At 45.8% G+C, this 71,274-nt stretch overlaps 3 protein-coding genes and 1 pseudogene across 8 annotated transcripts; 1 reads left to right on the top strand and 3 right to left on the bottom strand.

Moving 5' to 3' along the window:
- Window positions 1–6,605: 6,605 nt before the first annotated feature.
- On the bottom strand, window positions 6,606–38,642 carry RAB7B (RAB7B, member RAS oncogene family). 5 transcript variants are annotated; one of them, XM_063115122.1, is made up of 6 exons: window positions 38,480–38,642; window positions 30,195–30,264; window positions 29,537–29,663; window positions 28,654–28,869; window positions 21,534–21,659; window positions 6,606–6,709 (listed from the first exon to the last, which is right to left on the bottom strand). In XM_063115122.1, the coding sequence occupies exons 2-6, from the start codon at window positions 30,245–30,247 to the stop codon at window positions 6,611–6,613; spliced, it is 621 nt and encodes a 206-aa protein (XP_062971192.1). In that variant the 5' UTR covers window positions 30,248–30,264; window positions 38,480–38,642; the 3' UTR covers window positions 6,606–6,610. The 5 variants fall into 5 exon arrangements, with proteins under 5 accessions (XP_062971192.1, XP_062971190.1, XP_062971191.1 ...); XM_063115120.1 differs by lacking the exon at window positions 6,606–6,709 and adding an exon at window positions 17,687–18,608; XM_063115121.1 differs by lacking the exons at window positions 6,606–6,709; window positions 38,480–38,642 and adding exons at window positions 17,687–18,608; window positions 36,599–36,676.
- Window positions 13,334–13,451, bottom strand: LOC134391456 (5S ribosomal RNA; annotated as a pseudogene).
- Window positions 38,643–48,178: 9,536 nt separating the features above from the next.
- CTSE (cathepsin E) lies at window positions 48,179–63,598 on the bottom strand. Of its 2 annotated transcripts, XM_063114052.1 has the most exons (9): window positions 63,531–63,598; window positions 62,710–62,866; window positions 61,959–62,076; window positions 60,846–60,964; window positions 54,706–54,905; window positions 52,663–52,785; window positions 51,495–51,636; window positions 51,309–51,407; window positions 48,183–48,347 (listed from the first exon to the last, which is right to left on the bottom strand). In XM_063114052.1, the coding sequence occupies exons 1-9, from the start codon at window positions 63,596–63,598 to the stop codon at window positions 48,183–48,185; spliced, it is 1,191 nt and encodes a 396-aa protein (XP_062970122.1). The 2 variants fall into 2 exon arrangements, with proteins under 2 accessions (XP_062970123.1, XP_062970122.1); XM_063114053.1 differs by lacking the exon at window positions 51,495–51,636 and having other exon boundaries at window positions 48,179–48,347.
- On the top strand, window positions 49,584–50,761 carry LOC134390567 (non-histone chromosomal protein HMG-17). Its single transcript, XM_063114054.1, has one exon. It carries the CDS (start codon window positions 49,684–49,686, stop codon window positions 49,954–49,956), a length of 273 nt encoding a protein of 90 aa, XP_062970124.1. The 5' UTR covers window positions 49,584–49,683; the 3' UTR covers window positions 49,957–50,761.
- Window positions 63,599–71,274: the final 7,676 nt, after the last annotated feature.

The raw sequence follows: 71,274 nt of genomic DNA, 5'->3' as shown, positions 1-71,274 counted from the left end.
GGGACACCTTATCACCTTCCAAGAACTTGGAGAGGCTTATTTATTAGACTCTTGACCCAACAATTGGAGATTAAACAACAGCTGAAAGGACTGAGGTGAGGTGAGAGGAAGGGACGCGTGAGACACGGACACGGGTCCAGGAGGAACACTGTAGAAGCTTCTAGCAGGGTGTTTTTTTGAGGGCAGTTCATTCATTTGTTCCTCAGATATGCTTCGGTGTCTACCATGTGCCTGGCACTTGCTCAGGGCAGGGAAGAGAGCCATGAACAAGAGACACATGATCTCTCTCCCTCATGAGCTGAAGGTCAGGAGAGTCTGTCTGCCTGGAAAGCCTTCTCCCTGTCCCTGTCCCGGGGCAGACACCTGGGTGGCATGCACAGGTGCTGTTCTTGTCCCAACATCTGGGCACAGCTTGGATCCCCAAGCGGAATTGGGAGGGGAGGGCAGGATATGCCAGGGATCCCGGGTGGGAGTGGGAGGTGTGCTTGGCCGGCCGGAATGCTCTTCTGTGGAGCTACTCTCCTCCCTGTGGAGGTATGGATTCTGGAGGAGGGCCTCCTCCCCTGCCAACTGCCTCCATGGCATATGCGGGGACACCTCTAGAAAGGTGAATGACTGCCGGCTTTCAAGCATGCTGCCACATTTCTACAGAAGTCTCCCTCCATATGACCGAAAGGCCTGTCATATAGCCAAGCCAAGCAGCTCAGGCTGCCACCGGAGCTCTGCTGGTTCTGTTGGGGAAACTTCCTGCTCAGGACTGGTGCTGCAGCCTGATTTCCAGGCCTGCAAGGTACCCTCCCTGATCCCCCACCAAGCACATCTGGCCTCTCAGATACCCCTGCTCAGCCCTGGGGTCCTCAGTTCAGTTTAGCTCCTCTGGGGGAGCCTGCTTGGATCTGGGGACTGTTTCTGCTTCACCATCCATCTCTCGATACATCCACCATCCCACTAGTTATTTTTTGAGGGTTTCTCTAGCCCAGCACTGCCAAGGGAGTCAGAGGAACACAGGAGAAGCCTCTTTTCGCTGCCTCGTAGGGTGGCCTGGACTTGTACACATGAAGCAATGAGTGAATGATTCAAGCTGCAAACTATAAGGAAATGGGAGTGGAAATCTGGACACCCCAGGTCTCTGTCCAGCTCCTGTTCCTGAGTCACTAGTAGCTTCTGGAAAGTTTCAGAACCTCCCTAGGTTCTTCCTCTGTAAAATGGGAGGATGATCTCTGTGGGGCCTCGAACCACAGCGAGGAGTAAAGGGACATACGGGAACTACGGATTGTGTATATCGGACCCTTACATGCTGGAGGCAGTGCTAAATATTTTATAGAGTTTACTCATTTAGGCTTCTTAGCAGCACTACGAAGTAGCACTGTTATGATTTCTATTTTATAGAGGAGGAAATTGAGGTGAAGAGAAATTAGTAGCTTGCCCAGTAAGTGGCTGTGTGCAGCCCCGCCTGTGTGACCGCGCTGCTCACTGGCGGCAACCAGGACGGAGGAAGGGCAGGCGGGGAGCTGCGGCCTGCGGCTCTCAGGCCCTAGGGTGCCTCCTCCTGTTCCCAGCCCCAGAGATGCCTCCCCGTCCCTCAGACCTGGAAGCAGGACCCCCATGTCCTCTTCTGCCCAGTGCCTGTTATAGGGTGGCAGTTGGGTGACCGCCGGAGCAACACGCCCTGCCCAAAGAGCTCCCCTGTTGCTTCTCTCGTTCTGAGCCAGGGTCCGTAACACCCCCTCTATGAAACGGCTCTCATGCACCCCAACCCCGCACCACTCCTACACTATTTTCAGAGCCTTGTCCCACTCTTCCCATTTGCCAGATGAGGGATCGAGGCTTGGGTTGGTTCAGAGACTCACACAGGGACTCGTGGTTGGAGGGCTGTGAGCCCAGTGCTCTCTTCACTAAGCTGAGGTGTCTACATGGAAGGCCATGAGACATTCTCAGTCCTTCCCCTGGGGCTCCTCGTGACCCAACACTACTTGAGTCAGAATTCTGAGGACTCAAGGATGGGGCACAGCCCACACTTGCTGCATTCATTCGGTCATTCATCTGTTCAGGCGTATTTATCTGCCATGTTTAGGGGCTGTGCCAAATGTTGTGGGCACAAGAATGAACAGCCTCGGGAGTTCAGCAGCCAGGATGTTGGAGGAGCAAGAGAAGCAGACAGTGAGCAGGCAGTTAAATGCCAGATGTGAGTACTGAGGAGGGACACCTAAGTATGGGAGGCAAGGATGGCTTCCTGGAGGAGGTGATGAAGTGAGGTCAAGGCTGAGACCAGAGGGATGAATAAAAGTGGCTTCTGAAAATTAGGCTGGGGAGTGAGAGGGAGGGATATTCCAGGCAGGGGAGGCAGCATTTGTGAGGCTCTGATGGGAAAGGGTTTCAGTGTACTTGCTGCTGTGACCTCAGCCCCAGCTCGGGCTACCTCATCCTTGATCCTTCCATCTCCCAATTAGTTGTGACCACTGTCTGCCCCCGGCTGCCCCGATCCCCTCTTCCTCTCCAAACTCAGGTGTAGGCAACTTTACATCTGCTCTGCCCTCTGCCTTGGCACAGAGATGCCTAGTCTGAATGTGGATCATTTTTCTCCAGGGGTAACTGGAGAAGTGGCAGCAGGTGAGGCAGCAGGTACATCCTGGCACTGGCTTTGTCTTGGAGACCCATGGAAAGCCTTTGTCCCAGTGGCCTGTAATGGGTTTCTGGAGAGAGCTTCAATATTTGCTGCAAACAAAGGCACAAAGGATGTGGAGGGCTATTGTGGGCTCTCCAAAGAGGAGCTAATCCTCTGGCCAGAAGGGGTTCAAGTGGGTGGGCCGCTGAGGGTGTTGTCATTTATGAGCAATTGTTGAAGATAATAGCTCAGAGGGAGACAGTCTCCTCACAGGTGCAGGGAGGTGGTGAGAGGCACTTCCATGGGGGGTGAAAGGGACAGCACCTGTCCTGAAAGCTCGGAAACATGGGTGATACTCCCTGCACCCCCACACCCCCAAGCTCCATGCCTGGAACCGAACTGCAACTCTCTCCAAGCAGCCTGGACTGCTTTGTGAGCTGTCCTTCGCCCTTTTCCGGGTCACTTGTGTCTGGGGATGGGGGCCCACCAGGGTTCTCAAGCATCTTTTTCTTTTTCTTTTTTTAAAAAAAAGATGACTGGTAAGGGGATCTTAACCCTTGACTTGGTGTTGTCAGCACCACGCTCTCCCAAGTGAGCCACGGGCTGGCCCTCAAGCATCCTTTTCCCTTTCCCTCCCTCCCGCTCTCTCTCTTGGTCTCTCTTCAGTCCATGGCACACAGACAAGTCATTTTTTGGCTCCAGGGGGCCAAGGAAAGGGAAACCGGCAGTATTTGCATATCATTATCATAAAGAGATTATATTTGCATGAGTTTATTTTCAGTTCCCCCCTCCTCCACACCTGCCCCATCATCTGTAAATATGGTACAAAAAAGTCCTATCTAGTCCTCAGGACAAGGGAAGTCTGGGGAGGGGTGGGTTTGGAGAAGGGGTTTCCCTTGGTCCCTGGCGGGGTTGCCGTGTGGTCAGAGCAGGGTGAAGCAGAGCCAGTGGAAGAAATCTGCAACCCAAGAGTGGGAGAGGTTGGAAAACTCAACTCTTCAAGCTTTGCATTAGTGCAGGGGGCTCTGCTGGGATTCCCTCACCTCCAGATACCTCCAGGGGTGTAAAATGATGGGGCTGAAAAATAAAAAGGAGGAAACAGCTGATTTGCACACAATTTGCATAATTCTATGTGATATACATGAGTGAGATTATTCAGTTTTCCAGAAAATCTCAAATTCAATCTTCTTGCTTCCTAAAAGTTCCTCTTTCTCGGTTCTTTCTTTCCTCTGCTTCTTATCAGCTTCCTAAGAGGCAGATCTGCCTCCTCTCCAGGAGGGGGAAGAGGACTGGGTAGGAGCTTGGCGGAGGGGATGGGGAGGAGTAGACGGCAGTGTAGACTTCTGAGTTGCAGGAGAAGAGGGGCTGTAGAGGCATCTGAAGTCTCCGCCGGGTCCCAGCCATGCCATCTCCCCTTGCACCATTCCGACTCCAGGACACCCAAGGATCTTGAGGTGTGTGGGATCCTCTTGCTAAGCCCTCTCTTTGCCAGAGCTCTGTGGGATCTTATTTCTGCTCACGAATTCGTGAGAGTGGAGCAGAGATGAGGTTGAGTTTGAACCTGGGAACTTGACTCCCAGGTTATATTTTGGCAGAGACTGACCTGCATCTAGAAATCTCGAGCCTCGCTCCTGGGGATAAGGGGCGGGTCTTAGGAAGCATCCTCCAAACTGCTCAACAGATACTCTGCCTCAAACAGTAGCCAAAGGGTCCCCTCTCCCCCCAGAGTTATGGGCCACCTTTCTCCCTGGGGTGGGAAGAGAAAGAGGAAGAAACCTGATCCCTTTCACAGCGAGGCCTGGAAACCTATTTAGTTATTTCCATTTACAGCCAATGATTATTGTATATAAGATAAAGGAGGTTTGATTCAGCTGAAGCTGAGCTGAAGGGAAACACCTGCAAAAGTCATTTGCTGGCTGAATAACTTTCTCTGCTTCCCGCCTGTCCCCACCTCGCTGCCCCCATCTCTTTTACTCTTCTCTCTTGTCTTCTAAACAAGTTTTTAGAAAACATTGTTATAATTATTATTAGCAAACTCTAATGTTATTTAAACAATTTCTAATAATAATATCTTTCTAAAACATACATCAGACCACATCACTACTGGAAGCCGTCGATGGCACCCCACTTCTCCTTTCTACAGTCTATCAGGCCCTGCATGGTGTGGATCCAGCCTTCTGTTCTTACCTCGGCTGTCACCACAGTCCCCCTTTCCCAGTGACTCTTCAGGCCCACTGGCCAGCTCCCCCTTGGAGAATATTCCCAGCCCATTCACACCTCAGATTCTTTGCTTTGTTGGTTCTTCCTCCAAGGTCTTCTGAAGGCTAGCTCCTTGTCACTGCTCAGGGCTCGGCTCTGATGTCTTTTCCTTGGACAGGTCCTCCTTCACCTCCCAACCTAGATAGGACCTCCCAGCTTATTTATGTGGTAACGTGTTTGTTCTGTCTTCCATATGGACAGAGACCTCACCTGCTTTATCCATCTGTGTCTCCAGCACCTGGTAAAGCACCTAGAACATAGTAGATGCTCAAGAAATATTTTTTAAATGACTAAGTGTGGATGAGTATGGGGATGGTGACAGATTGTAGATTTTGGAGTCAGAGAGGTACAAGTTCTAATTGTGGTTCTGTCACTCACTGTGAAAGGCCATGGGCAGCTTACTCAGCTCTTTGAGCCTCTGTTCTTCCTTTGGAAACAGGGATAATAATAGCTTCTACACTGAAGATTAAATTCAGCATTGTGTTTAAGTGTCTGGTGGTATCTGGCACTAGTAGGAGCTCATTAAATAGTGATTATTAATATTAATAATTATACCTTTGTTTCATACTTACTCTGTACCAGGATCTGTTTCTGTCCTCAAAGATTCAGTCTATTGAATGACACAGAGACCTGCATGACCAACTATGAAAAAGGGGTGAACATACCAAATAGAGGCATGAACCAAGCACCACAGGAACAAAGAGGCAACAACAATGAATGCCACAGTCCCTTCACTGGAATAGTGTTTTATAGTTTTTATAGTATGCACACTTCCATAGTTCATTTGATTGCCTCCTAAGCCTTTAAAGTAGACAGGGCAGGCCTCATATCTCTATTTTGCAATAGGAGAACAGAGGTTCTAAGAGATGTTGGCCGAGCCCGTGGTGCACGAGTGCGGCGCTGGGAGCGCGGCGACTCTCCTGCCGCGGGTTCGGATCCTATATAGGAATGGCCGGTACACTCACTGGCTGAGTGCCGGTCACGAAAAAGACGAAAAAAAAAAAAAAAAAAAAGAGATGACACCATTGGCCCAAAGGCACACTCTATTCCCTGCTCTGCTTTATTTTCTTCCATAGTAGTTAACTCTGCAGACATCTTCTGTGATTGCTACAATGTAAGCTCTGTGACAGTCTGTTTTGTTCACTGCTCCATCCCCAGTTTCTAGAACAGTGCCTGGAACAGAGTAAGCACTCAGTGAATGTATGTGGAATGAATGAATGAAGGATTCAAGAAAGAGTTAGTGAATGGCAGAGCTAGGCTTCAAACCTCTTAAGCAGGAGACAGAATAGCTAAGCTAAGGCACCCAGCTTCTGGAGCCTGACTGCCTGCGTTTGGACCTCAGCTTTGCTGCATACTAACTGTCCAGGGCAAGTTAATTGACTTGTCTGTGCCCTAGTTTCCCCGTCCGCCTAATGGGAATGATAATACAACACCTAGTTCGTAGGACTGTTGTGAGGACTAAGTAAGTTAACATTTGTAGGGCTCAGAACAGTGCCTCGTTTGTAATAAACCTCAATACATATTTGGTAACTTAAAACAATACAAACAAACAACCTAGGTATCTTGACTCCAAATCCAGTACTCTTTCTTTACTCCATGTTATGAAGAACTTTATCATTTTCAAATCACTGACATATTCATGATTTTATTTTATCTTTCCATCATCCTTGTGAAGTAAGCAAGAAATAATTACTCCATTTTACAGAGGAGAAAACTAGGACTAGAAATGATGAGTCTGGCTCAAGTTCAAACAGAAGCTTTCTTAAGGTGATCTGACTTCAAATAAACTCCTCTGTTCATGATTCCAAAGGTGATTCCAAAGGTAATTCCCTCGCCCAGACCTACCTTGAAATATAAAAAGAAAAAGAGAGAAAAAATCAGAAACCGGCAGAGATTCTCAGAAGGTCTAAAAATATCAGTCTTTTCTATTTTCAGGGTTTGGAAATCCATTTAATTTCTTCTAATCATGGGCTGTCATTCTATGTATGACAAATGTTGCTGAGAGACTTGAAAGTCAAGGCAAACTCCTACAGATTCAAGAGTGGCAGATCCAAGGCTGTAAATGTCTGGGGAGTTCCCTAACGACTGATGGTATCTTCTCCCAAGGGCAGCGTCCTTCATGAGCAGCTGTCATGGGCTCAGAACCGTTCCAGATGCTGTGGGGGCAGGGAAGACACAGGGAGTTCCTCCTGCAGGGATCTTTGGCCCACTTTGGAGGGTGGAGACACAATCTTGCTGAGGCTAAGCTTGTCAACTACCTGCTTGCAGAGACTCTAAGTAGGGGTAAGAATTGTATTTTAAGCTTTGTTTTAAGTGACCACAATGCTGACGAGATGATTTGAGTCCCAGGGGTCATTCAGAGGAGGAGATGAATTCAGAGGAGGTAGGAAAAGAATTTATGAATTTTTTCATTTGTTCATTCATTCATTCTGCTCTTATTTATTGCACCCTTGGCTACAATGGGGATCCCAGAGTCCTATGCCTGAATTCACAAACAGATTTAAAACAAACGCCCCTGTAACAGTTCTTGACTGAATAATAACCACTGTTTATTGAGCATCTACTATGTGCTAGGCACATTGCCTCTCTGAGAGGTTAAGTGACATGCCAACCTCACTCAGCTATGAAAGAGATAGACAGTATTCAAACTCAGGACTGCCTGACTCTGAAGCCTAGGTTTAAAATTTTAAATTGGAATATTTGAGTCATAAAAAAGAATACATATAAACATATGTCTAAGATATAAAGCATAATAATAAAATGATTGCCCGTGACCTCACAATCCAACTGGAGAGACAGACCATTTCCAACATTGTCCAGTTGCCTGTGTGCCTCTCCCCTATTGCAACCCTATGCTTCCCTGCCCCCACCCACCCCGCCTTGACCTCCCCTCCAAGGTAACCACTGTCTAAATCTTGGGCTCATCATTTCCTTTTTTAAATGTTTTTGGTTGTTTTAACACATGTGTTTCTCGTAAACATGGGTAAAGATAAACCATTTAGTTTTGTTTGGTTTCAAACTTGATATAAATATTACACAGTATGTCTTCTTCCATGGCTTGCTATCTTCCACGTGCTTCTGAGATTCACCCAGTTGATGTATGTGGCTTTAGTTTATTTATTTCTGCTGCTGCAAAATTCCATTGTTTGAATATACCACATTTTATTTATCCAATTCCTGTAGAAGGACGTCTAGGTCATTTCCAGTTTTTTTCTTTTCTTGCTATTACAAGCAATGCTACAAAGAAAATTCCTGGTCATGTCCTTTGATGCACCCGACAGGGCTGTGTGTGGGGGTGGAGCTGCAGGGCCCGAGGACCTGTTTGTTGTATCTTGCACTCAACACAGCCAACATTGTTGTGCCAGTCCACCTTGCAGCCTATACGGTGGAGGGGGGTCTTTTGAGGGGCCAGTGTTGGACTTAGGAAATGGGGCTCCAGCTGTCAACTAACCTTGGGAAACATCTACCCCGAGGATAGTCATTTACATGGTAATTTACAGAGTAGTGCACACACTTCACAGTTTATCTCTAGAGCTGAGCTTCAAGGCTGGGACCCCTTGCTGCTATTGACTGACATCCTGGAGGAAAACTGGCTGCGTCTCCAACAATGGAAAACTAAGAAAAATCAAGGCAATCTCTCCCCACCTGGGAGATTTGACACCTTTGCCAGAGCACGTGGGCTTGGGAGATTTTTTAGGCCTGTGTCCCTCTCCTGCTGCAGAATCCAAATTTGTCAGCCTTGGATCCAAGGCCTTGTGATGTAGCTAATGGGAGGCAGCTAGGTCTTGGTTGGAATCCCGCCCCTCGCCCTGAGTTCTTCCTTCCTCTCTCCCTCCCTTCCTGCCACCAGTTTGTATTTTCCTTCTTTAAAATGTTTGACTGGGTCATACACTCAAAGAGCTGGAAATTCAAAGTGTAAAATTGTATGAGGAAGAGACTTGCTCCCCCTACTGACTCCCATTTGCTTGGTCCCTCCTAGGAATGGCAGCCACTTTTATTAACTTCATGTGTATCCTTCCAGAGTTTTCTTTATGTACAAGCAAAAATGAATATAAAGTCTTATTTCAGCCTCTTATCCTAGAAAAGATAGTATATTATACACATGATTCTGCTGTTGCCTTTCACATAATGATGTGTCTTGGATATCGATTCTGTGCCATCGCATGGAACATTTCATCATTCTTTTAAATTTTTATTTGTTGCTTATTTATTTATTTTTGGCAGCTGACTGGCATGCGGATCCAAACCCTTGACCTTGGTGTTGTAACACCATGCTCTAACAGAGCCAACCACATTCTTTTTAAAAATAGCTGTGTGGTGTTCTATTGTAGTCCAGTAATATATATTTATCCCCTACAGTGTGCCAATCTCTATGCTGAGTGCTGGGGTTAAAATGAGTCAAAACAGGGCCTGCCTTCAAGGAGACTACAGTCTAAGAGCGGGTGAACAGTCGTGATGAAGTATTGAGGCGCTATTCATTCAAAAATACTTACTGAGTGCCAGCTGCTTGTCAGGCATTGCAGGGCACAGGGGAGATGAGAAGTTGGTAAGTCAAACCCAGGACACTGCCCAGTGGCACTTCCACCTAGTGGGGCTGACATTCTGGCCCTGTGAGGGGGAATGGGGGCTGCGGGGACACGCGGCGGGCCCCTAACCTGGTCTGGGGGTCAGTGAGGGCTAACGGGAGGAAGTGATATTTAGCTGATAACTAGTAGCTAAGGAGGAGTTGGCCAAGTAAAGGGCCAGAGAGGGGCAGGTGTCCGGCAGAGGTGACCACTCCGTCAGGGCAGGCAGCCCAGGGACAGCCCAGGGGGCTGGGAGGATCCCGGGGGGGGGGGGGGGCGGCGGCTGGGAGGAGCCGGGGGGGGGGGTGTGGCTTGGAGGAGCCCGGGGGGTGGGGGGGTGGGTGGGAAGAGCTCTTCCGTTTCCAGCGCTGAGGGAGCTGAGACCTGTCGCACAGGCACAGGCGGTGGCCCACATTGGGGTCTCGTGGACCGCAGGAAGGGGGTTGTTCTCAGGGACCCCACGGGTGCTGCTGTGTGGAGTGGTCGGGAAAGAGGCAGAGGGTGGGCCGGGCCGGGCAGGGCCGGGCAGAGCGTGGTCTAGGCAGATGGACTGAGCGTCCGGAGCGCGGGAGCAGAGGGGAAGGCGGAAGGGAGTGGATCCCAGATAAGGTGTGAGAGGCAGGGAGAGGCCTCCGCAGCCCTCTCGTCTCAGCACTGAGGCTCCCCTCCTCCTGCGCTGCTCTGGGGCTCGTGGATGCAAGGCAGGCCCTTGGCAGGTTACTGTCCCCCGCACCTCCGTCGTACCAGCTCGTTGTCACTACCCTTCCCTGCGGCAACACGGGAAGTCCACCTTCTGCCTTCTCAGCCCACACGCACACACACACCACACATACATATGCACACGCCACATACACACACAGCGCACACACACCACACATATGTACACACACGCCACATGCACACACACCACACACACACACACCACATACATACACACATGCCACACCCACACCCATCCACCCACACACACCACATATACACACACGCCACATACATACACACATGCCACACACACACACACAACACACATACTTACACACACGCCACATACATATGCACATGCCGCACATACATATACACACCGCACACCCCACATACATACACAAATGCCACATATACATACATACGTGCCACATACATACACATGCCACACATACATACACATACCACACATGCACACACGACACCACACATCCACACACATGCACACATCACACATACACACACCATGCCATAGATGCACACACCACACTTATGTACACACACCACACATTCACACACACAGCAGACATGCACACACACCACACACCATACCACACATGCACACACCACACCACACACACACCACACACACACAACACATACCATGCCACACATGCACACACCACACCACACACACACACACCACACCATATGCACACACCACACCACACACGCACACACACACCACACCACATGCACACACACCACACCACACACGCACACACACACCACACCACATGCACACACACCACACCACACACGCGCACACACACCACACCACACACGCGCACACACACGCACACACATACCACACCACATGCACACACACACACCATGCCACACATGCACCACACACCATGCCATACACAAACACACCATACCACACATGCACACACACGCACACAGACACCATACACACATACACATACACCACACACCACACACCATGCTACACATGCACACACCACACATCCATGCACACAACACCACACACCCGTACCCCCCACACCTATCACACACACAACACACGCACACCACACATGCACACACACACCCCACATTCACACCAACACCCACACCACACCTCCACATATTACACTGAACATACCACACTGCACGCATGTGCACACACACACACAATCCTGGTACAGGCCGTTGCCCTCCACATGAGCTAAACTTCCCACCTGGCCTGGCCCCTTGTCCCTAGCACACGTCCTAGAGGAGTCTCCACTGTCACAGCTGTGCCTGTCACTCATGTCTCAGTTTCCAATGTTGCTGCCGGCATGGTGTTCAGTGGTCCCCACTGGACTATGTACTCCTGGGAACAAGGCCCACCACATGCCTGACTGTCGGGAACAGGTAGAGGAGCTGTCTGTGGCTGGTGGACAGGGCAGACCCCCACACGGGCAGTGAGGGTCCGAGACCTCTGCTGACTGGGAGCTAACAGCAGAAACAGTCCATGTCCCAAAATCCCTTGGGCAGTTGGCACCCAGCCGACCCAGCCCAGGTTTATTTGGTGATAAGATTTGGTTTTGTTTTTTTCCTAAGCTTCAAGGGCATTTGCCACCCAGAACCCTGGCCTGGATTCTCTCTGTTATTCAGCAGTGGCCTGGAGCTGCCCCTCAGACAGGGCTGTGGCAGGGACAGGAGCAGCCTGAGCCAGAGCAGTCTTGTTAATCTGGGTCCTCCTCTCTGAAGGGATGTGACAAAGGGGCCCCTGAGAAGTGTTGCCACAACCCCCATCCAGGCTCCAGTGGGTGCCACTCGGCCCAGCCTGAAGTCACAGCCCCCAGATGATGCCTCCCTCTGCCAGTCCTTGTGCCTACAGGCGTGGGTACTGAGAGCCAGTCTCAGACTCTGTAGCAGGGTGGGGGTTCACAGGGAGGGCCTCTTTGTAGTCCTGACTGTCAGCTCAGGTCTCTCTGCCCTGGGGATTGGTAGGTGTGTCCCTCAGTTGTGATAGGGTGGATGCTGCGAGTCCTCGCCCCACCAAGTCCTCCACTGCCCTCTCTGGAACATGCTGTCCTGCCTCCTGACTCTGAAAAAGGTGTACAATGTGCAGCTTGGGCCTAGGATTGAATCTTAGCGTGGCTCCGGCTCTGCAAGTGCAGAATCTTTGCCCTCAAGCTGTGGTGTGCTACGGCCCAGGTAGGTCTGGCCGGGGCTCTGTCTTTCTGGAGGGCACTGAGAACTCATTGTTTGGGACTGACTGTGTGGATGGGTGACCTGCCCACAGGAAGGCCCACCCTTGATTTAAGGCTCTGTTGCTGTGTTGAAATGCTTACTTATTTTTGAACAGGGGTCCTGGAGTTTTCATTTTGCGCTGGGCCCTGCCAATTACGTAGCCAGTCCTAGTTTACATTTCGTTGTCTGTCCTTTAGTATCTTTTGCATTTTGAACTGTGTAGATGTGGTTTTTTTTTTTAATTTAAAAAACTAAATAGCACAAAGGATAAAAAACAAAGCCCACATTTATTATTTGTTGTGCACATTTAGAAATGGTCCAATGTCCATTGCAGGGCAAAGTGGCTTCACACACAGCCACACACGACACGTCCACTCCGTGGTCTGACTGACTCCCACAGGAGAGCCTGTGTGACCTGCAAAAGGCCATCCCTGTGAGGGCATGTCATTTGTTGCTGGGAGCTCTGAAGGTCACAGATAGAGGTGTGGCCCGGGCCCACCTTGCTCCTGTGCTGGCTCCAAGCTGCCACCCAGGATGAACCAGCTCATACTCCAGAGTGAGGCAGAGGGAGAAGGGGCTCCCCAAGCCCCCTTGCTGTTCCCCCCAACTCCCCTACCTCTAGCATATCTTGAATCAGATGACAGCTGGCAGTCATAGGCTAACATCCCCAGCTCTGCCTGGAACTCAGGAAAGGATTCATCTCTGTAGACAGGAGACCTCTGTGTGGCCATGGACTTGGCCATAGGAGACCCTGAGATCTTGTCCACTGTGCTGAGCTCTCCTGCCGCCTTATTCTGGTATTTGTCACTAGTGTTGATTTCTTGCCTTCATCATGTATGGTGCATCTTCTGCTTGTTTCTTTTTTCTTTTTTGGTGGCTGGCCAATATGGGGATCCAAACCCTTGACCTTGCGGTTACAAGGCTATGCTCTAACCAACTGAGCTAACCGGCCAGCCTTTCCCTACAGCACCTGGTATTCCCAGGTGGTCTCCCATCCAAGTACTAATCAGGCCCGACCCTGCTTAGCTTCAGAGATCGACGAGATCGGGCATGCTCAAGGTGGTACAACTGTAAACCCATTTCTTACTAGGCTTGAGAAATTGGGATTCTCCTGCCGCACATGTCTGGAAGGGCTGAACATACCCAGAGCCTGTGACCAAGCTTTGGGCATCCACAGGACAAAAACGCCAGCTCTTCAGATGTCCGTAAGCCTCCACTTTCTGCTCAGGCTGGAAGAGAAGGAGCACTGCTGCCCTCTGGTGGCCAGTCAGCAGAGCATCAGGGAGCCATCCAGGGGACCGATTCTTTTTGCTTTGGGACAGCAGTTTTAATTCCTTGAGTAAATGAATGTCCTTTCACTGTTCCTGGAATGCAGCAAGCTCGTCCTTGCCTCAGAGCCTTGTTCCTTGCTGCTCCTTCTCCCTGGAATGTTCCTCCGGCTCTCAAGTGGCAGCTGCCTTCTCATTCTCTAGCCCTCAGGACAAATGTCACCTCCTCAGGGAAGCTCTGTTGGACCACTTTGTTTAAGATAGCACCTCATCCCAGCCCCTATCTCTCTATCCCATTACCCTGTCTCACTTTGTTCATAGCACTTACCAGCTATTTGAAGATATTCATATGAATTCTGAGTCTACTGCCTCTCTCCCTCACCAGATGTAGACTCCAGGTCAGCAGGGTCCTTATCTGTTTCGTTTGCCACTGGACCACAGTGATAAACATAATAGATACCCCAAAATACTTGTTGAAGGAGTAAACAAATGCGCACAGGCAGCAGCAACTGAGATTTAAGTGTAGCTTCTGGTCCTGAACACCACACTCTGATAAGGGCAGGACACACATCACCATTTGAGAAATGAACAAACTGAGGCTCAGAGATTTCTGTGAGTTGCCTGAGCACCCAGGGAGGAGGAATGGGCCGAGTCCCCGGGGCTTCTCCTGTGCTCCCTCAGTCCCCTCTTCTGGATGGAGCAGGGTGGGGAGGGGGTCTCAGGCCTGAAGGGCTTCAGTCAGGAGTTGAGGCAGGCCACTCCTTGGCCCGGTTACAAGGAAGGCCGAGGTGCACCATCGTCCAAAGCTGTGCCTGTGGCTTTGGGGGTGTGAGATGGGAGGGGTGAGGAAGGTCAGTTCCCAGGAAAATATAACAAGACTCTAGAGACAGGGGCCTGTCGTCTGCAGAGATGTGTGCTCCGGAACAGGAGTGTGTTGGGTAGAACAGGTGGCAGGAAAGCTGGAGCCATTAAGGGAATGGTGACTTTCCCTAGGGCCAGGATTTGGCTGTGACTTCCAGGCTTCCTCCAGGCCCCTGAGGGCCTCTCCCCAGAAGGGCTGCCCTCTGATTCTGGGGCCGGTGACGGGGTCAAGGGCTCTGGCTGTAGAGCCTAGGCACCTGGGCTGAGCGTGGGCAGGCAGTGTGGCTGGTGTGGGATCGTCATCTACCCTCAGGCTGGGATGACCAGGCTGGGGCAGGCCCTGTCTCTGGTGTCCAGAATGCGCGTCTGGAAATCAGCAGCATCTGCTCTGTGACTGATCTGGCGAGAGCTTGACGGAGTCTGTGAGGTGATTCTCTAAGATGCTTCGATACTGGGGAAGGAAAAAAGAAGTCAGCGCTCATGTCGCTGAGGAGCAAAGAGCTCCGCCTGCCCTCTGCTTCGGAATGGCCCATGGAAACTGGGCTTTGTGTTTCCTCCCCATTGCACTGCTGGGAAACTGAGGCCCTGAGTGGGAAGCCACTGGTCATCCTCCCCCTCCTCCTTTTCCACCTTCCCCTTCAGCCTCTTCTTGGGAGCCCAGAATAGTTTGGTGGCTGGATTAGGGGCCCAGTTCTCCTGATCTCTGATCAGGTTCCATAACTTTCCATTCTCCAGAGTAGACAACTGAGGTGAGGTTTGGGCTCAGGCAGAGACAGTCACATTCTGCTGGAGACCTCTCCTCACACACATCCCAATACCCCCAACCTCTCTGCACCTTGTCCACCTCCAACCTCCGCCCACAGGGCTCCTGGAAAGGCCCAGTCAGTTCTCCGTCCCTCCCATGTCCAGGGAGCCAAAATAGACTCGATGTTACTTCTCTGCCCGCCTTCCACACTCTCCTGTCTCTGCAAGCCTCTCCCCACCCAGCCGGCTCCATTTTTCACCAAGGACCTGCCTCCCTTGGTTCAGAGGTCAGGGTGGGGTGGGGGAGGGGTCCCTCCTCAAGGAGACGGGTTCTACAGGCTGGAGGATTTCTTCTTGATGGGGTCCCATCTCTCCACTCTGCGTGGCCTTCACGAGTCACAGAGCTCAGCAGCATTCACACTGCCCCCCACAGCTAGTGCAGTGTGTACAAGAACGAGCAAGCAAGCACTCCCTCTGTGTGTAAGTGGCTCGTGCCACATCGGCAGGGACCTGAGCAGGAGCGGAGCCTCCTGTGTGTCATGCAAAATGAACTGGTGGTCTGTCTCAACTTCCAGGGACAGGGGTCGTGCATTCTCTCTGATTTTGTCTCCTCCACAGCTCCCAGGCACAGGCTGGGCATCCAGCTGGTGAACATCACCCAAACCTTTAACGCCCATGACCCCAGACCTCAGGAGGTGGTGTCAGGCCCTGCCTGCTGCACCCTGATGATGGTGGCCCTCCAAGACACATGAGAAGGTCCCCTGATACCCCATCACTCACTTCTGCTGCCAGAGCAAGCAGTGATTTACCTTGAGGGCACAGAGCTCGTGGTGCTGGCCCGGGATCCAGCCCTTTTCACAGAGTTTGTTTTTTGGAAAGCCCCCACTTCTCACCCCTCCCTGGTAGGGTCTCGGGGCCAGCAGAGCACCAGCTGCCCTTAGTCAGCCTAGATGATGGTCCTTGACAATCTCTCAGCAAATTAAAATTTTATTTGATATATATATATGTGTATATACAAACATATATACAAATATACACATATATTAAATAAAATTCTAATATATATTAACATGTAACACTATATATTAACATATATATATTAATAGTAAGGATTAGTGCCAGGTTGGAGGACAGTCTGTGCTCTCTAAATGAAGGTCTTTACCCCTGGAAGCTCCAGGGATGTCCCCATGCGTCACCTCGATCTCCGCTCTTCACTAGGTAGGATCCTAGGCCAATGCTCGTAGACTTGTCCCCAGGGCACACCAGGGCTTCCCAGCTCTCACTTTGAGAGAACAGGGAGGCCTCACCAGAGGTGCCTGAGGGCAGATGTGGCCCGAGTGGCGTCTCATCCCCAGCACTGCCCAGGCCGGCGCATGGCACGGGCTCTGGCCTGAGAACCAGCCAGTTCTCCAGTTGGCTTTTTCTGCTGGGTAGGACCCCCTCAATCCACTGGGCTAATTTTAGTTACAGTCTGACATCTGTGAACCTTTCAGTGACGGACAAAGAAGAGTAGAGCATCACTATTTAAGTTCCCTTTTATACTGACTGATCCATCTCTCCTAGCGAGACAGGCTTTTGAAAGGATTCTCTTGTTATTTGGTACTTTCTGAGTCTGCTCTCTTATCATGAAAGCCAAGGAGACCTTGGCTGAGATTGAGAACTTTCCTAATTGGGTCTTTTGGACTCAGGGGGCAGGGTCTGTAGATTTATCACCCTGAATGTGGCCCAATCTCATATCACTCAAGGTCCAGCTGGGACCCCAGAGCCCTGAGCTTCACAGAAATAGAATCCTGTTCCTCCTGTGCCCTTGTCCACAGAAGCCAGCCCTTGGGGAGGTGTGCAGCACAGCTGCAGGGCTTTCTGAACTCCTCTGCACTTTAGGGACAAACCAAATGCTGTCTCGGGTAGGTGTGAGACACCTCCTCACACACTGCCCTGGCAAACCCTGAGGTTTTCGCACCAGTGTTCTCCTAATAACATCCACGCCCCACTCCACCCTGCCCCAGGTCCAAGTCAACTATGAGCTCTTCCCATTCATGACATCATTGTCCCTAGATAATGGCATTACCTTGCCCCTCAGATTTCTTGAAAAACCTCCAAGAAACCTGCAGGCCAATATTAGGCTTCCTGTGGAATTCCTTTCTCCAGGCCCTGGTCCTCTTGGTGTTGTGTACGTCTAACTGCAAAGTCATAGTGCTATTCTGATGCACACATTATTTCAGTGGGGGTGCGACTGTGGGAGTACTCCCCACCGTACCCCAGCCTGGTCACCTCAGTGGCCCTGCCTTTGGGTCCTGCATCCTGAGGACTTCATAAAGGTGCTGCAATTCCACTTCAGCCCACTTCCCTGCTGGATGTGGCAATTTTGTTTTTCTCCAACTAATGCAAAAGGACTGGGCCTGCATGCCACATCCCATGCCACTGGAGCTGGGCTTGAATAGCAGGACGGTAATGCTAACTTTCTAAGAGCAAAATTCCATCATTCCAAATCCCCCAAAGCAGGTGAGTGGCTCTTCTTTAATTATGAGGGTATTCTTAATCATATTTTAAAATAAGTAAATACCCTAATCCTTGAATGTGGCCAAATTGGTACACTAAAATAACCTACCTTCGTTTCTTTTAGAATGTTAGTTGAGCACCTCCTAGGTGACTCAAATATTGCTAGTTCTAGCCCAGAGCTCACTGCAGAACCCACGTTTCTACCGGGTGTCTCGAGGAACCTCGAATGCAATGTGCCCAAATGGATTTCTCCACCCCTTTTTCACATAAGCCCCTGCTTTCTCCTCTGTTCCCTACCTTGGCTCATGGCATCACTAATACATTGTCTCTCCATTTGTCAAGCTAGAAACCTGGACATAAACCTAAACTGCTCCTGTTTCCTTCTCTCCTACATTTGGCCACCATCAACCCCAGCGGTTCTACTTCCGAGTCTCTTTAATCCATCCATCCCCTCCTTGCCAGCTCCGTCCTCTCATGCCTAGACTATTGCTGTAACCTCATAATCACTCACCGAGCCCATCCTCTCTGCAGCATGAAGCCCCCCTGCTGAAAGTAGCTCCCTTTTAAAAACAGCTACCTTTTATTTGATGCCTTCTCTGTGCTATGATATTTTATTTAACCCTCACGACAATTATTATTTGTATGATAAAAGTAGAGAAGTGGTGGCTTAGGGAGGCTGCATGACTTGCTCAAAGACACACAGTGAGTAAGGGGTTGAGTCCAGATTTACAGCTGGATCTGTCCGACTTCAGAGCCCCAGCAATCACCGCCCCAGTGTCGGGCTCCCTCATTATTGCAGCAGCTCCTTCCACATCTTCCTCTCAAAACACCTGGGCTGGTGTGCAAGAGCACGCAACCTCCCTGAGAAGGAGGAGAAAGGTCCGTGTACGAAATGTCTTTGAAAACTCTTCTTTGACTGCAGAAAATATATTTGCAAGCTCCTCTTTCACCTTAAAAATCCACACAAATTTTACATTCTATGCCCTAGTAAATATGTTTGTTTTAATGTGAAAACGGTTCTCCTCCAAATTTTCTGAGTAATATAGACATTGCAGCAAGATGCATCCTGTTGGGCTTCAAGGTCCAGGGAAAGCCCCTGAGTGCCCTGGGTGTCCAGCAGCACGTTCTGGAAGCCACGGCTCCACATGTGACATCTGAACCCCTGGTTGGGGCTCACGAGGACTTTGTGACCTTGTTGGCTTCATTGCCCACCATGACCCCACACCCTCACATCCCTCCGTGCCTTGTGTATTTCCTTCTCTTGCAAACACAACCCACAGTTGGTTTCTCACAGGAGCCCCGCGGGTTCACAACTGGGCCTCTGGCCTTTCCTTCTCTTTGCCTTTCTTCCCCTCCTCACACCCCAATGGCCTACCATGGCCATCTGATAACTGCAAACTGCCTTTCAAAATCCTGTTCTCACACCACTTCTGCAGGGAGGCATCCTGGCCCACCCTCGCCTCTGAGTCCCCCCGTACCTTACTCACATCCCCCTGCAGCTCTTACTTTGCCCCATGACAGTCCATTGCAGATGTCTTAATGACCTTACGTGCCCTGAGGTCTGAATCTCCAGCTCTAGCCTGACAAGTCAAGAAATGTTTATAGACCTGAATTATTTTCATTTTACAGATGAGGAAACTGAGGCTCACATAAGTCATATGTCTTGCCCAGGAGTCCACCTGAAAGAACCAGGACAGGATTCATATCCAGTTTGGTCTGATTGCAGATACCACACCTGCGACTTCCAGATCTCTGATTAGTAAATCTCCTCCATCAATGTGAGGCACTGACATGGGATTGCCCACTTTTGGGATTGACATTCTTTCAATCCACAAAGGATGTTTTAAAAAAAACCAAGCAGACAAGCTACCATCTACTAATAGCACCACATCATAAAAGTGATACAGTAGGGAGGATATAATTTGACCCCAACATAGTAGGCAGGACATTTCAAGAATAAATGACACTCCTTCCCCAGGAAGAACAGAAGCTAACCATTCACAGACACTGGCTGTGGGCTTGTCGTGGATTGAATTAGGTCCCCCACAAAACTCATTGAAGCTTGAATTGTGTCCCCCAACTTTTATGTATTAGAAACTTGGTCCCCACTGTGACTGTTAAGAGGGTGGGAAATCCTATTATGGTGATTGGAAAGTGGAGCCTTGAAGAGGTGATTGGATTGTAGGACCGTGCAGTAGTGAATGGGTTAAAAATGGTGGTCAGAGGCGTGGTTCTGAGGGCTTCAAAAAGAGAGTGAATGAGGAGCTATGTCTCTCTCTTGCTCTCTCTCTGCTCTCTCTGCTTCCACCGTCTTCCATCAGATGGACTTCAGACTTCCTAGCCTCAGAAACTGTAAGCAATACATTCTGTTCTTCTTTATAAGATACTCAGTTCCAGGTATTTTGTTATAAGCAACAGAAGCAGACTCATACAGGGCCGATGGGAGCTGCCTTGTGACTGAACATCTGGCAATCATTGCACTGCAGTGGAGGATCATTTATCATATACTGCCATACAAGCTCAAACGGTGTACCTCAGCGTTCCTGGGGAATGACACAAGCAGGCACGTCTGTGCTTTAGGAGCCAACTTTACTATGTAGTAAAGCCACACTTCTTGACCGACCGTGCACTAAGAGGTGGACCCCACTGCTTCTCTGCAGAGACAGCGAGGGCGGGAGGCTGGAGGGAAGTACAGGCTCGGCTCTGGGGGCAAATGCTGAGATTGAGGCCCTGAGGCGTGAGGGGCCAGCTCAAGCCTTTCCTGCGCAGCCGCTAGAGGTCGCTGGTGCCTCTCTGCAGCGAGACATCCTCTCTCCTGGGAGCCCTTCTCTCCAGGGCAGCTGGCAGTGCAGGGCCAGACAGGCCGGTCACCCACCATGATGGCAGACACTTCCAGATAAGGGGAGTCTCCAGTCTCCCATCCTTATCTGCTCATTTTCTCAACTTAACATCATTGACGTGATGATCTTCTCCCTCTTCTAAGAAGCGCACCTTAACTAAATGTGCGAGGATGACAAAACAAGCTGAGCCCCTCCCCGTGCCCATCTCTCACGGACCCTCTCCTGAGCTTCCAAATTCCACATCAGATGGCATTAAACCCTGTGACCGCTTCCAGGCAGCCTTCCATGGTCTTCCCCACTTCCCCCTTCCCTGCCCTCTCCCACCGTGTGGGTCGTCTGTGTGTCCCCTCTCTGGGCCCCATCACCAAGGCCTGCCCCACCGCAAAATAGCCGTATTACAATCCCTCACGTGCCTACCTGCTTCTGTCATGAGACCAAGGGTCCCCGAGCCGTGCACAGTGCCTGGCACATAGGACACACTCAGCATGTGCCTGTTGAACCGTCATACCCCGGGGTCTACGCCTATTCCTTGTTTTGATGGGAGGATGTCATGTTTGGTATTCTACTTTGACAAATGCTTGGCATCATGGGGCTTCTCTCCCGCCAATGAGGACTAGACCAGACCATCATTTCCCAAGCCTTACCAAACTAGAATCTCCAGGGTGAGGTACAGGACTTGAGTTTTTAGCTACTCTGCCAAGAATTTTGATCAGCAGACTGAGGGACCACTGACTCCCTACTGTAAGGCAGCTTTATACCTCTCACACCCTGTGGTTCCAGAATAGGAGTACTGTTGAGCCAATTCAGCACCTAATTCACTAGGATGATGAGCAATCCTGTCCCACCCACCTCTCTACCCGCACCCAATATGTTCTCCTCTGGAAGCTCCTGAGGTCCCCCGTCCCATGGGGCAGTCTTGGCAGGTGCTACTACCACAGCAACTCACCCTCGACAGAGCCCGACTGGCCAGCATCTCGAAGGCTTGCACCACATTGATGTCATTCTTGGCACTGACTTCAAAGTAGGGAATATCCTTCTCTTTACACCAGCCTTGAGCTACCTCCTGGGGTACCTGGATGAGAAGAAGAAATGATCACTGTTCTGGTATTACCATCACCACCACTGTCACATTACCACCATACCACCATCATCACCATCATCAGATCCCACCATCATCAGATCCCACCATCATCACATCCCACCATCATCACATCCCACCACCATCACATCCCGCCATCATCACCATCATCACCACCATCACATCCCACCATCATCACATCCCACCATCATCACCATCATCACCACCATCACATCCCACCATCATCACATCCCACCATCATCACATCCCACCATCATCACATCCCACCACCATCACATCCCACCATCATCACCATCATCACCACCATCACATCCCACCATCATCACATCCCACCATCATCACCATCATCACCATCATCACATCCCACCATCATCACATCCCACCATCATCACATCCCACCATCATCACATCCCACCATCATCACATCCCACCATCATCACATCCCACCACCATCACATCCCACCATCATCACATCCCACCACCATCACATCCCACCATCATCATCATCATCACGTCTCACCATCATCACATCTCACCATCATCACATCCCACCATCGTCACCATCATCACATCCCCACCATCGTCACCATCATCACATCCCACCATCATCACATCCCCACCATTGTCACCATGATCACATTCTCACCATCATCACCATCGTCACATCCCCACCACCATCACGATCATCACATCCCATCGTCACCATCATCACATCCCACCACCATCATTATCATCAGATCCCCACCAACGTCACCATCATCACATCCCACCATCACATCCCCACCATCATCACCATCATCACATCCCCACCAACGTCACCATCATCACATCCCCACCAATGTCACCATCATCACATCCCCACCAACATCACCATCATCACATCCCCACCATCATCACCATCATCACATCCCCACCATTGTCACCATGATCACATTCCCACCATCATCACCATCGTCACATCCCCACCACCGTCACCATCATTGCTATCAGACCACCACTCTTATTTATTAAGAACCTTCCATATGTCTGTAACTTTACACATGTAATCTCTTAAGTTCTCAACATAAATCTATGAGGTGAATATTGTTAGCTCCATTTCAAAGATGAGGAAACTGAGGCTTGGAGAGTAAAAAAGTTTGCTCAGAGTATTTTGGACTGAGCAGTATTTGAACACAGGCCAGGTGGAATTAGAGCTCACTGTACTATGCTGCCTTCCTAATACCTAAACTAGGAGCTTCTTCCTGCCATTGGCTCCTTCTTCAGTCCCTTCAAAGAAAGATGGACATTGCAGACACTAGCCAGGAAGGGAGGACTTCCTTCCTCCAAATTGGCTGAGCAGGCCCATACGCAGGAGGCCTGTTGCCGGGCAGAGATTCTGGTTCCTGCTGACCCTTCTTCCCCAGGGTAGAATTCCAAGAACAGCTCCTACAATGGGCTAGGCCCTGTGTTAGACATCTTATCATATATTGACGCATCTCATCCTCTCAATAACCTTGTGAGATAGGTGTTATTAGCTCCACTTTATGGACAAGAACACTGGGGCTCAGAGAGGTTCAGCTACTTGCCCCAGATCACACAGCCGAGAGAAGGCAGAGCTTGGATGCAGCCCTAGCTCAGCCCTCTCCGGCATCTGAGCTGCCCTCTGCAGGGCACTGCACAAGAACTGCACTTCTCCTTTTCTGTCTCTCCCACTAGATTGCAGGTTCCTTGAGCTCAGGGACAGGTCCTTTTTAACTCTTGACCTGCCACACATGAGCCACTCAGCAAAGGCTGAATGATTACATCATTACCCAAATGCAAACAGCTGATCACAGTTTGGGGATGTTAGATTGCAAAATGCTTTGGCAGCTTTTAGGTTACTTCCAAAGACAATTGGTACCACTGAGTCTGATGTCTAATTATTTGGGGGAGGAGGAAATGACCACATCTTGAGCATTTGCAGTTACTTTATAACCATTATTTTGACTTATTTAAGGGAACCAAGGCCTTTCTCTGGAAAAAGGACCATTCCACCCCTTTCCCAGAACACAGCACTGGCAGGAGGAAATCAATCAAAGACTTTCCCTTGTCACCTTGTCACCCTCGCTCCTGTAGGTTCAGGGAATGTCTGTCTTACTGGGATAAGAAGTGAAGACTGGGGTCAACTAAGCAGCCTGCCCTTTGGGCAGCCCAGACGACATCCCCATGTCCCATGCCCAGGCTCTGCCTGCTCAGTCTCTCAGGAGCTGCTGAACTTGAACACAACAGGGAGAATCTCCAGGCCTTAGTCTTGGCCTCTGATCTCTAAGCTCCTCCTGCTTTTGGGAGGAGGAACCCTAGAATTCGCCAGGAGTACTCCTTCCCATGGGGCATAGATGCCCAGCACCTGGTGAGCAACCAAGAAACCTCACAGCTTGGGGAAAATCCTGAACTATTTGGAGGAAGAATCAAGGATGGCCAGGCTGCTGATTATTATCGTCCTTACTGGTAATATGCAGATAAATAATCATTAGAAATTAACACCTCATACCATGAAAGCACCTTAGGAATTCTTTTCTTTTATTTTTTTAAAAGATGACCGGTAAGGGGATCTCAACCCTTGGCTTGGTGTTGTCAATACCACGCTCAGCTAGTGAGCCAACCGGCCATCCCTATATAGGATCCGAACCCGTGGCCTTGGTGTTATCAGCACCGCACTCTCCCGAGTGAGCCACGGGCTGGCCCAGGAATTCAAAAGATTTCATATCATTCAGTGTCTTTGAGGCAAGGACGGGACTTACACTTCTTATAGCTCCTTCCTTCTTTATATCCTGCTCCTAACACAGCCCCCACCCTCCCGGGTGCTGAGCATCTAACTGGCACATGGTTACTCTAGAGTTCTGGTAAAAATTGCAGTGTATGAAGTGAAGTAAAGTGACTCTGCTTCTCCAGGAGGCAGGGGATCTTTATATTTTCTTCATGAGAAGCAGAAGCCCAGGACTGGTGCCCGAGGTCACCCAGCAGCAGAGCTAGGAACATCCCTGCAGCTGCAGCCCCTGGTCTCGGCTGTTCCTTCCCTCCCACCAGACAGGGACTGGTCTGTCTCGGTGCATGGTTAAGACAGACCTTTAATCTCATTTCCCCTCACTTTTTCTCTGTTGGTTTATACAGAACAATTGAATTCAAACTCCAAAATATCAGTTGAGATTATGCTGCAAATTAACATTCTTTTTATATTGACCCCACCCCACCCTCAAAAGCTGGCCTGGTAAGAAAGCCACCAGACTGTGCTTGCCACTTTTCTAATTCCAGCAACAGTTTCAAGATTTAAAAAATCATCTTATCTTTTATTTGTAAAATAAAAGTAATTTATAACTTAGATTCTGATTCTGGAAATAAACAAAAGGGGTAGTACTTGGGGACACAGGAAGTATGAAAATTTTGGAAGTGTCACTTCCACTAATTTTGCTTTTGGTTGACAATATGCTATCAACACTTTTCTTTCCCTGTTACAGTTTTGCTTGTTCATTGGAGGCCAAACATTTGACAAAATTAGCCCAGTTTGCAATATTTTATTTATGATGCTTTCCTACCTCATATGCATTTAGAATGATTGATGATATAAGTGCTAAAATTAGCATGTCATGATCTCACTCATATGTGGAATCTAAAAAAGTTGATCTCAGAGAAGTAGAGGGTGGAATAATGGTTGCCATAGGCTGGGAAGGGTGGGGGTTGGGGGATACGGGGAGAGGTCGGTCAGTGAGCACAAAGTCACAGTTAGACAGGAGGAACAAGTCCTACTTGTCATTGCACAGTAGGGTGACTAGAATCAACAAAAGTATACAGTGTATTTCAAAATAGCTTAGAAGAAAGGTTTTGAATATTCTCACCACAAAGAAATGATAAATGTCTGAGCTAATGGATAGGCTAATTACCCTAATTTGAATCTTACACGTTGTATAAATGTATGGGAACATCATACTGTATCCAATAAATATATACATCCTGTCAATCAAGAAAAATTTTCAAAAATTAGCATGTCAAATACTAATGAGTAAACCATTAAACCATTACTAAACCATTACTGAGGCTGGCCAGTTGCTCAGTTGGTGAGCCCATGGTGTTATAATACCAAGGTCAAGGGTTCGGATCCCTGTACCGGCCAGCCACCAACGAAACAAAACAAAACAAGAAAAAGTAAGTGAACACATTACTAAACCATTACTAATAATAACAAAGAGTATTTTTAGAAAACATGATTTCAGTTCTATGAATCAGTAAATCAGAAATTTCCTGCTGGAGCACAGAGCAAAGTGAATGAATCCGCATAGTGGAGAACAGCAAAGCTGTTTTTTCTAATAAACTGATTTTTTTTTTCACTATTACCTTCCATAGAAGGAGTAGGGATTTTTTTTTGAAGCTAAGTCAGTCATTTCTTTAAAATCATTATGGTTAAATATGAGTATATATTATACATATGTTTTTATTGTGGCAAAATATACTAGGGTACTTCAGAATGTACATGGAAAAATAGAATTAAAAGATAATACTAATCTTTCCATGAACTTTTTGAAGACACCTCAGATACAACCCAAATTTACCCTTCTAACCGTTTTTAAGCATACAGTCGAGGGGCATCGAGTGCATTCATATTGTGCAATCGTCATCATTATTCATTTCCAGAACTTCCTCATCTTCCCAAATCTAGCCATATATTTAAAAATATTCATTTTCTTTATATCAAATAGGAAAAACTGCCATCTTTTCCCAGCCCTGCCCTTGGAGACAATAAGCAGGAGGATAACGACAGCATCTTTTGTCCTCAGACACCCACGGGAAGTCCGTGCTCCGGTCTCCATTCCACAGAAGAGGAAACTGGACGGGGCCCAAGGACGTGCACTGAGCAAGAGGCGCACGTGGGTGTGAGCCCAGCCCTGTGGGCAGGTGCGGAGAGGGGCTCCCCCATTCAACTCTGCGCCAGTGCCAGCAGCCTCCCAAGAACATGCCTCCCAACCGGTCTCCAGCCCTCGTACCTGGCTAGGGACTGGCCTTGGCAGGTACAGTGAAATGTTCCCAGGGGAGGCTCCTTAAGGACCCAAAGGAGTGACCCACAGAAGAAATAGCTTGCAACACCTGCCAGGCCCAGAGAGCACAAAACTATCTTATGATAGTACCAGTCAAATAAGAATTGTTCTGATCTCCTGTCTCCTGCTCCTTCTTCCTGCTTCACCCCTGACAGGTGAAACCAGAATTACTATCCCAGATGAGGGGAGGAAGTGTGGACAAGCAAGGCCGGCAGTGAGATTCAGAGGACCCTGTTCCCCCTCCTAGGCCACAGGGTTCTCACTTACAGCTGGCTCCAGGGGGGGGAAAAAAGGGAGACACCTTGCCTTTGAATGAATTTAGGATTTGGATTATTATCTGAGACTGGATATCCGTAATTAGAGAATTGACACTGAGTTTCCAACCTGAAGTGACCATAGAACTGATGACTTCTAGATATCTGTTTTCAGCACAGACTTCTTTGAACTTTCATTCTTATGCATTCCAAAACCATAGCTCATCCCCAATTAGTCATTCACTGCTTAACGATGAGGACGTGTTCTGAGAGATGTGTCATTAGACAATTTCGTCATTGGGTGGACATCATAGAGTGTACTCACACAAACCTGGATGGTGTCGCCTACTGCATGCGCAGCATGTCCCAATCAAACGCACCTCTTTCTCTGATAATGGGAGGCCCTCCTACCTGTGGGTGGTAGCTCCGTTGGAGCACCATTGCTCCTGTCCTCCCTCGGTCCCTCCCTCCTTCCATCCATCAACATACATCCTTGTGCCAAATGATGCCTCAGTTCTCCTATCACTTTTCTTTTGTTTTGTTTTTATGGTGGCTGGCCAGTACGGGGATCTGAACCCTTGACCTGGGTGTTATAACACTGTGCTCCAACCAACAGAGCAAACCGGCCAGCCCCGTATCGCTTTTCTCTAATTGAATCATTGTGAAAATGTAGTTCAAACATGACGATTACGTTCCCCATGACTTTTCTCTATTTGAGACAATAAGAAAACTTTGTGCAAACATCTCTTTTCGGTATCATTTGGGCTTTGTTTGGCACAAGAACGTCTCTTACAAATGAACTCTACCTTTATTCATTCTCATTAGCAGGCAATGATTAAAAGAGTTCTCTACTCAACGACACTGTAATAGTAAACACCTACACTAGTGGCGTCACTGTGGTCATGGAGCAGACCCGCTGTCAAGTGGTTAAACTGATGATCCAGAGTATGCTGAAGCTAATAAAAATGTTATTAGTTTCCCAGAAAACTTGTAGATCCAAGAATTTGTAACTACAGACCCCCAATGTGCAGAAATACTGTTCTACAGATTAATTTGAATCCACAGACCCCCAATGTGCAGAAATACTGTTCTACAGATTAATTTGAATCCACTGAGACTTGACTTCTGCCTACCTCTGATGCCTTAACTCTTCCACTCCCAGTCTCTAGACAAAACCACCTTCAGTTCTCAGCTCATGTCATGCTGTTTCTTCAGCCTTGACCCTACCTCTTCTAGGAAGCCCTTCCTATATTCTGGGCTTGGGTCGACACCCCTTCATTATGGTTTCCAAATCTATCATTGCATTTATCATATTGTATCATAATTGTCTTTTAAAGTGTTTGTATCCACTACTGAACTGTGAAATTCTTTTTTTTTTTTTTTTTGACCGGTAAGGGGACTGCAACCCTCGGCACAGTTTTGTCCGCACCACGCTCAGCCAGTGAGCGCACCGGCCATCCCTATATAGGATCCGAACCCATGGCCTCGGCGCCACCAGCGTTCCACTCTCCCGAGTGAGCCATGGGGCCGGCCCTAAACTGTGAAATTCTTGAAGTAAGGACTGTGCCTGATTCGGCCCTGGGTGTGTGGGCTCTAACACAGTGCCTGGCACACAGTGGGTACTCACAGAGTATTTGTTGAATGAATGAATAAATGAATGAATGATACCTTCCGCTCTGCCAGATCGATTTTGTTTCCCAGCAGCACCATGGGATAGGACTGCTCCACGGGGACAATCTTGGCCAGAACGTCACCCCGCCAGATATCCAGGGCTTCAAAGGACTCCAGGTCTGTTACATCGAAAGCCAGGATACAGCCGTCGGAGCCTTTGTAGAATGTGGACACAACAGAGCGGAACCGCTCTTGACCACCTGTGTCCCAGATCTGAAGGAGAAGGAGCAGCCGCCCCACGGGCTGTCATGAGTGACTGGAGGAGGCCCAACTGGGTCATGTTACATCCTTTCATACATGAGCACCTTGACCCTCCCAGCCATGTGCACTACAACATCTGTGTAGTAACACTTGACATCCTGAGATTACTTTCACATCTGAGCTCTCATTTTTCCTCTGGGTCATCTGGGCAGGGATTATTATTCTCATCTGACAGACTTGGAAACTTGAATCTTGGGAGTGACTTGCCCAAAGCCACCTGCCAAGTTTTCCAAGGAACCTGAGACTAGGTGTGGGGTCTCCCAACTCCTGGATTAGTGCTCTTCTTTCTGGATCAGGCTAGCAAATTTTTTCTGTAAAGAGTCAGAGAGTCAATATTTTAGGTTTTGCAGCCCATACCGTCTCTGTTGCAGCTACTCAGGTCTGTCTTTGCTGTGGGAAAGACAATACGGAAACAAATGTGGGACACAGTCCCACACAATGAAATCTTATTTACAAAATCAGATGGTGGACAGGTCTGGCCCATGAGTTGAAGTTTGCTAATCTTTGCTCTAGACCATTCTAGCTGCTGATGCACATTGCTATACAAGTGACCTTCTGGGGAGGGTGGGGCAATTTTCAGGTGAATGTATGTTGGGCAGGGAAAGTGAGGGCTGCTCACCTGTAGCTTCAGAGTTGTGTCATCCAATATGATAATCTTGGAGAGGATGCTGGCCCCCAGTGTGGTCTGGTATTCCTCATAAAATGTCTTGTGCACATATTGGTGAAGGAGGGAGGTCTTTCCCACACTGAGGAAAAATCCCAGACACATGTGAACACATATGTACAAACACATACACACACATACATCCATGCCATTCTCAAAATCTTACCATGCCTCTCTTGCCACTGTCTCTCCCTGAGATTCTGAATTTCTAACATCTGTGGTCCACAGACCACACTTTGAGTAGCAAGGGATTAGGGAATGGTTTCTAGAAGTAAAAACCCATCAGAGTGGGCAGAGAGTTTTGGAGAGAGTGGAATATTGCACAGCAATGGTCAGGTTTTTCCTGTGTGTGGCAGGAGGTGGGAGGGCAGACAGATGCTAAATGTCTTGCCTAATTCACACAGCTAGTTACTGCAGAGCTGGGACCATCTATTTACTCCCAGCCTCTTTCTCCTGACTAACTCCCTTCCTTGGGGTGGGATGCACTTCTTGATGCCACTCTGAATCAGAAAGGGACCCACAGATGTGACAACACACCTAGGAGGTCTCACTGCCCTTGGTTACGTAAGAGGCTGCTTCCCAACTCCCAGACCCTGAGCTGAGCTTGGCTTACCCAAGGGATCCGACGATGATAAGTTTCAGGTCCACCTTCTTCTGGGGATTCATGGGGGGAACTTCAGAGCCTGTAGGGAAACAGAGGTCGTCCAAATGCTGGCCAGTGTCCCCTGTGGCCATTGTCACTGAGGCTGGCTTTTGCTTTCCCTTTCTCAATGGGCAGATCACTGCCCTGGGCCCAGGACCAGGGTGGGGTTGTTCTCTGAAAGAGGTACATGATTCAGCAATTCTTACCCACCCTCCCCTCACTTCTCCTGAGGGCCTCTCCAAGGCTGGAAGGGGGTGACCCCACAGGACAGGCAAATCTCTCACCCTTCAGATCTACCAGCCCTGCTCTCAGAGGCAACCTGAAGTGCCAAGAAGACAGGACTGAACAGAGGCCTCACAGACAGTCAAGCCTGGAGCCAGGGATGAGGGCAGTGTGGGAAGAGGAGATGGGAGTGTGCAGGACAAGAGGTCCATTGTCATGGCTGCCCAGAGGCTTTGGATGGAAGCACACCCCTCCCCCGGCCCGAGGTGTTACCGCAACTGCAGAATCAAAAGGCTCTTCTCTAATGCAGCTGGAGGGGGTGTAACTGGTACATGTTTCTGGAAAGCCACTTGGCAGCAAGTATTGATAGCCTTAAAAATATTCCTGCCCTCCACTTCTAGGAATTTGTCCCGAGGAAATATTCTGAAATGTTGGCAAAGACTCTTGTTCAAGAATGTTCTTCATAGTATCATTTATAAACATTTAACAATAAAGTGGTTAAATCATGGCATACAATGAACAATCATTAAAATGGAGTTTTTGAGGATATTATAATCACATGGGAAAATACTCATGCCCTAGGATCTAAATGAAAAACAGAAAATGTGCAACTGTACATACAACATCACACCAAATATTTAAATGAGTTCCTGCTTGCATAGAAAAAGGCCTGAAAGAAATAAATAAAAAATTTGGATCCAGCAATCCCATTCCTGGGTATACCTCCAAAGGAAATGAAATCAGTATGTTGAAGAGATATCTGCACTCCAATGCTCATTGCAGCATTATTTACAATAGCTGAGATATGAAATCAGCATAAGTGTCCATCAGTGAAGAAATGGATAAAAAAAAAATGTGGTATATATACACAGTGAATGCTATTAAAGAAAAAGAAACTCCTGTCATTTGCGACAACATGGAAGATCTTACGTTAAGTGAAATTATCTCACTTATATATGGAATCTAAAAACTTGAATTCACAGAAGTAAAAGGGTAGGAGGGGTTGGGGTGGGGAAGATGGTTAGGGAGATGTTGGTCAAAGGATACAAAATTTCAGTTAGACAGGAGGGATAAGTTCTAGATCCCTATTGTACAATGTGATGACCATAGTTAATAACAATATATTGTATTCTTGAAAACTGCTAGGACAGTAGATCTTAGGTGTTCTCACCACACACAAAATGATGAGCATGTGAGGTAATACATATGTTTATTAGCTCAATTTAGCCATTTCACTATGTGTTCATATTTCAAAGCCACATGTTGTACACAATAAATGGATACAATTCCTACTTGTCAATTTAAAAATGTAGGTGGTTAATCCTGGATGGTAGAAATTTCTGGATTTTTAATTTTGTTCTGTATGCTTTTTAGTTTTTTTTTTTTTTTTTTTTTTTTTTTTTTACAACATGTCTTGTTCCTGTAAGAGAAAAAAACACATATGAGGGTACTTCCAAAAGTTCATGGAAAGATACATATTATCTTTTAATTCTATTTTTCCATGAACTTTTGGAAGTACCTTTGTATATATACACGTGTGTGTGTGTGTGTGTGTGTGTATGTGTGTGTGTGTTTAACAAGGTAAAGAAAAACTGTCGCAGGAGACTGTGCTTAATTGGCTCTTTGGTTCTGTCCTTACGTGCACACATACATACACGCTATTCCCAACTTCTGCGTCTTTTGTCCTTGGACGCACTAGGCATACTGAGTAAACCTTGATGTGACTCTGCTCAGGTAAGGTGTCAAAAGCTGACCTCCTTGTGTTTCCCCTAGTACTTGGAAAAAAACCTCTGAATTGGAAGTTCTGTAGCCTCGGTTTTGGCTCTCACTTTGCCACTCTGTGACCTTGGGCCAGTTACTTCCCCTCTCTGAGTCTTGACTTTCCAACTGGAGAATGAACCAGTTGAGCCCCCAAAACTCAAGATGTCTTCTGGCTGAAAATGCTTTATCCACTGGAGCCAGAACTCACTGGCTAGGAGAGCCATGCCTGGGGAGGCCTAGTTAGCGTGAAGTTAAAACAGGAAACCCTCAGAGACCTGGGGTTGTTAGTGTCCTCTTTGCAAGCCATGTCATGGACCAAAGGTACTTTGAGGCTCTGCTCAGAGCTGCTTGTCCTGAGAGCCAGAGTTGGTGGCACTGGAACTTCTGCTCTAACACAGGGGGGCTGAGTTGGCATGGTGAGCGATAGGTCTTCTTGGTGGTCCATGCATTCATTCAACAAATGCCTACATGCCTACTGCATGCCAAGCCCTTACTAGCCACTGTAAGCAGTCATCAGGGAAGAAAGTACAGGGCTGAGTGACAACATCGGGGAGTGTACGGTGCCCCAAAAGAGGCACAGAGAAAGTGCTGGGAAACTTCAGTTGAACTGGGCCCTGCCTGAAGGAATGAAAAATGGTTGGACGGTGATATTTCACAGGGGAAGAATGAAATAACCAAAGCCTAGGCACTGGTGAGTGGAGAAGGTGGCTCATTTGCACGAGGGAAGGGTGAGGTGAAGGGTGTGGAGGGAGGAAAGCCTGGAGAGGAAACAAGATTAAGATGGTCTGTGAATATCTGACCTAGGATGCTGACATTCATTAATCAATTCATCCATTCACTTCGCAAACATTTCCTGTGCTCCAGACATGTACAGCAAGGGAATTCAAGGTATTAACCTGGGCTGGCATTTTGCAATTGGTGTCGCTGTCCACAAAGGGAAATCGGTGTCGCTGTCCAGCCAAGGGAGAAATGGCTCAGAAACTCCTGAAACACAGGGGTCTCTAAGCATTAGTGACTACTATGGAAGGGGACTGCAAGCAACGGGGAGCTGTTTCCTAAAGGTTTTGGTACAAGATGCTAACTTAGATTAAAAAATCAATAAAGTGCCCTAGAAAGGGAGGCAGGACAAAAGGAGGCAGGAAGGAGTGGGGAAAGAACTGGCATCGGCTGAGCACCTGCCGTGGGCTGCTCTAAGTACTCTACAGAGCGTAGGTCATCCTCAGGCTAGCCCTGCGAGATGAGTCCAACTGAGGCTCAGAGAAGCTGAGTCACTGGTGACTCATCCAAGGCCACACAGGTAGTAAATGGATGAGCTAGTGTTAGAACCAAAGTCCAGAGGAGGATTTTCTGTGTCATGTTGCCTCCTGATTGCCTGTATTGAACCCACGGAATCTGTGTGCACAGGAATCTAGGGCCCTGGGCTCAGGTTTGGTGAATCTCAACAAAACCCAGGAGAGTTGGGGGAGATAGAGAAAGGCAGCCAAAGTGACAAAGAGGTACAGTAGGAGCCGAGAGAACTGGGGCTGCTGAACAGGAGCTGTGTGTGAGGACTAACTGCAGAGACGGTGACTTTGCTGAGGTGGAGGGGGCTGGGATCACATGCTGTAATATGACCGTGAGGCACTGTGGAGTGGGTCTCACACTGTAAGCTAACATTTACTTCCTGGGCATTGTGCTAAGGGCTTTAGGAATATGCATATAAGCAATATGCATGCCATCGTGGGGGCTCAATGAATCAATACATGACAATAATGCATTTAACACACATAAGACATTATTATGGTACATTTACTGGTACAAGTTAAAGGCTCAAGGAATGTTAGCTGTTTGTATTAGTCCGTTTCTGTTGCTTGTAACAAAGTACGTGAAACTGGGTGATTTATAAGAAAATGAAATTTACTGCTTACAGTTTCTGAGGCTAGGAAGTCCAAAGTCCAGGGAACCCATCTGGTGAAGGCTTTCTTTGGTGGTGACTTCAGGGACTCAGGGGTATCACATTGCAGAAAATGGCGGAGCAGAGAGAGGAAGAGAGACTCCCTTCTCTCTTCTTTTAAAGCCCTCAGAACCATGGCCCTAACCATCATTTTTAATCCTTTCACTATGGCCTGGTCCTACAATCTAATCATCCCTTCAAGGCACTGCCTTTCAATTACGATAATAGGATTTCCCACCCTCAACAGTTACAGTAGGGACCAAGTTTCTATTACATAAAACGTGGGGGACACAATTCAAGCTTCAGCAAGTTTTGGGGGAACACAATTCAATCCACTACACTGTTTTATTGCACACAAAAGTAGCCTGTGGAATTGAAACTATTATTGTCTCGATTCTACAACTGAAGCAACAGATGTTTAGAGAAGTAAAGCAGTTCATCCCTAAAGACATAAAGCCCATAAGTGGTAGAACCTGGATTTGGAGCTGGGATTTGAATCCAGGCTTAACACTTAACTGCTAGGTTCTACTGTCTGTCTGCAAAAGTAGAATGAGAATCACACACCCTACCCCTCGGTGCACCTGTCAGAGAGCTCAGGGGCTGGTTGGTGAGGGTTTGACACAGGTAGCCCAGATGGTGTGCTTACAAAGGGAAAACTGGGGGGCGGGGTGCAGGCAGAAAGTGCATGTGACACACACACAGAGGATCAGTACCCACAGTGGGTAAAGCACTCTTGCATATCACAAAAGACAATATACCGATAGAAAAATGGGGAAAGAATATGAACGAGCAACCAATACAAGTCTTATAAAGGATTAGCAAAAAAGATACTCAACCTTACTGATCATCAAGGAAATGAAAAATTTTTAAATACCAATTTTTTCACCCACCAGAGTAGCAAAAATTACAAAACGTTGATGATAATATTTAGGTTTGGCAAGTATGTGGGGGAAACACTCTTGTATACTATTGATAGAGTATGAATTGGCACTGTCTGTTTGGAGGGTAAAGCAAATTGGCGATATCAAAACTTAGTATGAACATAACCTAGATTCTCATTCTAGGAATCTTTCCTAAAGAAATATTCACATATGTGCTCAAACACACTTGTGCAAAGATGATTGTGAAAGCATTGTTGTAATCTAAATCATCAATAAGAGATTCTTTACATAAATTCTGGTACTCTAGAATATTAGGCAGTTTAAAAAACATGAAGTAATGAAGTGGACAGACACACGTGATAATTTGTTTTAAAAAAATCATTGAACATATTGTATAGCATGATCACAATAGTATAAAAACAAATGGCAACTATATGTGTGTGACCAAATGCTAAATATTATATATATGCTTATCTTATAAATACACAGAAAGCTATGGGTAGATACATAATAATTAATAAGAGAGGTGAGGAAAGGTAGACTACAGGCTAAGGGCTATCATTTTATTTTATATATGTCTTGTTTTAAAATTTGCTACACAAGCCTAAGCTGTTTTTTCAATAAAAAAAAAATCAAATAAAGAGTTGATATTTCTTTAAAAAGAGAGTGCAGATAAATGGCAGCTCAAAATCATTTGAGTGTGACTTCCTGACAAGAAAAATCACTTTTATGCCTGGGGCAGGAGAGGGAGGCTTCCTGGCACCACGGCATGATTGTGAATTTTGGAACCAGAGTTCTCATCCCAGCTCCACACATTTGTGACCTTGGGAGTTACTTAACCTTGGTGAGTCTGCTCCTTCATGGGTAAAATGGACATCACTCATGGCTGTGGATTCCTCTGCAGGTGGCCAGTGTCAAGTTCTTATAGCACAACAGGCTCCCCAAATTGGAAAAGATCCAGATAAATTTTCAACAACTGGGAAAGTGGGAGGAATTTAGGGGCTAGAGACCTGACCTGTAGTGCCTGCCACTTTCTCTGGTGTAAATACACCCACCATGGCTGAGTTCAAGCTACCAGTGCAGAGCCTGCTCCAGCTCGCTACTGGAAGGACATCAAAGTCATTTAATCCAATCTTCCACCTGGTGCTTGAGCCATCTCTACCACATTCATGGGAAGATGGAGCCAGACCAGCCCCATGGAGCTTCTTACCCCCACTAGGAGTGGGTTTCTCCTGGTGGTCGCTCAATTCCTCTGCCACATGCCAGCCCTTCTAAGGTTTGAAGTCTTCTCTTTGGGTTTCACTTGAGTCTGTTTGTCTTTAGATCCTTGTAACCTGCCTCAGCCTTAATTCTGAGCTCACTCCACTCCCTTCCCAGCCCCCTTCACCTGGGTGTGCCCTCAAAGTGTGCTGCCACCGCAGAGCCCCCCACCCCACTCCCAGAAAGGCAGCAATTTGCCGAAGCTGCCATTTAAAAATAGCCTGGTCCTTGGGTCCAGGATCATTAGAAAGAGAGTGATCAGGACTGGGTCAGTGGCAAGAGGCGATGGCTTGTGGGTAGGCAATGGCTGGGCTCACCTAGGACACATGTGCAGATTTCAGATGGTGGCTGGAGTCTCTTCCCATGTCCTCTCTGCTCTGCCTTTGGCTGGGCGTGGCAATGGCTGTCCTTTTAAGCTTCCTCCCACCAGCTCAGCTGACTCAGATGATTCAAAGCAGGGCGTCCTCCTAGAGGCCAGGCTGAGTCATCCTACACTGCTCAGTGACAGTGAACAGCAGTCTTGGAAGGGAGAACCCTGCTTTCAGCCAGCCCAGCTCCACACCAGGCAGAACCTGCGGAGACTCACTCTCCACTGGCGGTGACCAACTGTTCTCCCACTCTTGCCTGGAGGCACTTCTAAGCAGGAGCCTTGGCCCTGCCCACTTGCCAAAATTACAATGTAGCTCAGGCCCCATGGAGTAAGAAAGACTGAGTTGCTGCCAAGCCCTGGGGCCTGGGCCAGCCCTGCAAGAACGCTTGGACCTGCTCTAGTCTCCCCTTCCCACTTCCCTTCTCGTCTCTCCCCACCAGCTCCAACCAGGATACAGGCACAATCTTCTGCCCTGTTGGTGTTGGAAGAGGTGTCATTTTTGCTGACGGGCAGACCAGTGAGCGGGGGCAGATGAGAATTCTGAAACAGGCACAGTCTCCTCACTCCTGTCATCCTATCTTACCTGCTTCTTGCCCCACTTTTCAGCACCTCCCCTCCCCGAACCCATACCTTGGAAAATGACAAATCTAACCATCCTAAAAAATAATGGGACTTACAATCTTGGGAGTAAACTCTGCATGTGAAAAGAAGCTATCTAGGGAGCACAAGCCTTTGTTGTCTCCCAGGAACACTCCGAACTCTGCCTTACCCACCTAAATCCTAGCAGGTCTCCACCTGCTCCTTCTGGGAAGTGCACCCTCAGCCCTTGCTTCACAGGCTCAGCACTCTTGGTCTTTGAGTTCTTTGAGGGGGTTAGTCCCTTCTCCCTGAGTAGATAATTGATACTCCAAGGGCAGGACAGTGCCTCACACCTCTCTGAATCCCCCCAAAGATCCTACCCAATGCTGGGAATGTAGAAGCTTCCTTAAATAGCCATCCATCTGTCCATCTGTCTGTCCATCTATCTATCCATCCGCCATCCATCCAGCGCATGTAGTGCATGCTCACTTTGCACCGACATTATGTAGGTCTGAGGATACAGACTAGTTACTATCAACATGGGAACTTTGTGGTGGGGCATTGATTGGTAAGCCCAAATAAATGATTTTTATTAATACGTATGCTTAGCACCTATAGAACACTTGCAGTTTACAAAATGTCATTATAGCCCGGTGGACTCCTGAGTCAAGAACAACTAGTTAGTGGCAAGCTGGGACTGGAACCCAGATCTGTCTGACTCTGTTCATTGCTTGCCTAGCATTGCTGCACTGTGCCGGGAGAAATATCTATGATTTCGAACAAGAGTGATTAATTTCCTACTCCAGGGGCTCAACTTTCCCTGATGAGACCTTTTGGCCAATATGATTACATCCCAGACGGTACCCTGTTGATATGGCAAGGGGACTCCGGGTGCCAGCAGGACTCAGCCCTCCTGAAGGGGTCCAGTTTCTGGCAGACCCTGGAGGCTTGGGCAGCAGCGCCACCCTCTTCTGACTGAGCTGGCAGCTGCGCTGTGCCTGGGACTGACGCCCTCGTGGATCCCCAAGTCGGGCCCCAGTTCCCCGGACAGGCAGGGAAGTCCTTTCTCTGTCACGCCCTGGGAGTTTCTCCAGGGTGGGGGTGTTTGGGCTAGATCTAAACCCCGCGGCTGCCAGATGCCAAGCCTCATCCTCACATCGCCCGTCTCCTCTCCTTCCCCAAACACCTAAATAGCTCTGGAGGCTGCTGGGACAGACAGAGGACTGAGAAAAACTTACGGGGTACTTACAGCTGTGGCGGTGCAGCACTCGGCCACCAAGGGCAGGTGGGAGTTCTCTCTAGTCTGGAGGTCTCCTCTCAGAGCAACAGTCTCAGCCGGGCCAGAGGAAAACGGCTTTGGGAGCAAAAAAGAGTTTGTCGAGGCCAGTTCACTTCACGCTGCTTTCCTCCTCTCCCTCTCGTGCACAGACTTGGGAAAGTTGCAAAAGAGGCTGGGCCAGGTGACCTCGGCTTGTGTGGGTGGAGGGGGTGGAGTGGAATGGGAAAGCTAGGCTTTAGGGCTGGCAGCACGTGGGTGGGGCCCCTTGAAAATTTAGTTCACAGGGATTCTGGCCTGGGGGGATGAGGAATGAAAGGCTTGTGGATGAGAGCTTGCAGGGCAGGGGGCCTACAGGGGGCAGGGGCCTGCAGGGTAACTTGCCGCCTTTGTGGGCACCATAAAGAGCCTCTGGCTGGTTTCAGGAACTTCTGCCTCTGCTGCTGGAAGCCACCCAGCAAAGAGGCCTTTTGTTTGTTAGAGTTTTAGATACACATGTGTGGTAGATTCAGTCCTACCATCAGTCTGGTAGGAAGAGGTTCTGATCCTCACCCCTTGCCCTCACCCCAATGCTGTACACACACACACACACACACACACACACACACACACACACACACACACACACACACACACACACACACACACACACACACACACACACACACATCCCACATACCATGCCAGGCATGTGAGACGCGAGGCAAGTCCTGACATCTCTGGGACCTCTCAGGTGAGGATGCGTGACCCGACCTGAAGTACATAGGAGGCTACAGCAATTTAAACGCTCTTAGCATAAGGCTAATTTTTGTATCTCTTTAAGCTGCCTGGAACCATGCCCTGGGTAACTCTAGCTGGCAGATAAAAGGAGAATGAAGCGAGTTTACACATGCCCAAGTTAAGTGGAACATCAGATCTCAAGGGATCCCGTAAGGTGTGTAACACATCTGAGGCACGCCTCTGTCCCCACATTCCTTCTGAGATGGGACTTTGCCTCCTGACAGCTCATAACTTTGTTTAATAATCCTCACTGTCAAAAGTTCTTCCTTGTGTCCAATAGAAGTCTTGGAGGGTGCTTTATTGCTACTGTCTATGTCTAGTCTGGCCAATGAAACTATGCATTCCTCATGGGCAGAGTGAGTACCCTTGAATCCCATATTCAGCCATGTACAGTGCTGGGCACAGGCCCTGCTAAGGCATTTTTCATGGAACAAAAGCTGAAAATCATTTCCATAGCAAACATGCCTGAAGGCAGGATGCAATGATTTCCATGAAGTGTAATACTGGACAGGATACACTGAAGTTGGAAAAATTCTAGAGCATGTTTACCCCAAATGTACTATTTTGGTTACTTGGGAAAGGGCACATCAATCCACCCTTGGGACAACCACTGATTTATGATGGCTGACTTGTTCTCAACTGTTGCCCTTTAGAATTCTTCCCCCCCATATTCTTCTACTTTTTTCCTGAAACCAGGTTTTAAATGAACATTTGTGTTGGTGGGGAGGAGCAGGGGAGATTGTAGAGGTGTAGAGGCATGTTTGGGCCTTTCTCAGAGAACACATAAAAGTCAGTTGGGAGCCTGCTGCTGCTAAGGGTACTTTGGGGATAGGAAGTGAACTGTCCTCAACTAGTCCTTACAGCTTCTGAAACCTGTGCTTTCAGGGGATGTTTGCAGAACTATCCCTAATGCCTTTGGAAGCCAAGTCACTACAGCCCTCAAGTTCTAGTCCCCACTTCTCCATCCATGTGGATCAAAAGTCAACAACTTCCTTCTCTTCCTCTGACACGTGCTCCCGTGGAGGGGGATGACTGGCCTCCACCCTGTGGAGGAGGCCCTCATGACATAGTTGCTGAATGCTCTTTCTTCCTGCCCTCCTGCATGCACTCATTCAATTTATTTGGGTATGTCAGATCCTTTGGGGACACAAAAATGGACATTTGCATTTTATCAGCAGAAGTAAGACATGGAGCAAAGAAGAAACACAGCTAAAGAGCTGTGGGGATTTAGAGAAGGAAGAGATTAATTCTTAGGGGCATCAAAGAGGGCTTTATGGAGAGAAGGAATTTGGATTGGAACAGGAAGGATGCAGTGGGTACGAACATGTGTAGATGTGTGGTGAGTGGACAAGGGAGTCTGGTTTAATTGTCACCACTCTCCCAGGGTGATGGAGATGTGAAGGATCACTCAGAGCCCGTTTCTTCTGAGCAGTGAGAGGCCCAAAAGGGTTACCCCCAGGAATAATTCTTTCAAGTGAAGAAAGATCCTGGGAATAGCCCCGAATCAGGTTTTCCCTCCATTTTTATTCTCCGGGCAAGAAAGTTACAGAAAAGGAACATAGATGGTTACAAAAAGAACAATGAGATTATCGTTGTACTTTCCCATCATAAGGTTTAGCCGCACCAAGGACACCTGCCCTAATAGCAAGCATTTTTGCTGTGTTACAATTCTTTATCTACAACAGAGACTTTAGCCTGGGGAAAGTTTTCTGTCTTTCCCAAGCTCAACATTTCTATGTGCAATTCTAAAAAGTTAGGCCCTGTGAAATACATTTGCTTTATTAATGTTGGTATCCTCCACATGTCCCCCTTTTTTATTTAATTTTTTAAAAGAAAAAGCAAAAGCTATAGATCAAGTTTTCACAGTTAAGACAAAAACATTTTGTTACAGCAAAGTTAGTATCATTTTAGCATGGCAAGTCTTTTAATTTATCCCGGGTGGGGACTGATGACATCGTCATCTCTCAGGGCTGTTGCACTGGTATCATCCCTGATGGTGAGAATTGGGGTGTTATTGCCAGTTGTTGAAACTCCAGAATGGGGTTCTGTTCTGTGTAATAGTTGATGTTGAGTCCAGCGAGCTTGTTGGTGTTCACACGTCCAGGACACTGCTTCCAAAGCGTCTAATCTTTGTAAAATTTCTTGATCAATTATGAATCCTTTGTTTAGGAACAGGATGTCTCATCCAAGTCATGAGCACCCTTTTCAAGGCCGTGGAACTTTAGAGAACTGCATTAGTAGACAAAATGTTATTTCCCCCTTTTCAATCAAAGCATTCCTCATAAAAGCATTGATGATCAATTTTCTGACTGAAAATATTTCATTTTCCTTTGTCTCGATCCCTCAGCACTGGGAAGGCTCATTCTCAGGTTATCTTTGTATTAATCCTTCGGTGCTGGGAAGGCTCATTCCCAGGTTGTCATGTTCTACATTGGGGGGAGAGATGAAACAGCAGTTGAGCCAAATTTGGGCAACAGGAAAAGGCGTCAGGAACTTGGAAGAGGCATGCTATTTTATATCCAAAGTTTTTAGTTATATCCTGTTATAAAGAGAGTCAATTTTTATTGAACTTATGAAAATAGCCACATTGCCATAATAATCATAAAGATACTCAAAGTTTTTAAATTTGGGGGGATCAAATAGGGAGAAAACAAATGCTTTTATATCTGTTTTAAATTATATTTTACCAAACTGCTGTTAGTTGTAGAGAGCTTAAGAGAGTTTTCTTAAATCTGGAAAACAAGACATTAATGAGTGATGTTTCAAAATAAAAATTGTAAAAACCTATAATTCTTTTAAATAAGTTCATTGGTTTTATGTAATTAATTTTTGTTGTTTTGACATTGGTGAGTAATTTCACAAACCCATCAGTTTCTTCATTAGAATTTTGGTAATTCAGTTCATGGTATGAACTCAAAGTTTGTCAGGAAACTGTAACTGTCAGAGTTTTTTCATGAAATTTTTGAAGACATAACATTTTAAAATTATAATTGAACCAAGATTATGACCGGTAGCATTTATATCAACACACAGATTTCCAAGAACCTTACAAAATTTTGGAACACATGTTAATAACACCTTAGTATAACAAAAGAAGGTTAAACATTATTTCTTGTTTTGACAATGTTTTTCATACCATCTAATTTGTCAAATAAGTCAATTGGTTTTGATACATCTCTTATATATCCTTTGAGAAGCTCCAGGGCCCTTGGAACCTCTTAAAGTTAGTTCAAGCCCAAATTTTTAGAATTTGGTTTTGGAAAGTTAGTCAAATAACAAAGGCTTAAAACACTCACAAATCATTACAAAAATAAAACAAAAGTGACAAAGGATTTTAAAGGCAGAGAGCACAAGAAATTATGATAAAACATGAAATAAATTTCCCCAGCCAGTTATGTTAAAGATAAAGACACTGTTTACAATTTTTTATTGATCAGTTAATTGTTTTCAGGAAATTTGGTTGTTGTAATGTAGGAGAGCAAACTTTAACCCTGTATAGAATATTTTTTATATTAATTTTTAGAAAAACTCACATAATTTGCTTTCAAATCCAGCCAATCCTACTGTAAAACCTTTTTAACAAACTTACCCACACAAACCATTATCATGACTTACTCAGACATTCAACGACTTGCTTTAGACTTTCCGTATTGTTCTATACTTCCTACTTTTTAAAAATAGCCAGTTATTTTACTCTAGGACAAGAATACATTGTACCAGATGCCTTCTCACATAAAATCATTTTCTTTCCCTTAGCCTTCTTAACCACTAGTACATCTTTACATCCACAACCTTCTTATTTTCACATCTCTTACTTTACATACTGATTCCTTTCTTACCAACAATACTAAATTAGCCTCAATTACCTAAAAATTTCGTAATTAAAAATCATTTTGTTATAGGCTGGGTACATAATTTAAAAGCCTTTAGCAAAGACATATATAATCCTGTTTGATGAGTAAACCAAACACAAGCTAACAACAAAGCATGTGCAGGGCTTTGGGAGAAACCCAGCAGACAGTTCTTATATAGCTTTTAGTCCTCAAACAAAAATTAAACAAGTACCAAACATACCACAAAATGTGTTGACCTAAAGGCAAATTTAGGCAGAAGGTTTCAATCACATTTTGAAAATGTATTTATTTTATCAAAACTTTAGAAAAAGAAAGTTAGTCACATGAACTTGAAAAGTATACTTATTTATTTAATGAGCATGCATTAATTATAAGCCAATTTGGTACCATGCAGACAATACAAACACAGATACAGACAGGAACATGTGAACATGTAGACATAACATACATTTATGTACACATATATGTAGATATAAACAGACAGATAAAGTAGAAAACTCACTAGTATAAAAGGACAGTTGGATTTGAATTGTTTTCTTTTTTCAAAAAATGTCAAAATTTATCTGTGAGGCCTCACCCTGTTTTAGAGAAAATAAGGTAACAAAACAGGTTGATTTTAGTTTAGTTTTTTATTTTTCAAATGGGTTACTGAGCTTAAGGCTGAGCCGAAGAGAAAACAGATATAAGGCCATAGACCTTTTGGGTTTTAAGCAGGAGGTGTCAGAAAAGTTACCACAGAGATAACTGGCTTGTGGCGGCCAAGTGTTCATATTGACGTTGCTTTTTGATCCTTCGATGTCTGCTTTTCCTATCATTGTGAAGCAGAATTCACCAAGTGTTGGTGGTGCAGTGGGTGAGCTTTGCTGATGGTGACATTTAATATAAAGAGAAGTCATCTGGGGTAGGCTGGGTAGATGCTGAACCTCTGGTTGGCAGAAGAGTGTGCACAGAAAAGGCCCCAAGTCACATCTGACGACCTTTACAGTGTGTCCCACAGGACTGAGATTTCAATCTGGTTTTGCCCAGCATTGTGTCTAACATCTCTTCACTATCATCATAACACGCACTGAAAAGGTGCCACTTTGGGGAGCTGCATGCTCGGTGAACAGGGTAGAAGAGATCCCAGGAGCTGAGAGTGCAAGTGAGAAAAGAGGGTGGTGCAGTTTGGCTCAAGGTGGAATAGATGTGCCCTAGAGAGCCCTGAAATTCCTGTCAGCTTGGATTCCATTTGGTGCACAGCAGGGAGCCGTTGGGAAGTGTGGAACAGGGGAAGGATGCAATTAGGCTGGGCTGCAGAAATATTAATCAGGCACCCGAGTGTCAGGAGGGAGGAGAGGCTGGAATCAGAGTATCAGTTAGCACATTCTTGAAATATTCCTGGTGAGAGGTAATGGCTAGGGGCGTGGGGACAAGGGCAAAGGTCCTAGAAGCATTTCTGTGATGGAAGAGGCAGGGCTGTAGTGAAGTCTGAATCATTACTGTCATCCAGCAGACATCGGGGTCTGGATTAGGCATCACTTGCATCCTCCAGGCTTCACAGCTCTGCACGTCCAACATGTCAGGGACAGCACCGGTACAGAGTAACCCTCAAGGAGAAAACCCGCCGGATGTTGTCCAATAGTTGGCTCCCATGTTGTTCTTGGGGTGCTTTGTTTCAGAGGAAAAGTTATAAAGCCTTTTTACTCCAAGGCCTTCTGCCTTTTAGGAGATGTGCCTAGCTGGGTGAAGTTCTGTTCCTTGATGAGCACAGGCATATAAGCTAGTTGAATGTTTACATGTGTGCAATATGCCATTGAATTCTCACAGTAAACCCATGAAGCAGTTAGCATTAGCATGCCAATTTGACAGATGAGTAAGCTGAGGTGCAAATGACCCACAACTGTGCTAGGAATTAAGTCCAGGTTTGTCTGACTCCAGAGCCTGTGTTGTTAACTCTGTTACACTGCTTTGATAGCTTGTTTGGATTAGGCTGAGTGAACTCTGAAAGCAATAATTTAATTAAAAACAATCTATAAAGACAAAAAAATGTAAAAACAAGGCAAAAAAACTATGTATGTATGTATGTGCATAGCTGTGATCTACTCTGAGCATGACGCCCAAAGGGGAAGCTAAGATTGAGAGCCAAGAGCTTCCTCCCAGGTGAACTCATCGATTCCTCCTAACAGCTCTGAGGTGAGTGTCTGAGACATGAAGTCGTTACCAAAGATCACCAAACTGATGAGGGGCAGAGCACGGATGTGAATCTAGCCTGTCTTTCAGCCTGGTGTGGTTTCCATGACCCCTGCTGCTGAAAAGTGACAACCAGGGCCTGTCCCATTTATCCTGAAGGTCTGTGAGTACCTCAGTTACTGCCTGGAATAAAATACATATTTATTGCATTGGATTGTATTAAACCCCAAATGAACCTAATGTTCATTAAAGAGAATTTGATAAATAAGTGGACACCAGGTAGATGGTAGGAGAATGAGCTGTCTGCACTGATAAGAGAATCTGCTGTTAAATGAAAAAAGCAGGTTAGAGTGACTATGTGGAGTACGACTCCTGTTTTTTGTAGAAAGATAAAGGGATTTTGTTTGTTGTTTTTACCAGTTGCTATCTCTGTGTGTTTATATGGTGCAAAGAAAAAAATTTGTATAAAACAACTTCCGATTGATAATAGTGCTTTTCTCTGTGGAGGAAGATCATGGAACACTTTCATATATTTTACAATAAGAAAAAAACTGAAGACGTTTTCTTTTTTTTCTTTCTTTTAAAAAATTTTTAACTAATTTTTTATTAGCACATTTATTATTACTAATTATGCTTATTCTTTATGCCCCTTACCCAATCTCTTCTCCTCCCCCTCCCTTTCTCCTCCCCCCTGTAATAGCCACAGATTTGTTCTCTCCGTCTGATGGATTAATCGGTTTGTTGTCTAGATGATCTGTCAGTACTGAGACAAGTGTGACCAAGTCCTCCCCTCTTATCGTAAAGCAGATGCTTGAAAGAAGCAAAAACTAAAGGGAGGAAGCTAAAAATAAGTTGTTTCTGGCGGCCACAGAGACCACCAGAATGGAGATGGACCTTAGACCAGGAATTTTCCATGTCAGTTCCCCCAGGATAGGCCCTGGGGGACCCAAGGTGAAAAGGGGGCTCTTTCAACCTCTCTCTCTTTCTCAACATCTCTCTCTTATCTCTCTCTCTCTTAATCTCTTTCTCTCTCTCTGCCCCCTGTGTGCTATAAAATATTTTCATTTACAACAAACACATGGGCACACTGCAAGGAACAAAAAGTTCTCCTTGGGAAATGCTGCTGCCACATATGGGCCTGGAAGTGTGTGAGATGGGCTGGAAAAGTTCACAGGAACTAACCTGAAGGGGCACCCGCTGGCTACAGATGGGGTGATTGCGCATTCAAAAACTGCAGTAAGTTGAAACACATCAAATACGTTTAAAATCCTTTGGTGTTTTCTATAGTACCAACCCAATATTCTGAAAACTAGTAGATAAAGGGGACACCCCAAGTAAATTATCTTCTTTCCTGTATGAGCTGTCTAATGGTGAGCAAATGGTTAATGACGGAATGTTATTTTTTCATACAAGAATTCCAACTAACAAATGCAGGAAGGAATATGAATTAGAAAAATCCCTGTTCTGCAATCCCTAATGCTGGCGTGGATCTCAGCAATTCTATCAATGGCTGCCAACACCATTTGATAAAATGCTGAAGGGATTTCATAATGAATGGTTAAAGCTGACAACTCCAAACCCACTCATTGGTCTTTTCTTGTCTTTTTATTTATTTATTTTTTTCCTTTTTGTATTTTATTTTATTTTTAATTGACAGGTACTGATTGTACATATTTATGGGATACAGGATAATATGTCAATACGTGTACGTAATGTAATGATCAAATCAGGGTAATTAGCATATTCATCATTGAAAAAATTGATCATTTCTTTGTGATGAGAGCATTTGAGCTCCTCTCTTCTGGTCAACTGAGAGCATGCAATTAATTATTGTTAATTATAGAAGACCACCACTACTGTACACCCCTAGCACTTACTTTTCCTATCTAGTTATGATTTTTATATCTGTTAACCAACCTCCCCCATACCCCCTTCTCCCCTCCCCTTCTCAGCCTCTCGTAACCACAATTCTACTCTACTTCTATAAGCTCGATTTTTTTTTTTTTAAACCTTCCACCTATAACGCTTATCAGCCTTAACATTACCAATAGAAAGACTCAGGCATTATCTGCCTCCACATGGGATACAATAGGATATACCCAGGCACCATCTATAAAGTATTTGCCACAAAATCAGGTCTCTAGATACAATTACCATTTTTTAGGAAAGACGGACTCAGAGAACCATGTTAAATGACACCTCTGGACTTCAACCAGCAAAACTCCAAATGTGGTAAACTCTAGAAAAGAGACTTAAGAGATATTTCAAATAAATGCAATTTGTGGACCTTGTTTGAATTCTAATACAAAAAAACCAACTGTAAAGATAGCTAAACATTAATGAGACAACAGGAGATATTTGAATTCTGACTGCCTATTTAAGGATGTTAGAAATATTTATGGGTAAAATGATGTGATGCTTGGAATTTGCTTCAGAATAATCCAGGTATACGGAAGTGGAGGGACTATTGGGCGGAGGTACAGAGGAAACAGGCCTGGCCACGTGTGGATGGGTGTTAGGGCTGGGTGGGGGAACACAGGCGTTTATTGTACTATGACCTCTGTATGTTTGGAGATTTCCATAATAAAAAGTTAACAAAAAGCAATAAAATATATGGTCATGCAACTCAGTTTTTCTATCATGATGGTGGTGGAGGTGGTGGGTATATGCAAGGTGTGTGTGAGGCCGTGAGTGTGTATGTGCGTATGCACGTATGCATGTATGTTTTCATGCTGTGTTTGGTCCTAATTCAAGTTGCAACTCTGGGAACTACTGCATTCTGTGGAAAATGATTTTCTGACAGGTGTAAGGAATGTCCCCATATGACAGGCTCAGGGAGTGTTGGGAAGGCAGGCACAGACACAAGGTCCTACTTAGGGAACTGCTGGGGCCAACCCCACACGGTTATCTCCACGGTCAAAGACCGAGTAAAACTGTCGTATGAAGACATCTCCCAGGATCCAGAGGGGCCCATCTGGGACCTGGATGTCAAGTCCTTGAAAGCCACTGCCACAGAACTGCATTCCATCCACGACGTCCTGGGGTTGAAAAGAAGGATGTCAATGACATATAGGGGAAGAAGGAAGCAGAGCTGCCTAGAGACTCCTGTGTGGTGGCGGCGGCCAGCACTGAATGGCCTTGGACAGCTGGTGAGTTCTTCCTCCCATTTCATATACCCCTACTCCATCCAGTTTGCTCAACAAAGTGTTTGTTTGCCAAGTTCATTCTTGTGGACCCGGGAGAATTTTGTAATGTAATTTTGAGATCTGTTCATCTGCTATAAACCCCCAACCCCCGCCATTATTTTACAATTGAGAAAACTGAAACTTCACTGTATGGCTGGAAGAGCAAAAGGTTTGGTGCTAGAAGGCCTTGGTTTAAATTCTGGTTTCTTTAGTTCCTAGTGAAGCTCAACTAAATTTTTTTTTTAAGGGAGAGAAACAGCTCTAGCAGTGGCTGGCCACTGCCATTTTCTCATTGATGATCTGGGAAGAATCAGTTGAGTGACCCCTTTTAGATATAAGGCAAGTAGGCAGGCATCCATTATCCCGTGACAAGAGTGTAACCTCCTCCAACCTTATTCTTTAGTTTGGCAAAGACTGGGGGTCTATAGGGCAGGTGCGGTCTTTCCAACAATGAGTTGAAGTTTGCTGTTGCTGATGAAAGATTGGGAACATTCGCAGTGGGCTCAAGGAGTCTCCTTGAGAGGAAGGGGATAAAAAGGTCAAAGTTATTACAGCATCCTTGATGGATTAAGGGGGCTCTGGTTGAAATCCGCTGGCAGGAAAGGACCATGGCACCCTATTGGGCATGGGGGAGGGCGTGGCTATGAGCAGGGGCTCACATGGGGTGAAGGCGGGAGAGCGTGAGGGTGCTGGAGAGATGAGGGCTGTGTAGACTGATGAACAGCCTCAGTCTAAACTTCTAGCTTGTCCTCAGTGTGGTATTCACACTGGCAGCTCCAGAATTCCTACATTGCAGTTTAGGGGACTTACCACGAAGCTGTGTTTTAAAGCAAGCATTTGTTTTTACTTGGATTGTCTGTTTATATTTCATGGCTTTGGAAAGGAGTGAATGGAGAACAAGACCTGGGGGATGAGGCCACAGCCCTCAGTCTACACCTTAGTGCCTCTGTTCTGCACAGTCACCCTGATTCTGAGGGTGACTCACGTTCAAGTGTGTTGCTAAAGAACTGCACTATTGAAAATCTGGGTTAACTGTGGTGTGGAGCAATTGTAGGTTTCCAAAATGTCCAAGAGTTTCCTTTCGGAGCAGTGTGAAGAAGAAGAGGCAAGAACGACCCCCGGAACGACCAAAGCCCGCGCACCACTGCACCCCCGCGTCCAGCGCCTGCGTCCCACCGCCATCGCCGCCATGCCCAAGAGAAAGGCTGAAGGGGATGCTAAAGGAGATAAAGCAAAGGTGAAAGATGAACCACAGAGAAGATCTGCAAGATTGTCTGCTAAACCTGCTCCTCCAAAGCCAGAGCCCAAGCCTAAAAAGGCCCCTGCAAAGAAGGGAGAGAAGGTACCCAAAGGGAAAAAGGGAAAAGCTGATGCTGGCAAGGATGGGAATAACCCCGCAGAAAACGGAGATGCCAAAACAGACCAGGCACAGAAAGCTGAAAGTGCTGGAGATGCCAAGTGAAGTGTGTGCATTTTTGATAACTGTGTACTTCTGGTGACTGTACAGTTTGAAATACTATTTTTTATCAAGTTTTATAAAAATGCAGAATTTTGTTTTACTTTTTTTTTTTTTTTTTTTTTAAGCTATGTTGTTAGCACACAGAACACTTCATTGTTGTTGTTTTGGGGGAAAGGGGCATATGTCACTAATAGAATGTCTCCAAAGCTGGATTGATTTGGGGAAAATGCCTTTCCCTTCTAGTTTTGAGAGACTTCCTCTTGGCTCCCAGGAGGAGGGATTCCCTGACGTTGGCACAAATGCCCTGTGGTGTGGAAAAACTAAAATTTGTTTTTATGCCCTCTTCTCCCTTTCCGCCTTCAGCATAGACCTAACTCCCTTAAGCTCAGAAACCTGTTGGGACCTGACCCTCAGAAATTGGTTACCATTATGTCAGGCAATCTGGACTTTCCAGTGATGCCACTGAGATGGCATCCCTCAAGAGAGCAGCAATTCCTTTTCTACATTGTGGATATTGAGATTAATTCTGCCATTTTCATTTCATTTCCTGAAAGTCAGGGTCGGCTTGTGAAAAGTTGTTAAACAACATTCTAAATGTGAAATGTCAACCCTCACTCTAAACTTTCCCTGTTCGGAGCATCAAATGAAGACTTCATTGGGTTTTATAGTGGCTTTCTGATTTTGGTAGTCCATTGAAGAAGGGAGTTTGAAAGTTGTTGTATACTGTTAACGATTGTCTGCCCATGTCCTGCCTGAAATACCATGGTTGTTTATGAAAAGTATCTTTAATAAAGCTGGATACAGTTTGGCTTGGAAAAAAAAAAAAAAAAAGAGTTTCCTTTCTACCTCATATTCCAAACTTAGAATTTACTGCAACAACAGATATTTTCTTGCTTGAGGAGAAATGTTAATTTGAATGTTACAATAAATATAACCTAGTTCTGTACATCTCCCCCCCACCATGTAGCTCATATCTTTAACCATTAATTTAACTCTCTGAGTCTCAATATTCCCATCTATAAAATAGGATAATAATATTTCTATTTTGACTTGGTGGTTGAGGGGGTTAAACCTTGTCGGTTGAAAAGCCCTATATGGCAGTATTGGAAAACCTCCTTAAATGGCTTGCCAGTGTTCGCTGCTGCTCCATTGGCAGAACTGGAAATTAGAACTAGCCCTGTGGTATTTCTTTCACGGGCATCTGTGTCCTCCCAGAGGCAGTGCCATCTCAGAGCAGGATGAAGTGGGAGGAGGGTTTGAGGAAATGCAGCCTGAGTGCAGGTGGGTTGGGAAAGGGGAAGCAGTAGGCATGTGGGGAAGGCCTGTGACTTGCAGAATAAGGAAACAGTTCTTACCACCAGGGTGTAGGCAGTTGGGCTGAGGGTGTAGGAGACTCCATTGATAACGAAGGTGACATCGGGCATGACGTTGAGGTTGTCACACTCCACAGCATACTAAAACACAACGCGGAAGGTTCATGAGAGGTTTCCCATCACCCAAGAGAAGGCCTGGCCTCCTGCTCCCCGCCAGGCAGCACATACCTCGCCATCCATGGGTGATGCCCCAATGGCCTTTTGCAGTTGCTTGATCTTGTCAGAAGGACCAGTGATGAGGGAGGTCCCTGTGTCCACAATGGCCTGGCAGCCCTCAGAGCAGAACATCACAGCCCCTCCCACTTGGATTCTGAGGGGAGAATGACGGTTGTCAGCCCGGCCTCCCTGGCTCCCTGCTGGGGTCTCTCGCACACGGAACACATACATGACATCCATTTCGGTCTCTCCTACCAGAAGAGTGTTTCTCCAGGCTTTTTTATTGAGATCCATAGTAAGAAATACACTTATTTCTTGATCCAGCACGCACACAGACACACACACACAATTGAAGTGCACTCTGATATTTTCTACTGTATTCCATTTCGTTAAAAAACATTGTCATGATCCTCTGAAATGATGTCATGATCCATAAATAGGTAAATCTCTACAGATGAGAAACCCTCAGTAGACAGTGAGTACTGAGGCTGTTTTTACTTTTGTATCCCTAATACTTGGCCCCTTCCTTGCAGGAACTTAATTTTGGCTGAACTGAAACTTGAATTACACTTTGAATTCCCTCATTGTCTGGTACAGCACTAGGTATGTAGCAGGCACCTAATCCCACTTCTGCAGTTGCTCTGTGCCCAGACACTGCGTACATTTCAAGGCTCGGTTTCAATGCCACCCCCTCTGTGAAGCCCTTGAGGGCTCTTCAGACAGGAGCTGTCTTGCCCTGTCTGCTGGGCCACTTTGGTGGTACCTCTCGTGGAGCACTGACCACCTTCCAATTTTCATGATAGCGACTTGTGGGCATATCTCATCTTATGTACAAGCTTCGCAAGGACAAAATCTGAGTCCAATTCACCTTCACATTCCCCATGTCCTTGCCTTATGTATTAATGCTGAACAAACAAAGCATATCAGGCTGTGTGCTGGTATTTACTGCCTGTTGAATTAAAGGCACACCACGCGTACAAGGAGGGAGGCTGTGTCTGCCGCCCTGGTTACCTATGTCCTTCCTGCACCTTTGCTCAGTGCCTCTGTTCCTCCAACCCTCACATCCTGCTCCTGGCATCCTCTCCTAGTGGCCAGCAGTTTTGTTCAGTTAATCCAATTTGAGTTGTGCCCGTTACAAGTTCTTTTATCATACTGTAACTACTTCACGGAGCATACTCACTCATCCAGAGCAATCTGCCAATAGCCTTGCTTGGTGACTGGAACCCAATTCAGGCTCCCAGAGAAATGAGAGTGGTCATACCCTCCAAAAGTCAGCTCACTCCTCGAGCCATCTTCTGAGTCACTACATGGAGAGAAAGGCAAGTTATCGAGGAAGAGGCCCTACGGGTGAGCCTCAGCTAGGACTCTTTGCTTCTTGGTCTGGTTACTCATACCAAGTACCTAGGTGGGCTTTGAGTCTAGGACTTCTTATTCCTGCAAGTTGATTAGTCTGGGATTTTTGGTACAAGAATAGAAATAGCTCTGCTCAATGATTTGCGAATGTCCTGCTTCTTGGATTAAAAGGTTACGGAGGTGCGAAACGGGAACAACAGGTCTGGTCATGCAGAACTCATGCTGAACCAAGGCCAGAACCATCCTATGTGTCAAGACAAAGAAGCAAATTTGAATGCAACGTGACTTACTAGAGCTTGCATATTTAATAATTTTCATTGGTATTGATTTCTCAGGTTATGTTCTAACACCTAGCAGGATGCTGGGGAAATAGGACATAAAAGAGATTCATTTTTAGGAGGAAAATGATCAGGAAAATATAAAACTCAGTAAAGGGGGAGGAACTGAATATCTGTAGGAATTTTAGGAAAGCGGTTTTAGAGAGGGAGAAGGGAAAGGAACTAACATTTGTTGATGGCCTTTGTGCAAGGCCCTGTGCTAGCAATTTTACCTCCCTAATCTTATTTAACTCTCATATCAACCTAGTGTCCATTGAGGAAACTGAGTCTCAAGGAGATGAAGCAATGTAAGTGGTAGGATTTAAGTCCAGGCCAGGCTGACTGCAAAGCCTTTTCTATTTTCCATCATAACTCACTCCTTCCCAGGCTGAAAGGGAGCAAGAAGGCCTGCAAGGGGGAAGTAGAGAGGTCCAGACAACCTGCCTCTCTTACTAACAGTTCTGCCTAGGCCTGTCCCAAGTGCAGAACATCCTGGAGAGAAAGCACAGCTGACAGAAGAAATTCAGGACTCTCCCCGTGGGAGGTGATACAAGGGAAATGGGCTGAAACAGGGCAGGCTCAGACAGGTCTGACTGGGAAGGAGTCAGGAAGGTAAGAAATCTCCTTCCTGTGTAGGGAGGAAGATGAGATGACCCTCCAAGGACCCCAGGCAGGACTGCCTAGAAGCAAGTGAGACCCGTGAGCTTTTCCAACATTATAATGTGCAGTTTAAAAAAAAAAAATTTGGTAAAGTGGACATAACATAAAATTTACCACCTTAACCATTTTTGAGTGTACATTTCAGTAGTGTTAAGTTCATTCACATCATTGAAAAGCCAATCTCCAGAACTTTTTCATTTTGCAGAACTGAACCTTTATACCCATTAAACAAGAACTCGCCACTCTCCCCTCCCTCAGGCTCTGACCACAACCCTTCTACTTTCCGACTCATGAATCTGAGTACTCTATGTACCTCATATAAGTGGAATCATACAGTATTTGTCTTCTTGTGATAGGCTTGTTTCACTTAGCATAATGTCCTCAAGTTTCATCCATGATGTAGCATGTTTTAGAATTTCCTTCCTTTTTGAGGCTGAATAATATTCCATTGTATGGATATACCACATTTGTTTATCTGTCCATTAACGTGCAATTATTTTATTGTCAGCTCACTTTTTAATTTTTTCCTCTGCCTCCCCCCCACTGCAGGGACTGTCTCTCCTGTTTCATTGTGTCCCCAGTGTCTAGCAGCGTGCTCAGCAAGTAATAGGAACTTGCTATTTATTGACTGCATAAATGAATAACCAATCCCAGAGATTCCTTAAATTTAACCCATGTGGTAGAATGTACAAAGTGCTTTTCACAACTACTTTAGGAGGCAAACCCCGTTTCCATAGTATCCAAGAGGTTAAGTGTTTTACCCTAGATCACACAACTGGTAATAGGCCAAGCAGGAGAGCCAACCCAGGTGTTTGGACTGATAAATCTGATGCACCATGTTATCTCCCTGTAGTCATAACTGACCTTACACTGGCGGGCTTGACTGATCTTACCTGCTCAGGTAGACGGAAAACATCGGCAGACCCACCAGGTTCTGGGCCATCATGTTGTCGAACACTGGAGTCACCCCTCCAACAGCCAAGGAGGGGTATGCCAGGCCCAGAATTCCATCAAACTCTGCATCCACAAAGGTCTGGCCTGGCTCTGTGACACTTTCTCCAAACTTCTGGCCAGTCACAGTCAGTCCTTCTACCTAACGGATAAAAGCCCGCAGAAGAATTACTCAGGGGATCACTAGCAAAGGGTCTCGAGTTCCTGGATTTTTCATTTGTCCTTAAGCTAATTCTTCCCCTTTTCAACTTTCCTTGATTAAATGGGCATAAAGATTTTTCCCATATTCCTACCCATTTAAATTTTTATGTAAACTTTTTAAAAAATTGAAGTATAACGTAATACAAATCATAGATGAACAATGTGGTAAATTTTCACGCACCATACACAGCTGTGTATCCAAGGTCCCCAACCAAGAAATAGGACACTCTTCAAGAGTAACCTCAGAAGCCCCTCATGCACCCCGCCAACTCATCGTACCTCCTCAAGAGTAACCAGTGTCCTGACCTCTAATAGCAAATTCTGGTTTTGCCTATTTTTGAATTTTATATGAATGGAATCATTCAGTATGAACTCTGTGGTATCTAACTGCTGTCACTCACCGTCGCGCTTATTGCATACTGTTGTAATTTGTCCGTTCTCGTTTGTATTCCATGGTGTGAACATATCACCATTATTCATCCATTCTACCATTGACGGATATTTAGTTATTTCCTGTATTTGACTATTACTAATAGTGCTGCTTGTAGATGTCCTTTGGTGAACACGTGTACTTATTTCTGTTGGATATATGTCTAGGAGTAAAATTGCTAGATCATGGGGTATCCAAGTGATTTGCTTGAGTAAATACTGCCAAAGAGTTTTCCAAATTTGGTGGCACCAATTGATGTTTCCACTACCAATATTTTGAGAGTTCCAATTGCTCCAGATCCTCACCAGCACTAAGTATGTCCTCTCTTTTCCATTTTGGTCTTCTAGAGAATTACATTATGCACAGGGTTACATTATGGTTTTAATTTGTATTTCCTGATGATTAATGAAATTGGACATTTGGAAGGGTTTGGAAATCTCATTTGGAAGGGACATTCTTTTGTGAAGGGTTGTCTACATTTTTCTTGTAGATTGATAGAAGTTCTTTTTTTTTTTTTTAAAAAAAAGACACACTTATTCAGTTTCATGATCATACTGTTACATTTAGCAATCAACAGCATGGATACACACACACAAAAATTCTACACTAAAACCCTTTGTTGGAATGCTTTACACTTTCCCCAGAACAGAAACTAAAAAAACCTGTTATGCAATTAGTCACAAATACAGTTCTTGAGTTTTTTGTCCATACACATGAGTATTGTCTAGAACATGTCTTTGCAGCAGCTGGGCCCTGCCACCTTGTGCTTGGCTGAGTTCACAAAGCTGTTGCAACCTGTAGCTTCCCCATCACTTCTCTGGCTCTCCTCCCCTGCTAAACTTTGTTTCCTGGAAGTTAATTTAAACCTCCTATCACTGCCATAGCTACTGCTGCTGCTGGAGCCGCCATAACCACCCTGGTTTCATGGTTTGGCAAATTGTTGGCCTCCACCACCACAGGGGCCAGAGCTTCTCCAAAATTTCCTCCGTTCATGGGTCCAGAATTTGCAGATTGATTGTTATCATTGCTGAAATCACAGTAGCTTCCACTACCTCCAAAATTCCTTCTACTACCACCGCCAACGCTGCCTCTGCCTCCTCTGTTGCTATAGCTGTCATAGCTGCCACTCCCGCCATAGCCCCTGCCCAGGTTTCCATAACCCTGTCCACCACTTCCATAGTCCCTGCTTCCTCCACAGTAACCAGGGCCACCTCCATAACCACCATCATTACCAATTCCATTATAGACATCCCCATTACCACCATATCCAGCACCACCATGACTGCCACCAAAGTAAGCCACCATGACCACTGAAATTTCCTCCACAACCGAAGTGGTGATTCCCACCAAAACCACCTCCATGACCACCACTAAAGTTTTCGGAACTACTTTGACCTCTTTGGCTGGATGAAGCACCAGCCATCTCTTGCTTTGACAGGGCTTTCCTTACTTCACAGTTGTGGCCATTCACATTGTGGTGTTTCTGAGTGACAATCTTATCCACAGAGTAAAGGTCATCAAAGGTAGTTGATGTTTTTGATAGCATTATAAATACTGTCACTACAATCTAGTTTCCATTTGTTTTTCCTACTGTTTAGAAATTCAAATGATTTTTGTATGTTGACCTCATATCTAGCAACTTTGCTAAATTTGCTTATTAATCCCAATATTAAGTCTGTAAGTATTTTTGAATTTTCTACATATAGAATCTTGTCATTACTGCATGTCACGAAATGACTAGAAGAAGAAAGATCTAATGTCCTCAACACAAAGAAATGGTTATATTTTGTAATGATGAATATGCAATTATCTTGACTTGATCATCGCACATTGCACACAGGTATTGATACTCAACTCTGTACCCCACAAATATGTGTAATCAATTATGCTTCAGTAGAAAAAAAGAAAAAAAAAAGAATCTCATCATATGTTAATAACGACAGCATTACTTCTTCCTTTCTAATATTAATGCCCTTAATATCTTTTTTCTTGCCTTATTGCACTAACTAGGATTTTCAGTACAATGTTGAATAGAAGTGGTGAGAGTGAGCATCTTTGTCTCATTCTTCATCTCAGGGAGAATTCTCTTCACAATTCACCACTAAGTAGAAAGTTGGCTGTGGGGTTCTTTGTAGATGTTCTTTATCAGATTAAGGAATTACTTTATATTCTTAGTTTGCTAAGAGATTTTTTTTAAGTCATGAATAGGTGTTGAATTTATCAAGAGATGATAATATGATTTTTCTTCTTTTATTCCCTTAGGTGATAGAGTCCTAGAAAGAAATACCTCTTGGTGGGGATGTATTATCCTTTTATATATAGGTTGAGTATCCCTCATCCTGAATGCTTGGGACCAGAAGTGTTTCAGATTTTGGATTTTTTTTTTAGACTTTAGAATATTTGCATATATGTAATGAGTTGTCTTGGGGATAGGATCCAAGTCTAAATACAAAATTCACTTTTTATATACACTTTATACACATAGCCCAGAGGTAATTTTACACAACATTTTTAATGACTTTGTGCATGAAACAAAGTTTGTATACATGAAACCACCAGAAAGCAAAGGTGTCACTATTTCAGCCACCCGTGTGGACAATCTGTGGTTGTTTGGTGTCACCATTGTTCCTGACTTTGAATTTATGTGCTACTAATAAGCAATCATTTTCTTACAGTTATTCACACATAAACTGTGTGTTGTGCACCTGTGTTTTGACTGCAGCTTGTCACATGAGATCAGGTATGGAATTTTCCACTTGTGGCATCATGTTGGTACTCAAAGAGTTTCAAATTTTGGAGCATTTTGGATTTTGGATTTTTGGATTACGGATGTTCGACCTGCATCACAAGATTTTATTTACTAATATTTTCTTTGGAATTTTTGCATCTACATTTATGAGAGAGAAATTGGACTGTAATTTTAATTTCTTATAATGTCCTTTTCAAATTTTTTTTGTCCTTTTCAAGTTATGCTGGCTTCATAAAATGAAATATGAAATGTTTCTTCTTTATCAATTATCTGGAATTGTTTGTGTAAGATTGGTGTTATTTCTTTTCAAATGTTTAGAAGAAGTTACCAGTGAGGCTACCTGGATCTGAAGTTTTCCTTGTGAAATGATTTTTAATAACAAAATCAATATTTAAAATGGAAGAGTATTTATATTTTCAATTTTTTTTCTTGTGTCATATACTTCTCAAGGTATACTTCTCAAGGTATAGGTATTTGCCAATTTTTTTAAATTGTAAAATTTATTAATATAAAATTATTCTTGATATTCTCTTATTTTTAATGTTTCATTTTTAGGGTCTTTAGTAATGTCTTCTCTTATTTCTAACATTGTTAAGTTGTATTTCCTTTCTATTTTTCTTGATTAGTCTTGCTAAAGGTTTACCAATTTTATTAATCTTTGCAAAGACTGGCTATGTTGATTTTCTATATTGTGTGACTCTCCTATCTCGTTGATGTCCCGTTTTTCTCTTTATTATTTCCTTTCTTCTACTTTCCTTGGTTTTGATTTGCTGTTGTTTGTGGTTTGCTTGTTTTCTTGTTTGTTGTTTGAAATAGAAGATTAGATCATTGACCTTCAGCTTTTCTAATACATGCATTTAAGGTTATAATTGTCCCCTCAAGGACAGCATTTGCTTGCTGTATCCACAAATATTGGCATGTCATATCTTCATTATCTGTATCAATCAGGGTTTGATAAGAGAAACAGAACCACTGGGAAGTAATATATATATTAATATATATTAATATATTAATATATCAGTATATATATATGATTATATGCAATTAGAGGTATTAAACAGTGTACTTTAGGATGTCATTTCTGTCCTGATATTGCAGCCTGAAGTCTACGGTTTTGGCAGCAGAAAGGGAAGACAGGTGTCAAGTGGGAGAAGAAGGGCCAGTTGTGCCCTGTGAGGTTGAAGTTGGACTGGAAGCCACATTGTTCTCTCACTGCTCCTAAGCCTCCGACCTCAATGATGGAGGTGTCACGCTGCAGAAGCTGACACTGCTTGTCACAGAAGTAACCATGCACCTGGCCCTGGAGCCAGAAAAACTGAAGAGGGAACAACTGAAGCTGGAGTTCCTATGGGCTTGGCTGCTGCCCCACACCAACCAGGTGAGCCAGCAGGTAAGTGGCAAGCTAAAGGCAAAATTCCCCTTTGTGTGCCATTTTCAGTCCCTTCCGTGCTTCCCAGAGGTTATTACTAGCACCATTTTGGGACATAGCCTTTTAAATAGTTATTTGTACTTTTACATATATATGTAAATATATATATGCACACATATACCCCCCCATATATATATGTATATGTAGTCAGCCTTCCATATCCGTGGGTTCCACATCTGTGGATTCAACCAACCGTGGGTATAAAATATTAGAAAAAAAAATTGCATCTGTACCAACATGTACAGACTTTTTTCTTGCCATTATTTTCTAGATAATACATTACAGCAGCTATTTACATTGCATTTCATTGTATTAAGTATTCTAAGTAATCTAGAAGTGATTTAAAGTATATGCGAGGATGTTATTTCAAATACTATGCCATTTTATGTGAGGGAGTTGCGTATCAGTTGAGTTTAGTATCTGCGGGGGGTCCTGGGACCATGGATATGGAGGGACAGCTACACACACACACACACACACACACACACACACACACACACACACACACACACACACACACACACACACACACACACACACACACACGAGGGCACTTCAAAAATTTTATGGAAAGATTCGTATTATCTATTAATTCTATTTACCACAAACTTTTTGAAGTGCCCTCGTGTGTGTGTGCATGTGTGTATATAATTCCAATAGAAAATACGGTGTATTGTTTTACCTGGATGTTTTATATGTACGATATTTTTACATAGATGGTATTTTTCTGCTGCTGGCATTTTTTCACTTAATAACATAGTATGTCCTGCTTCCCCGACTCTGAAGGGATGTTGATGAAGTCTGAGCCCTGCTGGTCTTGGGAAGACCCCAGAACTGGACCGATGCTTGTCAGGTATAAATCTATCTCCCCAGGGGCCCAGGTCTATATTGCTGCCTATAAACCTGCAGTCTGATTCCCACAGGCCTAGGACCTATAGGACCTCTGGCCAGGGGGAGTTTAAGGAGCAGCTCAGGAGCTCAGTGCTGAGGTCAGCACTGACCACGGGCCTTGGTGTTGACATTGTGGACGCAGCTGCAGGCTTTGTGCACCAGCACGTCTCCTCTGAGCTGCCCCTGAGGCCCTGCATGTTGAGCACGCTGCCCCTCAGGCACCCTCGCAGGTGCCAGTGCTGCGCCCCCTGGCCCAGAGCCAGCCCCCACCCCCTGCTCCCACCGCCTCTGAGGCAGACCTGAAACCACTCCCCTGAGACCTCTGAACAATGTTCTGTCTCCCTTGTTTCTGGCCAAGAGAGAAAGAAGGAATGGCACTTACAGAGACTTGGTCGACTCCGGTGATCCCGGACAAGCTCCCGGTCCCATACTGAATGGAGAAGTAGTTCCCCAGTGCTGTGTAGGTGCTGGACTGGGAAGGGTAGAACCTGGTGTGTGTCTCTGAAAAGCAAGGATGCTGCTGTTGCCTAGGCCACAGCTCAGTGTCCTCCTCCCTGCCCCAAGGCCACTCAGCCCCAGAGGTGCAGGGTCTCTGCCCTCACTGCCTACACTGATGTGGGTTCCCAGCAAGGCCAGCCATGGCCCTGCCTAGTGAGCTACGACCTTTCCCTCTAGCCACAGGTGTGGCCTAACTGGACACCGAACAGTTGTCCCTGGGCAAACCTGATTGTCTGCAATGACCTCATGAGGCACACCAAGATAAGCACCATGCATCGGGTGCCGCAGCAGTCGCTGCTGTCCAGTGTGGGTCAGAGCCTGGTCTTCAAAAGAAACTTGGGGATAAACAGTTGCCACTTCAGGAAAATGCTCCCAACTCTTTGCCTAACCCATGAACACCTAGCCTTGGGGTTTCCTGAGACATTCTGTCTCTGGAACGTGTCCTGCATAGACCAAGATGTCTTTCTTTGGCTCTTCTTTCTTCAATCCTTACTGAAACCCCTGAGTTATCTGAGTTACCTCTGGCCAAATGGACCCACCCTTGCCATTGTGCCTGGCCTGAGCCACCTCTGGTGCACTGGGTGACAGGTCAACAAACCTCCTTGAAGCAGGTGAACAGTCTGCACCAGATCCCCGCCTGGCCCCCACCACCCTATGAGGAAATAGCCAGTTGAATGGGACTTTTACCTACATTCCTTTGGTTGTTCCAAAGGAAGTGAGTCATGTTGAAGATTTCTTTTTTCAGTGGCTGAGTTTCACCCTATTAATTCTGATCAGTATGAAAGTGGCTGTCTTGGAGAGCAGCCAAATTTTAGCTCTCTCCCTGGTTCAGCCCTATTTCAGCTGTAAGCTATTTGGGGACAGACTCACAGATGGAGAGGGGTGTGGCAGGGATGGTCAGTTTCTAGAACCCAAACCCCCTCCCCCAGAGTACCAGGCCTGGCCTCCCAGGGCTGACCCCCAGCCATTTCCCACTGGGGCTCTCGGCCGCACTTACTGCAGGCTGGGCTGGTGCAGTACACAGAAGGGACCCAGAGATTGGAGGAGCCAGTGTCGAAGATGACGGTGAAGTTCTGCGGTGGGGAGCCAATGGAGATGGTGCCAAAGTATTCGTTCTACAGGGAAAGAGAAGGAGGGAGGGTGTGGGCAGTGGGGAGTGGTGAGGGTGCTCACCAGGGGAACAGGGGAGAGCCCCCAGGATCAGTGCCTGGGGTAGGTACTACAGACCAGAGCTTACAGGGTCTAGGACGTGGCAAGGCTGGGAGATAAAAGGTAGAAGGAGCAGAGGAAGGGCCAGGAGGAGGAAATCAAATGAAGCCCCCAGCTACTTCACTTGATGGTACTTGCGTTATCCTGATTCTCATAATAACATTGAAAGCAAGGCAGAGGAGGCAGGAACACCTCTGTTCTACAGATCAGGGAGCTGGGGCTGGGAGAGGTTATGTGATTTGCCTAAGGGCATATAGCTAGTGCGCTGTCCAGCTGAGAGCAGACAGACGCAGGGTCCCTTTGTTTGGGTGGCTTGTTTGTCATCCTCCTCCCTTACATCCCACAGAGAGCTCTACACGTTTGGGCACTTTGGGGCTTGCTTAGCCAAGTCCACAGGGACCCAGGGGATCCGTCCATATGGATCATCCAAGTGAAGAAATCCACAATGGCCTTTGCACTGATGGGGCACTGGCCACACCCTGAGGCCGACCCTTTCTCCTCTCCCCCATCTCTCCCAGCCCCGACTCGTGATGCCTCACGTCCAGGTAGTTGACAAGGGGCTCGTTGGCACTCTGGTCCCTTGCACAGGACTCGGTGAACTGGATCATGTCCAAATTCTGGGATTTCCAGAACTCAGAGAGCTGGCCCCGTGCCCGCAGCTTCTTCCGGAGGGACTGAAGTCTCCTGAGGGGCACCCTGAAGACAAGTCCCATGTGAGGAGGAGACGCAGTTCTGCCTCCTTCTTTCCCTCCCTTCCTCCCACCACGTGTTCCAGAGGTCAACCAGAGAATGACACCAGAGGGATCTGCAAGGTGGCATGCCGGTGTGTGGCAGAATTAGCACCCCCTCTGCCACCTGACCTGCTCTGCCTCATCTCTGCCCTGTGGACTCTTAGGACTTTAGGGTGGGAATGGCTCTCCCCCCTGGAGACAGGCTCTTTGAGATCTTCTAGGAAAATGGAGACGTGGCACAGTCTTCAGTTTTACACAAATCCCATGAAGGGCTGATTTAAAGGGACAGAAAAACTCTTGGGGCCAGCGATGGGCAGTCCCTTGGGGAAGTACTTGGGTGCTTTGAGCTCCAAACCACCACTGGGGGTTCCTGCTCTTTAGTAACATGAGACGCTCCCGGGGGCTTGGGCAGGCACCTCCATTGGAGGTGGAGGCAGAGGGATGGCATCGTGGACTGGAGATTAAGGCCATGCACGAGGTGGCCGCCTGGTGACCCTCTCCCATGGGTGCATGCAGGCCTTGCGTTTCTATGCTTCATTCCCACATCAGCTTTCCTCTCCCACAGCAGCCATGAGCTGGGGGCCGGGGAGCTGCCCCAGTTGAACACAGCGCTGGGGACATGGCCTCACCTGTGAAGTGGTTCTTGAGCCTGTCCCAGGTCCAGGAGCACCAGCAATAAGAGAAGGAGCGTTTTCATTGTGGGTCGGACCAGCAGCTTCTTCCTCGCTCGGCCGGGGCCTTTCTCGCCACCTCCTTCCTTCTCTGCTATGGGGCAGTGGGAACAGGCTCTCCCTAACTCTCAGAGCTGCCCTGCCCAGCCCAGTCTAAGGACCTAATGATAAGGCCCCGGAGTCAATAGCCATGCCCAGAGTAAACACAGCATGTGTGACAGGGCGTTCCCCCACCCCTCGCCCTCCCTTTCCCTGCTGCAAGGGCAGCGAGGGTCTGCGGTGAGAACTTGGGGGTCCGGGCACCCTCTGAGAGTGAGAGGGTTGTTCAGCGCTCAGCTTCTCCCAGGGCCTTGGGCACCCTACTATGACCCCAGGAAACCCTGTGTTAATTAATTAAGAAAGTGTTGTGTCCCTGGACACTGGGAACTACCTTACTGAGCGGTTACCAAGAGTGGTACAGCTGGAGACTCCAGAGGGGCAGAAGACGAGATTCCACGTGCGTGGCAGGATTCAAACTTGAAATATTAATCAGTCTGTTTTCTCTGTGTTTCCTATTCTCTTCCCATTCCCTCAGGTGCCCCAAAGGCAGTTTACCCTCCCCAAGTCCACTTTGAAGCAGAAACCAGCACTCACAGAGGCCCTGAAATGAGAAGATTTGGCTGTAGATTCGTGCAGCCAGCTTTCCTGATCCTGAGGACTCGCTGAATCTGAGGCAGGGCAGGGAGGGGACAGGGTCTGGAGCAGGGGCCTGTATTAGTTTGCTAGAGCTGCCATAACAAAGTACCACAGACCATGTGGCTCACACAATGAAAAATTTTTCTCATGATTCTGGAGGCTGGAAGTCCAAGATCAAGGTGTCAGCGTGGTTGGTTGCTTCTGAGGCCTCTCTCCTTGGCTCGGAGATGACCATCTTCTCTGTGTCTTCCCATGGTCTTCCCTCTGTGTGTGTCTATGTCCAAATTTCCTCCTCTTATAAGGACCCCAGTCATACTGGAGTAGGGCCCACCCTAATGACCTCACTTAACCTTAATACCTCTTTAAAGACCCTATCTCTGAATACAGTCACATTATGAAGTACTAGGGGTAAGGACTTCCATGTATGAAATGGGGGGGATGGGGGGACACAGTTCAGCCCATAACAGTGTCCGGGACAACAGGGTCTTCGGTCTGTCAAGGAGAACCAAGGACAGGGGTGGGGAGTAGGCGGGGCTCAGGACTTAGTTTTCCCAGCGTGTGAAACCCCTCATCATCAAACCATTTCTGTGCGCATCCTGTCTTTTAAACAGAGGGTGGTGCTTTGCTCCTTGGGTGGAGATAGAGGGGTGATGGGAAGGAAAACCCTGTCTGACTCTGACTCAGTTGATCAGACCCTCTGAGCCAGGGCAGCAGAGGCCACCACCTCTGTCAGCATTGGGGGCTCTATCTCTGACATAGGAAAGAGGGGGCCTGGGTTTCGGGTGAGCTCTGCCCTGACCAGCTAGTGTTCTGATAAATCTCTCAACTGCTACGGGCTCTGGCTTCCATCTCTGAAACCCAAGAAGCAGGCGAACTTGGAGTTTGGAGCTAAGCCAAAAACATTAAAAAGACATCAGAAAGACTTGAGGAATGACCCAGACCTTTGACCTCTGACCCCAAGGCAGCAAAGCCTCTTTAGCATTTACCCATTTCCTAGAAGCCTGTCTCTTTGCCCTTTCACTGGTGAGAGAGGTCTACCCCCAGAAAGGCAGCACGGGTCAGAAGCAGCTAGAAGAGTATTTGCTTCAGCACTAAGTTCTGCTACGGTTTGCCCATAATTGCCCAGATACTTTAGTTTTGTCATCTACCAAATACCCTACCTGCATCAGTGGGTTTTAAGGAGGATTAAATATACAAAATAGGCATGTGGAAGTACTTGAAAAAGTATAATGTGTCATACAGACTGAAGATCGTCACTATAAAAACCTTGCACTGGGAAGCTTCTTAAAGACCCTCAAGGCAAACCTGCTCATACAGCAGATGAGAAAACTGAAGAACAGAGAGGCAAAGTGACCAGCCCAGGAGCATACGGTTCACTTAGTGGCAGAACTAGGATTAGGACCCAGGCCTCCTAACTTCTAGCCCGGTGGTCTTCCTGCTACAGAATTATAGCATCATTATCACTGAGCTGTTGAAATGGGCATAACCATAGCCCCTTCCTCCTTTTCCATCGTCCAGACCTCTCCCCACGCCCCGCTTGCCTCTGTTTACTGAGAGTAGAGGGTTTGACTGGCCCAGGACTGGCCTGTCAGCTATGGGCCATCTGACCACTGAGTGGAGCAGACTCAGCCTGGACTGCCTGCAAGGAGCCCCAGGGTCTGGCTGGATTTTAGAAAGTTTCACAAAGGTTAAGCAGGAGTGTGAGGGCGCTGGTCATAACTAATGGGTTCTGTCCTCTCTGGAAATGTCAGGAACCATACCTGCCCTGGCTGCAGGTCATTGACTCCTCCCAGGCTGGAAGTGAACATTACTGTGGATAATCTGAACACTTTCTAGGGAACAAAAGCCCTTGGAAATGTGCACGATAGGGCCTGTGTCCTTTGAGAAAAGAGAAAAGGAAGAACATTTGGGGTGAAATAGTATCATGTGGCAAAAGCAGAGCATAGTCTAGGCAGTGATCCAGTCTTTCAGCATAGGCAGGAGGTCTTTGGGAAGAGAGAGACCCTCAGGAATGTGGATTGGAGGCTGGCTGGATGCAGAGGTTTTGTCTGTCCCCAGAATATTTGAGAGCTGTTGGTGGTGAAACTATCTAATCATTTCCTTTCTGGGGCTTTGGCTTCCAGAAGGCAAATTAATGACAACAGGATAGTTGCTTAGTGCTCTGTGGAAATCAGCTTCATCAGGGCTTGATGGCTCTAAGGACAGAATGTGCTCTTTTAAGATAAGAGCTGGCTCTTGATGCTGGCCACATCACCAGCTCAGCATGCAACTGACCAACTGGAAAATGTCCCAACCTCTCTCTGCTTGAAACTGATAAATGAAGGAAAATCCACTATACTGTGTGTGGTATAGTAGAGAGAGGGTTGGAATGGAAAGCCTGGATCTAGTCTTGCCTCTTCCACTAACTGGCCATATGACCATGGATAAATGGCTTCTCTCTGAATCTAGTTTCTTCTCTATAAAATGAAGAGGTTGGGTTGGGTGATAGCAAAAAGGAACATTTTGGTGGCATCAGCTATGTGCCAGACTCTGAGCTAAGGAACTTGAAAGCTCATTCAAACCTCACACCAGTCCTTTCAGGTAGGTATTATTTTTAAGTCCATTTTACAGATTAGGTAACTGAGGCACAGAGGGTTTAAGTAACTTGCATAAGTGCTAAACTCAGGTTTGCCTGACTTTAAAGTCGATGTTCTTAACCACTGCACCGAATTAGATGATCTCTAGGGTCTGACATTCTAGAATGTCTTACTGGAAGCAAAACAGAAAGGGAGAGGGAGAGAAAGAGGGAGAAAGAAGGGAGGGAAGGAGAGAGGGGGGGAGAGAGGAGGAGAAGAAAGGGAGCGAGAATAATTTTTGCATGGTGGAAAATTCGAGGCCTTTTTATTGTAAGAAGAGAAGGGTGTGTGCAGGGTGGGGTATGAAGGTGAGGAGCTGCATGATGAGAAATCTTCTCATTGCATATTTTTTCACTTTTTTTTTTGCCTTTTTTTTTTTTTTTTCGTGACCGGTACTCAGCCAGTGAGTGCACTGGCCAGTCCTATATAGGATCCGAACCCACAGCGGGAGAGTCGCTGCGCTCCCAGCGCCGCACTCTCCCGAGTGCGTCACGGGCTCGGCCCTCATTGCATATTTTTAGCAAACATTTTCTATTTTGCCTTCAATGAGCCTCTCGGCAAGATTTTTTTTTTTTAAATTTATTTTTTATTTTTATTTTTATTTTTTTTAAAATTTTATTTTGTCAATATACATTGTGGCTGATTATTGTTGCCCATCACAAAAACCTCCCTCCCTCCTCCCTCTCCTCCCTCCCCCCCAACAATGTCCTTTCTGTTTGCTTGTCGTATCAACTTCAAGTAATTGTGGTTGTTATATTTTCTTCCCTGCCCCCCCCCAGTTTTTTTGTGTGTGTGTGTGAATTTTTATATTAATTTTTAGCTCCCACCAATAAGTGAGAACATGTGATATTTCTCTTTCTGTGCCTGACTCGTTTCACTTAATATAATTCCCTCAAGGTCCATCCATGTTGTTGCAAATGGCAGTATTTCATTCATTTTTATAGCTGAGTAGTATTCCATTGTGTAGATGTACCACATTTTCCGTATCCACTCATCTGATGATGGACATTTGGGCTGGTTCCAACTCTTGGCTATTGTAAAGAGTGCTGCGATGAACATTGGGGAACAGGTATACCTTCGACTTGATGATTTCCAGTCCTCTGGGTATATTCCCAGCAGTGGGATAGCTGGGTCGTATGGTAGATCTATCTGCAATTGTTTGAGGAACCTCCATACCATTTTCCATAGAGGCTGCACCATTTTGCAGTCCCACCAGCAATGTATGAGAGTTCCTTTTTCTCCACAACCTCTCCAGCATTTATCGTTCAGAGTCTTTTGGATTTTAGCCATCCTAACTGGGGTTAGATGGTATCTCAGTGTGGTTTTGATTTGCATTTCCCGGATGCTGAGTGATGTTGAGCATTTTTTCATATGTCTGTTGGCCATTTGTATATCTTCCTTAGAGAAATGCCTACTTAGCTCTTTTGCCCATTTTTTAATTGGGTTGCTTGTTTTCTTCTTGTAAAGTTGTTTGAGTTCCTTATATATTCTGGATATTAATCCTTTGTCAGATGTATATTTTGCAAATATTTTCTCTCACTCTGTTGGTTGTCTTTTAACTCTGTTAATTGTTCCTTTTCTGTGCAGAAGCTTTTTAGTTTGATATAATCCCATTTGTTTATTTTTCCTTTGGTTGCCCGTGCTTTTGCGGTCGTATTCATGAAGTCTGTGCCCAGTCCTATTTCCTGAAGTGTTTCTCCTATGTTTTCTTTAAGAAGTTTTATTGTTTCAGGGTGTATATTTAAATCCTTAATCCATTTTGAGTTGATTTTAGTATATGGTGAGAGGTATGGATCTAGTTTCATTCTCCTGCATATGGATATCCAGTTATCCCAGCACCATTTGCTGAAGAGGCAGTCCCTTCCCCAGTGAATAGGCTTGGTGCCTTTGTCAAAGATCAGATGGCAGTAAGTGTGTGGGTTGATTTCTGGATTCTCTATTCTATTCCATTGATCAGTGTGTCTGTTTTTATGCCAGTACCATACTGTTTTGGTTATTATAGCATTGTAGTATAGCTTAAAGTCAGGTAGTGTTATGCCTCCAGCTTTATTTTTTTTTTTTTTGCTCAGCATTGCTTTTGCTACGCATGGTCTTTTATTATTCCATATAAAAGTCTGGATAGTTCTTTCCATTTCTGAGAAAAATGTTATTGGAATTTTGATGGGGATTGCATTGAATTTGTATATCACTTTGGGTAGTATGGACATTTTCACTATGTTGATTCTTCCAATCCAAGAGCATGGGATATCTTTCCATCCTCTTGTATCCTCTCTAATTTCTCTCAGCAGTGGTTTGTAGCTCTCATTACAGAGATTTTTCACCTCCTTGGTTAACTCAATTCCTAAGTATTTTATTTTTTTGGTGGCTATTGTAAATGGGCAGGCTTTCTTGATTTCTCGTTTTGCATGTTCACTATTGGAGAAAAGAAATGCTACTGATTTTTGTGTGTTGATTTTGTATCCTGCTATTGTGCTGAAATCATTTATCAATTCCAAGAGTTTTTTTGTAGAGGTTTTAGGCTGTTCGATATATAGGATCATGTCATCTGCAAACAGGGACAGTTTGACTTCATCTTTTCCAATCTGGATGCCCTTTATTTCCTTCTCTTCTCTGATTGCTCTGGCTAGTACTTCCAACACTATGTTGAATAGGAGTGGTGAGAGTGGGCATCCTTGTCTAGTTCCTGATATTGGCAGTGGGTTTGTCATATATGGCTTTAATTATGTTGAGATACTTTCCCTCTATACCTAACTTATAGAGGGTCTTTGTCATGAATGAGTGCTGAATTTTATCAAATGCTTTTTCAGCATCTACAGAGATGATCATATGGTCCTTGTGTTTGACTTTATTAATATGGTGTATCACATTTATTGATTTGCATATGTTGAACCAACCTTGCATCCCTGGGATGAATCCCACTTGATCGTGGTGAATAATTTTACGTATGTGTTGCTGTATTCTATTTGCTAGTATTTTAGTGAGGATTTTTGCATCTATATTCATCAAGGATATCAGCCTGTAGTTTTCTTTTTTGGTTATATCTTTACCTGGTTTGGGTATTAAGATGATGTTTGCTTCATAGAAAGAGTTCGGGAGATTTGCGTCTGTTTCAATCTTTTGGAATAGTTTGTAAAGAATCGGTGTCAATTCCTCTTTGAATGTTTGGTAAAATTCTGCTGTGAATCCATCTGGTCCTGGGCTTTTCTTTGTTGGGAGTTTCTGATAACAGCTTCAATCTCCTTTATTGTTATTGGTCTGTTCAAATTTTCTACATCTTCATGGCTCTGTTTTGGGAGCTTGTGTGTGTCCAGAAATTTATCCATTTCCTCCAGATTTTCAAATTTGTTGGCATATAGTTGTTTATAGTAGTCTTGAATGATTCCTTGTATTTCAGATGAATCAGTTATAATGTCGCCTTTTTCATTTCTAATTTTTGTTATTTGAATCTTCTCTCTTCTTCTTTTTTGTTAGCCATGCTAATGGTTTGTCAATTTTATTTATCTTTTCAAAAAACCAACTTTTTGATTCATTGATCTTTTGTATTGTTTTTTGGGTTTCAATTTCATTCAGTTCTGCTCTGATCTTAATGATTTCTTTCCTTCTGCTCACTTTAGGTTTGGATTGTTCTTGTTTTTCTAGTTCTTTAAGGTGAAGTGTTAGGTTGTTCACTTGCCATCTTTCCATTCTTCTGAGGTGAGAATTTAATGCAATAAATTTCCCCCCTTAATATTGCTTTTGCAGTATCCCACAGGTTTTGGTATGATGTATCATTATTTTCATTAGTTTCAATAAATTTTTTGATTTTCTGCTTGATTTCTTCTTGGACCCATATGTCATTAAGTAGAATGCTGTTTAATTTCCATGTGTTTGTATAGTTTCCAGAGTATCATTTGTTATTAATTTCTAGTTTTAATCCCTTGTGGTCTGAAAAAATACATGGGATAATTCCAATTTTTTAAATTTATTGAGACTTGACTTGTGACCTAATATGTGATCTATCCTGGAGAATGATCCATGTGCTGATGAGAAGAATGAATATTCTGAGGTTGTTGGATGGAATGTTCTGTAGATATCTGCCAATTCCAATTGGTCTAGAGTATTGTTTAGATCTTGTGTTTCTCTACTGATTCTTTGCCTAGATGATCTGTCTAATATTGACAGTGGAGTGTTCAGGTCCCCTGCTATTATGGTATTAGTGTCTATTTCCTTCTTTAGGTCTAATAGAGTTTGTTTTATAAATCTGGCTGCTCCAACATTGGATGTGTACATATTTATGATTGTTATGTCTTCTTGATGGATCAGTCCTTTTATCATTAAGTAGTGTCCCTCATTGTCTCTTTTTATGGTTTTTAGTTTAAAGTCTATTTTGTCAGATATAAGAATAGCTACTCCAGCTCGTTTTTCTTTTCTGT

Source organism: Cynocephalus volans, chromosome 11 (assembly GCF_027409185.1).
Source record: "Cynocephalus volans isolate mCynVol1 chromosome 11, mCynVol1.pri, whole genome shotgun sequence".
NCBI lineage: Eukaryota > Metazoa > Chordata > Mammalia > Dermoptera > Cynocephalidae > Cynocephalus > Cynocephalus volans.
The sequence above is the reverse complement of the archived record's forward strand: the minus strand, read 5'-3'. Positions and strand labels throughout refer to the sequence as shown.

Excerpts from the sequence above, each read along its gene's own strand:
- CTSE (XM_063114052.1), bottom strand. The coding sequence starts at position 63,598 with ATGAAAACGCTCCTTCTCTTATTGCTGGTGCTCCTGGACCTGGGACAG. Across the intron at positions 62,077-62,709 it reads CCCTTGTCAACTACCTGGAC|AACGAATACTTTGGCACCAT; the intron begins GTGAGGCATCAC and ends CTTTCCCTGTAG. Across the intron at positions 54,906-60,845 it reads CCGGAGTCGACCAAGTCTCT|GTAGAAGGACTGACTGTGAC; the intron begins GTAAGTGCCATT and ends TTTATCCGTTAG.
- RAB7B (XM_063115120.1), bottom strand. The coding sequence starts at position 30,247 with ATGAATCCCCAGAAGAAGGTGGACCTGAAACTTATCATCGTCGGATCC. Across the intron at positions 29,664-30,194 it reads ATCATCGTCGGATCCCTTGG|TGTGGGAAAGACCTCCCTCC; the intron begins GTAAGCCAAGCT and ends ATTTTTCCTCAG. Across the intron at positions 28,870-29,536 it reads ACACAACTCTGAAGCTACAG|ATCTGGGACACAGGTGGTCA; the intron begins GTGAGCAGCCCT and ends CTTCTCCTTCAG.
- LOC134390567 (XM_063114054.1), top strand. The coding sequence starts at position 49,684 with ATGCCCAAGAGAAAGGCTGAAGGGGATGCTAAAGGAGATAAAGCAAAG.